General features: G+C 44.5%; 2 protein-coding genes, 6 non-coding genes and 2 pseudogenes across 8 annotated transcripts; 6 read left to right on the top strand and 4 right to left on the bottom strand.

The window, feature by feature from the left end:
- The first annotated feature begins 2,738 nt into the window (after positions 1-2,738).
- Positions 2,739-2,903, top strand: LOC147852720 (U1 spliceosomal RNA). The gene has a single exon (XR_015531347.1). It is a non-coding gene; the product is annotated as a U1 spliceosomal RNA (small nuclear RNA).
- A 175-nt stretch (positions 2,904-3,078) lies between these two features.
- Positions 3,079-3,217, top strand: LOC147852719 (U1 spliceosomal RNA; annotated as a pseudogene).
- Positions 3,218-4,469: 1,252 nt separating this feature from the next.
- LOC147852718 (U2 spliceosomal RNA) lies at positions 4,470-4,676 on the bottom strand. The gene has a single exon (XR_015531357.1). It is a non-coding gene; the product is annotated as a U2 spliceosomal RNA (small nuclear RNA).
- Positions 4,677-6,675: 1,999 nt separating this feature from the next.
- Positions 6,676-10,042, bottom strand: LOC147852717 (uncharacterized). The gene has a single exon (XM_087332973.1). The coding sequence runs from the start codon at positions 9,951-9,953 to the stop codon at positions 6,756-6,758; it is 3,198 nt and encodes a 1,065-aa protein (XP_087189099.1). The 5' UTR covers positions 9,954-10,042; the 3' UTR covers positions 6,676-6,755.
- A 4,345-nt stretch (positions 10,043-14,387) lies between these two features.
- LOC147852716 (U1 spliceosomal RNA) lies at positions 14,388-14,552 on the top strand. Its single transcript, XR_015531367.1, has one exon. It is a non-coding gene; the product is annotated as a U1 spliceosomal RNA (small nuclear RNA).
- A 22,584-nt stretch (positions 14,553-37,136) lies between these two features.
- On the bottom strand, positions 37,137-47,424 carry LOC147852712 (uncharacterized). The gene is made up of 3 exons (XM_087333281.1): positions 44,283-47,424; positions 37,697-38,654; positions 37,137-37,650 (listed from the first exon to the last, which is right to left on the bottom strand). Exons 1-3 carry the CDS (start codon positions 47,422-47,424, stop codon positions 37,137-37,139), a joined length of 4,614 nt encoding a protein of 1,537 aa, XP_087189407.1.
- LOC147852715 (U1 spliceosomal RNA) lies at positions 40,271-40,435 on the top strand. The gene has a single exon (XR_015531352.1). It is a non-coding gene; the product is annotated as a U1 spliceosomal RNA (small nuclear RNA).
- On the top strand, positions 40,611-40,749 carry LOC147852714 (U1 spliceosomal RNA; annotated as a pseudogene).
- Positions 41,994-42,200, bottom strand: LOC147852713 (U2 spliceosomal RNA). The gene has a single exon (XR_015531358.1). It is a non-coding gene; the product is annotated as a U2 spliceosomal RNA (small nuclear RNA).
- A 5,354-nt stretch (positions 47,425-52,778) lies between the features above and the next one.
- LOC147852711 (U1 spliceosomal RNA) lies at positions 52,779-52,943 on the top strand. Its single transcript, XR_015531372.1, has one exon. It is a non-coding gene; the product is annotated as a U1 spliceosomal RNA (small nuclear RNA).
- The last annotated feature ends 8,960 nt before the right edge of the window (positions 52,944-61,903 follow it).

The raw sequence follows: 61,903 nt of genomic DNA, 5'->3' as shown, positions 1-61,903 counted from the left end.
AGATCCGTGCACTCAGCACATACTCAAGAATGTAGACAGTATTCTTCAGCGTGACAGGCACCTCAACGTAGAGGGTTGTCTGGTTCTTGTGTGAGGTTTGATTGAGCTTGAAGTAGACGAGGTGCGTGAGAGTCGCAGGGAAGCGGCCGTGGAAACGATTATTGGAGAGGTCCAGTGCCTGTAGTTTGGGAAGCTTCCAAACCCAGCCCGGGATGTGGCCACTTAGCTGGTTGTAGCCAGTGATGTCAAGAGTAGTAGTATTGCCTATGGATCCGTTTAAATATTTGTTCCGCTGCACATCAAAGATGATCAGTGCCTTACTCTCTGTTAGGCCAGCAGGTAGGCTCCCTTCTAAAGCATTTCCATAGACACTAAAAGTGTCGAGATTAGGCAACTTGGACAGATCCAAGTTCTCTATCTTCCCAGTCAAATTGTTCTGAAAGAGGCGTAAAGTCTGAAGACCAGACAGATTATGTAAAGCGTGGACAGGGACGATCCCTTGCAGGTTGTTTGTGGAGAGGTCTAATTTCTGCAGCTTTGTCAATGCCCCGATTTCGAGAGGAATGTATCCAGAAAGCTCATTGTTATTTAATGTTAAGCTCTCTGTGTTTAGTAAGCGGCCGAGAGATGGAGGAATGCTTCCCGTGAGGTTGTTGTGTCCAAGATGTAGCTCTGTGAGAGCTTCCAAGCTCCCCAAGCACGCTGGTATACTGCCCTGCAAGTTGTTGGAAACCAAAACGAGCGTCTGCAGGCTTGTGATGCCACAAAAGGCGGAAGATATGGATCCTTCCAGAGCATTGCCGCCGAGATTTAGACTGGTGACGGTGCTGTGTTGTGCCAGGCCTTGGAGGAGTTGTTCTGGGATTGTTCCATTCAGATCATTAGAACCGACGCTGAGTCGTTCCAGGTTGGGAAGCTGGCCAATCTGTGGTGGTATAGATCCTGTTAAGCGGTTTTTCGAGAGGACCCTCAAGATTGGCCCTAAATAGAGAGAGTTCCTGGAGGTTTATAAGCATTCCCAGCTCACTCGGGATGGAACCCATGAGAGGGTTGAACCCAGGAGGAGAGGCAAGAGAAGGGGTCATGGGTGATGGCATCCTTGAATGCTATGAGAGCTTGGGCTTGGGCTTGCACTACCTCATTTAGAAGAAGAAGAGTGATGTAGAAATCATTTAGAAAGGTGTGCCAACCTCGACTAGAGAATTAATGATTTCTTTTCCTTTACTACTGATCCCATTATTTGGAAATTGAGCTTGCCACCTTCCACCCGGACTCCACCACCAACCACCCCTTTTTTTATAAGGCTGAGACACCATAGTTTAGCCAAATCTTGCTCAAGCTTCCAAAGGATAGAGAATTGATTCTTATTCTAGCATGCAAGATGCTATAGGACAATATTGGTTTGTTTCCAAGGAATCACCATGGAGCGAGAAAAGGAATTTTATCAACATTAAAGACCTCCATTACCTAGTAGATGGACCATACCATTACAAGATCATGGAGATAATTGTGCACCATGTCCAATGTGCACAACTTACAAGGACATTGAGATGCATGCATGTGTATAGGTTAGTCACTACTCATAGCTCAATTAAAGACCTCCATTACCTAGTAGATGGACCATACCATTACAAGATCATGGAGATAATTGTGCACCATGTCCAATGTGCACAACTTACAAGGACATTGAGATGCATGCATGTGTATAGGTTAGTCACTACTCATAGTTCAAGAAGAAGAACAAAGTCAAGATATGCATTGATTTTTGTAAGGTTAACAAAGACACTAGTTGAGATAACTACTTGATGTCATACCTCAAGCACCTCTTAACACATGCAACAAACAAAGAAGCATGTAGTTCCATTAACATATTCTCATGGTACAATCAAATGACTGTTGCACCCCAATATCAATATAGAGACAACCTTTGACACAAAGTTTGGCATTTTTCAGTACAAACAAATGCCATTTAAACCCACCAATGTCATAAGCAGTTTTAAACATGGGGCAAATCGCGTATCCATCTCCATGTAAATGGGTTCTATTGCAAGTCCATTCGGAAGAGCACTTAACCCTACTAAGTGATTGATTCAAAATGAGTGCAATATCAATTGCATTTTGACTCATTTTTTATGCGCAAATACATTTGCCTAACAAGGCTAAAGTTAAATGGATATCAAACGTGCCACCCCATAAACCAACAAGAAGGATGTGCATGCATGATGGGGTACACAAGTTATTATTAGTGTTTCACTAAAATGTTCGCCAAGAAGGTGCAACATTTCTCTATGGACTCCTTGAAGAGTTTAAATTGACCTAAGGAATGCACCAAATTGTTTCATTTACTCAAGGAATACTAACTAGAGCACCACCATCTTGATCACGAAGTTGGGAAAATGAGTTCATGTGCACCCAAACATGTCAGACTTTCACAATAGGTACAATCTTGGCTCAGCCTAGAGACAAAAAGATGCAAGTCCCTACTAGGTTGGCAAGCCATTAACCAAATCTAAAGGAACAAATTTATTCTACTATAGAAAAGAGTGGCACTAGCAATGATACATGTACATTTGTTGAAAAAATAAGTAGTGCGTGCGTCATAGTGAATGAATACATGAAAACAAGAACATTACATAAATGGAAAAGGGTAGATAGAGAGAGTATCTTCTATTTGTCCCACATAGAGAGGACGGGGAGGAAGGGAGGTATAATTAGAGGGCTGTGAACTGCAGGAAAACATACTTACCTGGGCGGGGTCTATCGGTGATCAGCAAGGCCGATGGCTTAGGGACGGCGCCTCCATTGCACTGCCGGAGGGGCTGTTTGCCCTAGCATCTCCCCAATGTGGGAGAGTGCACGTCATAATTTGTGGCAGCGGGGGCTCGCGTTCGCGCGGCCCCTTTCTCAATCAAATCAAATTCTGAATGTCATTCCGAAATTTTGGGTGTAAATAGATATGGGGAGTTTGTATCTATGTTGTAATGCAAATAACAGATATGGTGTAAACGTGACGTGGTAGAGGAAGTACATGTATGTTATGTAAATAAGACATATGGGGTGGAGTGGTCATGGATAAGTATATACAGCTGGCCGATGGCTTAGGACCGGCGCCTCCATTGCACTGCCGGAGGGGCTGTTTGCCCTAGCATCTCCCCAATGTGGGAGAGTGCACGTCATAATTTGTGGCAGCGGGGGCTCGCGTTCGCGCGGCCCCCTTCTCAAATAATCCAAAAGTCATCAAACTAGCTATCATGGTAATGGATCTATATACAGAATAGAGAGAAGAGAGTATCATGGAATTGTAAATGAATGTAATTCCTCACCCAATTCCCAGCGGAAATCTTTGGTTGGGGCCGATGCTGGGTTGTCTGATCGTCATGGAGAAATGAATGTATATATAATAGCGCGAGAGCATCATGGAATTGTAAATGGAGCCATATATATAAACCAGTCTGGGTGGGAGAGTGCAGGTCATAATTTGTGGCTGTGGGGGCTCACGTTCGCGCGGCCCCCTTCTCAAATAATCTCCAATCAATTAAACTCTGAATGTCCGAAAATTGAGTCTACCTGGACTGCGTAATGTGTAAATGACATATGGGGTATATATACTTTAGATGTATGTTATGTAAATAACAGACGTAACGGGGTAGAGGGAGTACAGTTATGTGATGTAAATTGGGACCGATTCACTCTGCGTAGATTGACTGAACGCAGAAACCCTGGAACTGGCAGGCGATCATGCTTTTCACATGATTTCTCGTTACTCATGTCAGCATTCTCACTTCTGGTACCTCCAGGTGTTGTCACCAACAACCTTCCTCGATTGACAGAACGTTCCGCTACTGACACTTGAAAAAGCTTCTTTCAAGGTCTCGTCGCTTCGGTGAATCACTTGAGCCCCGAGACATTTTCAGTGCCATGAAGCTAGACCAGTGAGCTATTACGCTTTCTTTGAAGGATGGCTGCTTCCAAGCCCACCCCCTGGTTGTCATCGCTCGATCACTTCCTTTTCCACTAAGTGATTGCTTAAGGACCTTAGCGTACGATCTGGGCTGTTTCCCTCTCGACTTTGGATCTTAGCACCCGAAGTCTGTCTGTACAAACCCAGCACAGCTGGGGTGGAGTCATGGATAAACAAACGATAGGGTAAAGATGGAGGCAAATATATATATATAATAGTCATGGAATGGATATGAGGCATAAATATATATATATATAGATCAGTCGGGTAGGAAGCATCACATGGCATGTCTATACAACCCTGATCACTCCTGGACATGCTAGATGCCGCCAAATTCTTACCATGATAAGAGTGCGTAGAATCAATGGGTACCCCAACCTTTACGAGAATTGTAAGCAAACGGGCAGTTATTTACCAGCCTTACACTACCTATTGCTTGCATTATTGATTTATTCATCATTTATACTTCAAGACAGAACATTTTGTTCGTGTTTGTAGTTGGGGGAGGGGGGGGCGCGCCTATATGACCCCGGCGTCAGTGCAATACCAAGGCGACGCACGCAGCTCCCAGAGACAGCAAGCTGCCTCGAACGGGTGCTGCCCCCATGAAAGAAATTAGGTTAATATCATGTGGCCTTATAGGCCACGTATCAGATATTAAACTGATAAGAACAGATACTACACTTGATCTTAGCCAAAAGGCCGAGAAAGGTATGATTTCTTCTGTGCTTCTACTTCCATACTTATAGGAGACACCAAAAAGTGGTTTTGTATGTGGGATATATATATATATCTACGTCTCTAACTGCTACATTGACCTTACTTCCCCGCTTCGAACACGAGACAACAACAACAATTATAGTACCATACAACCCACTAACCTTTCCGCAAGCTTTTACACTCCAAAGCTCATGTCGCGCTTCGTCCATGACGCCGCCACTTATCTCCACACTAAAGTGCCTTGATCTCTTTTCAACATGTGGCATATCACATTTTTGCCTCCCAACTCAAGAATGGAGTGAATCATAAGTAAATTATCCATGTTGCAAGACCACTACAGGGACACAATCAACGAATCATGCCAACTGTGGTAAGGGATGTACTAAACAAATTGTAGAGAGTCTTGGTTTTATGTGAACCCATTTAAATTCCACATTTCGGTTAAACATGTGTCCGTACTCCTTTATCCTCATTAATATTCTAATGCTCGAATCTTAATTTTTTGCAATTAACCTCTTTGCATGAGAGAGTGGGTGGCTTCACAAAGTGGTTAAATTGATAGAGATGGTTGTTTTCGAATGATTTTGTGCATGTGTGTATTGATTAAGTCATTAATTAAATGTGTATGCTACCTAGGTTAAGTCCTGGTGCCAATAACATCTTATAATTTAATTCTGTTATGAGTGAATATTTTTAGGTGAGACAACTTTTCTACGAGTGAACTAGTCTATCCGTCAACGAGCTCAAGGGTGATTGACACTCTCTTGCCCGACTCACCATACAGAGGGCATTAATCTACCCAAGCCTCAAAGTGACAAACCAACGAGGTAGATACATCCTACCATAAATAGTAAAAAAGAAACTTCAAATTTGGCACCATTTGTTTGTGGACTGAGTAAGAAGCATTCACTTGTTTATCAATGGATATGCCCTAATTAGAATAGCCCTATATTTGATTATTGTATGTCTTCTTCTCCAAACAATTGAATTAAAGGCATTGTGTTTATGCTCATCAAACCTAATTACTGGACAATTGTGTAATGATCAAGACCGTTGCGGTGCCGAAAAAGCAAGGTTGATGTTGCGGACTTGACTACCAAATGGAAATGAAAGGAGGCTAGATAGAGAGGAAAGTTGATTGATGACAAGTGTTGATTATATTTAAGTACTTTCATTTATCTCTCATTTACAATTGTAATGATAAGGTCTTCCCCCTAAGGTTTACAAGTTCTCCACCTTGCATTCCTACTAATCAATGGATGGTATTCAAGGTGTCACTATTTAAATGATAAGGTTTGGGAAGAAAACCCTTTTTTATAGATGCTTCATGAGGATACTCTCTTCTAAACTTAAATGAGGAGATGAGAATTCAATAAACCCAAAGAGACTCCATTACTATGCACTCCAAATATTCCCACAACAATTAGAACCTCGAACAAAGTTCCATGGGTTTTATCAATGCCTGTGAAGTAGCAATCGGAAGCATGTTCATGTAACTTTTTTGCTTTGAAGTGGTACTTAGGCAAAAGTTGTTCTAAGTGAAGCCAAACATTGCCCAATGTTTCAATTCATTCAAGTCAACTAAGGACATTACAATACTGTATAAAAAATGGAATAATGAGGGCATCCAAATTGTACAGAAAGACAAAGTAAAGATTTTATAAGCAAATGCCTCTTTTGGAGATCAATCATGATGTGATAAATTCAAAGTATATATACGAGAGAGAAAGTATATATACTATTGTAGGCAAACAGGCAGTTATCTACCAGCCCTACACTTTGCTTGTTCATGTTTAGGTCGTGCATTATTTACATTTGGGCATTGGGTCCGCATTAGTGGCCCAACCAGAGAATAGAGAGCTTATGGCTGTGAAGATTATGGGTGATTATAGTGGGGTGTATGATCTCAGCGTCAGTGATCTACCAACACCACAGACAGATGGTATGATAGACGAAAAAACAAATGCTAGCTCAATAAAATAAGAGATCATCGATAAGCTTAACCATTAGGCCATGGACTTTTATTCAATTTTTTCTATTTACATATTTACATTGTTTTCTTTTATGGTTGTCCTTATAAGGACCGGGTACGGCAGACGAATATGCCAAGTGCAAGTCCAGTCGGATAGCCCACCAGAAGCGCCCATGGAGATACGAACTCATTGAACCAAATCACGATCAATTGCTGTGTTTGCCTGGCAGTGGTGCCCACATCACTACTAGCATCATCAATGCTTGTGTTGCAGGAGGTGGAAAGAGGGTAGCCACACAGGCCCGGGTTGTTCTCAAAGCTGGCAGATGAGAACCTGGTATTGAAGTTGTTCTGTGTGGGGATTGGTCCTTCCAGTTGGTTGTGGGCCAGGTTTAGAGTAGAGAGGCTGCCCAGAGACGTGAGATCTTGTGGGATGCCACCGCTGAGCTGGTTGTAGGAGAGATCCAGCACCTCCAACTCCATCAATCTCCCAAATGTACCCGCAGGTATTGTGCCGCTGATTCGGTTGTGGGACAGGTTGGCTCCTGTCAGACCTTGCAGCTCCCCGAAGCTCTCTGGAATTTCGCCTTCCAGATCATTCAGGGACACATCAAAGTAGATACGGGTACTCAGAACATATTTGAGAATGAAGACAGTGTTCTTGAGAATGACCGGCACCTCCTCGTAGAGGGTAGTCTGGTTCCTGTCTGAGCTTTCATTGAGCTTGAAGTATGAGAGGTGCGTTAGAGACGCAGGGAAGCGGCCGCTGAAGCGATTGTTGGAGAGGTCCAGTGCCTGCAGACTGGGAAGCTTCCAAACCCAACCGGGGATGTCGCCGCTAAGCTGGTTGTAGCTCACCGAGAGCACCCTGAGCTTGGATAAACCAGTTATCTCAGCAGTAGTAGTATTGCCTAAGGATCCGGTGAGATATTTGTTCCCCTGCACATCGAAGATGACCAGTTCCTTATTCTCCGTAATGCCAGCAGGTAGGCCCCCTTCTAAAGCATTTCCATAGGCACCAAAAGTCTGGAGGTTGGGCATCTTGGACAGGTCCAAGCTCTCTATCTTCCCACTCAAATTGTTTTGAGAGAGTCGTAATGTCAGAAGACCAGACAGATTATGTAAAGCGTCAACAGGGACGATCCCTTCCAGGCTGTTTGTGGAGAGGTCTAATTTCTGCAGCTTTATCAATGCCCCGATTTCGAGAGGAATGTATCCAGAAAGCTCATTGTTATTTAATGTTAAGCTCTCTGTGTTTATTAGGCGGCCGAGAGATGGAGGAATGCTTCCTGTGAGGTTGTTTTGTCCAAGATCTAGGTTTGTGAGAGCTTCCAAGCTCCCCAAGCACGCTGGTATACTGCCCTTAAAGTTGTTGGTACCCAAAACTAGCGTTTGCAGGCTTGCGATGCCACAAAAGGAGGAAGATATGGATCCCTCCAGAGCATTGCTACCGAGATGGAGAGTAGTGAGGGTGCTGTATTGTGCCAGGCCTTGGAGGAGTTGTTCTGGGATTGTTCCATTCAGATCATTAGAACCTAAATGGAGTAGTTCCAGGTGGGGAAGCTGACCCATCTGTGGTGGAATGGACCCTGTTAAGTGGTTATACTCGAGGTTCAGATGTTGTAGATCTGGAAAATTCCAGCCGAACTCAGGAGGAAAGGTGGCTTCCAATCCGCAGTAAGTCAGATCCAAGTATTGAAGCTGCGTTAAATTCTGCAATGCTTTCGTAGGGAACCCCCCGTCAAGGTGGCTAAGCTGCCATGCCAGCGTTTGCAGGTTTGGCATTCTACTGAAACATTCAGGTATGCTCCCTGTAAGACCCGGGGACAGGGGATATTCTGGTGGAAGGAAGGTGAAGAGATCAGATTGGGGCATCCACCCCACGTCGAACCATTCCATTTGGGTACAGTTGCAAAGCGCAACGGGAACTGGACCCTCAAGGTTGGCCGTAAAGAGAGAGAGTACCTGGAGGTTTATGAGCATTCCCAGCTCACTGGGGATGGAACCCATGAGAGGGTTGAACCCCAGCCGAAGGTCGGTGAGTTGTGAGCAGCTACCGAGCGCAGCTGGTATCTTGCCTGTCAGGTTGTTGCTCTGGAGGTACAAGGTCTGTAGCTGGGTGAGGTTGCCGAGGCTAGAAGGGATGGGGCCTTCCAGACTTGTGTGAGAGAGATCCAGATTCTGCAGAGAGGCACAGGTGCCAATAGAAGCAGGAATGTGGCCAGTGAGATTTATGCCATCTATGTACATGTCTTCGATGGTAGATCCAGCAGCGCTACAGAAACCAAAAGTGGATGGCAGTGACCCGTGGAGCTTGTAGGGGCGTGGATCGTAGGGATTATTATCCACGGTCTCTATCACATTAAGATCTTGGATTACCAGCGTTTGGAGGTGAGGAAGCTGCCAAATGGATGGAGGGATGGAACCTTGTAGACCCGCGACAGTCAAGGACAAGATCTGCAACTGTTGGCAATCTCCCAAGGAAGAGGGAAAGGATGCCCCGGATGCATCAAGGCCAAACAGTACAAACGCCTCAATGGTAGCACAGAAAGAGAAATTAGCAGTCGCTGGAAAAGAGGTGGGCGAGATGCTGAGAAGTGGAGGTGAGGAGTCGGACCAGGTGTCAGTGATGTAGAGTTGCTGAAGAGCCGGGAGATGGGTCCACAGCTCTGGAGGAACAAGGCCGCTGAGGCCAGTGTGTCTGAGGCGCAGGGTTTGGAGGTTGGGGGAGTTGAGGATAAGGGAAGGGGGTATGTCACCAGAGAGCAGGGCGTTGTAGCTGAGGTCGAGGTATGTGAGGCTGGAGGAGTTGGGTTGTTGGGTGAAGAAGAGGGAAGAAGAGAGAGGGCCTGAGAAGTTGTTGTAGGAGAGATCGAGAAGAGAAAGGGAAGGGAGGAGAGCCAGAGAAGGGGAGATGGAACCAGAGAGGTTGCAGGAGGAGAGGTTGAGGGAGGTGATGTGGAAGCTGTCATCACAGAGCAGGCCGTACCAGCCGGCAGTGCCGTTAGAGGGGCAGTAGGAGGGTGGTGCCGTGGTGTGGACAACATCATTAGTAGAGTTGGAGGAGGTGGAGTTGGAGGTGGAGTTGGAGGTGGTGGTGGTGGTGGTGGTGGTCCAGGAGGAGAGGCAAGAAGAGGGGTCGTGGGTGACGGCATCCTTAATTGTCGCGAGAGCTTTTGCTTGTGCTACCACTATGTCATCGGAGGAGGTGGGAGCGGTCGCGGTCGCCACAATCTCCGCTGAATGTATGATGAGAATAAGGATTGAGAGGAGAGGGAGAGTGCATGGGAGGCTCTGCATCTCGTGAAAACGGAATATTAAGGATGGTCGAAACCAGCCGAGGAGGAATGGAGTGTTGGATACGATGGAGGAGGGGGAGTGAGTGAGTGAAAGAGATGGAAGTTTTGGAATAGAGGAAACCAACTGCAACCAACGTGATGAATACGTTTGAAGATGGGAAGGGGAGTGATGAACAGCAATGGATTCTTTGCGGAGTAATTGATTACGTCAAAGAAGCAGAATGAGTCATTCATTTAGAGAGTAACTCCCGATCCAGACGTAAGGCTCCCCACGTAAGACTCCCCATGGACTTTGACGCCACCCACTATCCCACATGACAAAGCTGACCCCACCACAGATTCGCAATTTCCTGGTCAATCTTCACTTGAACCCTCCATTTCCCCCATGCCACAACCTACATATAGCTATGTAGGATTTAGGGTTAAACACATAAGTTAATTAACTACACACAATCTCTCTCTCAAACACACACACACACAAAGCATATATAAACATATATACATACATATTGATACAATCATACACACATAAATATAATTATACACACATAAAGTAATAAAAACATTTATACATACACTGAACGCATTGATTTAACACATATTCATTAAATCATGCACATATATGTACATATTCATACAATCAATTATACATCCAAACATCCATTCATACACACACAAACATACATCAAATATTCCGTGTTAACACAAATTTATTAAATCATACCAGTACACATACATTTCACATTCATTGTCACATGTTAACTCTCTCTAGTAATAGATTATTACAGTTAACCAAATATGTAAACAACATAGTACATATAAAGAAAGACAATCACCATTTCCATTATAAAGAAAGTATACAACACACATACAAGAGGCAGAGTGATTAAGGTTTTGCTAATTAGCGCTTAACCTTACTCACTCTGAAACTCAAGTGGAAGATTCAGGAGATGGAATTAGAGCTCTAAATAAAGCTATGTTAAAAGGAGAAAACCCAAGAAGATATAAGAACTACCAAAGTCACCAAATACATGACTTTTATAAATTTTTAAAATGGGTTTGGGACACTTTCATATTAGAGTGGGCATTTGCCCTCTAGCTTTCAGTGAGATTTATTCTATCCCTCTTTTTCTAGAGTTCATTTGAGCTTCCAATATATTTTGGTTCTCGATGTCTTTGTAGTTTTTGCTATGAATGGCGGGTATTGAACATTCCCCCTAGCATAATGATTGCACACTCTTGGGTGCACAACATTGGGAGTAGAGAATAGGCGAATGGAGTCAAAATGGGTCTTGATGCAGATGGGGGGGGGGGGGGGGCGGGGCGGGGCATGGGGTGTTGTTGGGAAGGGGTGGAGTTGTGTTGTTGAGGATGGAGTAGGTGGGGCTTGGAGCACAATTGAGAGGATGTTGAAGGCAATGGGGGAGGCGTTGGAAGTTGAGAGGGGGAAGTTTGACGTATTGCATCTAGGAGGTGCCGAGGAATTCTTTTACATTGTTTGCTAGCCAATTATGGGCATTGCAGATATTCCTTGAACACCTTCTTTGTGGTCAACAAAACCAAAAGAGCTTGTTTCATTTGTTACATGATTACTCAAGGTGTACAAGGGAGTTATAAATAGCTTTGTTTGGTATGAAGTTGTCCTTGTGTACACAAGTACTGCTCAAACCATATGTGATGGTATGGCATTTTATTCGCTCTTGACGAGGTTTGTCGAACCCTCTTTGCATACTCAAGTGGAGTTGAGCTATTTTGTTGGAGTTGGGAAGCTGGTGCGCATTTGTCTTAGGTGTCGTTCTAGTACTTGCTTGGTTGTGCATAGGACACTAATATGCTTTTCTAGCTCCGCCCTCCTTTTGCACGCTAGAGGTTATATTTATTCAATCTTTCATGGCCTCCACTTTGGCTAAGAGCATGACTAGTTTAGTTTTGAGTTGTCCTATTTGATTTTGAAGTGTGTTGGCTTCTGTTCTTGCATGGTCAAGGTAGGGATTTTGTTTTTTTGGTCTCTAGTCCAAACGTCTAGTTGTGGTTATAATTGTGTAACCTTCACAACATGAAGTGTTTTGGCTTGTCGAGTGTCCTTTGTTAGATGGACAAACGTGATGGTTGAGAGTTCCATGTGCACTCAGGTATCGTCGTATCTTTGTGGGTCTCCAATTTGCTTTATATCCTCCAATGGTTAGTGTGTTCAATTTGAGCTAGGGGATTGTGGTGGGCCTTTGGGTTGTAGTTGTCAATTAGGTGTTGCTTGTGTCGGGCTCACGTTGTTGTGTTCTAAGAGAGCCACTTTTCGTTGTGTGATGGTTGTGTTTTGCATTATGTATCTGTTGGTGGGGTATGATGCTCTTCTTTTGTGCAACACATGATTGTGTTGGGGGTAGTCCATGTGTGGTTTCTATGTGCATGAACAAGAACGTGTTTTATGTATTAATGGAGTTATGACTCCCATCAATATCATTGGGTTGAGGATCTGGATCAACGTATACTCTATTAGTAGAGAATATGGCAATAGTGGATGTCGGTCACTCATGAGCTACTAGCTTAAGTAACCCTAGTGGTTCTCTCTCTCGCTTGATCGTTCATTCTTGATAGAGTATACTAATTAACATTAGGGAAAAGTACCAGGATACCCCTGAAAGTTCGTCTATTTACCAGAATGCCCCCGGAAATTCCAAATTTACCAAACTACCCCTATGTCCAAAAAAAGACTCTTTATAAAGTAAGTATACACTCAAATCTACAAGCCTTATTTACCAGAGTACCCTTAAACCTAAACTTATTTACCATAATGCCACTATATACCTATTTTGACCAATTTATACCACTTTTATTTTTCAAAATACATCATCAATCAAACTAAATTATCAAAATTATATTATATATCAATAATTTCAATTGAAAGGTCACCTTAAAATCCAATTCTATGAATTTACACCGAGTTATAAATTTTTTGATTGAAGTGACCAAAATTTAATCTTAAAACCAAAACATTTGATCACACACCAAATTTTACCATTGGGATGCCATTTTGAAGCCAAATTCCATGAATTTACGAATTCACAAACAATTTGCAGCCAAAATGTTAAACCAAATCTCATGAAAAACATTGCTACCAAAATGTCATTTTAAACGAAATCTCACATAACACTTTGCTATTAAAATGCCATCTTAAACCAAATTTCATGGTTTTAAACTAAATTTTGTTAGCAAAATGCAATCACAACTAAATCTCCTCAATCTTATCAATTTCAAAAATACTCGCAAACCAAAATTAATTATCGAAATGTAATAATTACATGTTAATTTTGACCCGTCTATAAAAAGTGTAATTCCAAAAATATCCACACAATCAAATATATCTATCGACTCAACAAAATATCTAATAATGCACAAGATAACCCCATATCTTGATGATGAAGATGATTGATAAACCCAATGAAGAAGAAAGAAAAGAAAGACTACATTGTTAGGTACAAAGGACCCAAACAATCGTGTAAGTAAAGAAATTTGTGTTTGAAGGGTATTTTGGTAAATAGGGCTTGTAGATTTGAGTGTATAATTACTTTATAATGTGTATTTTTTTGGACATAGAGGTAGTAGTTTGGTAAATTTGGAACTTCCAGGGACATTCTGGTAAATAGACGAACTTCCAGGGGTATCCTGGTACTTTTCCCTTAACATTACATACGTGAAAAGAGTAAGAGATAATGCACACAACTTATTATGAAAGAGTGTGTCACACACTTACAAGAATGAAGTGATTAGAGTTTGGCTTAATTAGCTCTTAACCCTAATCAGTGTTAAACTCAAATTAAAGATTAAGGAGGGGTTGTACTAAATCTCGTTGTAGTTGGTGGGTAAAATGTTCATACAAGTTCACAAACCAACAAGTTGGCATAACTAATGTGTGTCGTCAAACAAGGGTCCACCTCTTCATTGGAGAAGTCATTTGGCACACAAATTCGTGTGTCCCCCATTTCTCGTCTAGACAACTTTTCCAATGTTGGATGCAACATTTGAACCATGTGGAATATTGCCCCTCTCAAATTCCTCGAGGATTAGCATCCAACACAAATTTGGTGGTTAGGATGTGAGTTTCCATGTACAATAATAATGGGTAGTGAGTAGTGCCCACTCACTCATGAACTAGTTTCATTTTGCTTCGTATAGCATCTAAGAAGCAACACATGTACCCACATTATGTATATCATAGATTGTGCAATGAGGGAAACATCACGGGATAGGATGGTTAGTAAAAGTAGTAGTAGTGGTAGCGTTGAGTGTGTCATGGCGAAGGGAATGCGTACATATAACATACAAAAAGAGCGGAAATGGAAAAGTGAAGATAGAGAGTGTACCTTCTATTTGTCCCACATAGAGAGGACGGGGAGGAAGGGAGGTATAAATTGAGTGGTTTGAGCTGCAGCAAAACATACTTACCTGGGCGGGGTCTATCGGTGATCAACAAGGTCGATGGCTTAGGGCCGGCGCCTCCATTGCACTGCCGGAGGGGCTGTTTGCCCTAACATCTCCCCAATGTGGGAGAGTGCACGTCATAATTTGTGGCAGCGGGGGCTCGCGTTCGCGCGGCCCCCCTTTCAATTTATCTCCAAAATCAAATTGGGCCCTTCTAAGCTTTTGGAAAGTGAGTTTTAATATTAGAAATTTGGGAGCACGATTATGCAATTCAAAAAACAGATGGACTAAAACAATAGGTGGAGATGGAGAAAGAGTGCATACATAATAGAGAGACAGAATCATGGATTGTATATGGACGCGCATATATATATATATGGCAGCACATGGCATGTCTATGCACCCATGATCACTGCTAGACATGCTATGCATAGAACCCATGATTACCAAATTCTTACCATGATACGGTGCAGAGCATCATGGGTATGCATACCCCATCGAATAGGAAGTGTAAAGAGAAGTGTAACAAACGGGCAGTTATCTACCAACCCTTTAGTACCCATTGCTTGTTTAGGTTCAGGTTTGCATTATTTACATTTTGGGCTTTGGGTCCGCATTAGTGGCCCGAACAAAGGATAGAGAGTTTGTGGGATTGAAGGTAATGCATGACCCAATGCCCAAAATGTAAACTGGAAGAATGTTGAAATGTATTCGTGCCGATAATGGCGGTGAATATGAAGGATGATTTGAGGAATATTGTCATGAGCATGGTATTAGACTAGAGAGAAGTGTCCTGAAAACACCTCAACACAATGGTGTGGCTGAGAGGATGAATATGACAATTTGTGAGTGGATAAGATGTATGTTATCCCACCCAAAATTGCCTAAATCCTTTTTGGGGTGAATCAATGAGGACTACAATTGACCTCATAAACCTATTTCCGTCAGCCCCCTTGGATGACGATGTTCCCGAGAGGGTTTGGACCGGTAAAGATGTGTCATACAAACATTTGAGAGTGTTTGGATGTAGGGCCTACATTCACATCCCAAAAGATGAAAGATCCAAGCTTGATGACAAATGCAAACCATGCATATTCTTGGGATACAACCATGAGGAATTCGGCTATAGACTTTATGACCCAGTAGAGAAGAAGGTCATTAGAAGCAGGGATGTGGTATTCCTTGAGGATCAGATCTTACAAGATTCGGAGCTAAATGAAATGCAGGATCTCACCCCTGATTTTTCAGTCACTGAACACCCAATTCCTACCCCAGACACACAAGGTCATGGGGGAGATATCGAGGAGTATGATGATATGGTTGATGATGCAACTGACGATGATGATGGGCAGAATCATGACCATCATACTCTAGGTGACATTTCAGCAGCTCCTCCGAAAGAGGAAGAGGTTAGAAGGTCTATGAGACAAAGAAGACCTTCTACTAGATACAACCCACATGAATATGTGATGCTTTCAGATGGAGGAGAGCCAGGAAGCTTTAGAGAAGCTATGGCAAATGATCATAAGGAGGAATGGGGTAGTTGGATCCTGTAAGTTTAATCATCCCGCCTAATGATTCATCTATATTCCAAGTTTTTGCGGAGGGTATGAATCTCGCTCTGATACCACTTGTTGGGAATATGGATCCGAATCGGGATGATTTGGACTACCAACTCAATCAAGAAAAATTAAACCACAGATGAAACCACAAGACAGAAAATGAGAGTACACCAAAATTTTTAACGTGGAAAACCCAAAATAGGGAAAACCACGGGTACCTTAGGTTCCAAACAACTTCACTATATCTTTGAGTACAACGGAATACGACCTCACTAGAGGGGTGTATCTACCTCAAGGCAATGGCCTTGGTTACAACCTTCACTCAATTGGGTGGATAGAATAACAAGGATTACAAACTGCGTACGAACTCTCTAGGTTTTGACTAGAGAAATGTCCTAGCCTCAAGGCAGCAACCTTGGCTACAATCGTCACCCGATTGGGTGGATACAATAACAATAAGCACAAGGAATGTACTAGTCTCTCTAGGTTTTTGTCTAGAGGAAATATATTAGCTTCAAGGCAACAACCTTGGCTACGATCCTCACCCGATTGGGTGGATAAACCAGAGAAAACGAAAACTAGAGAAACATAAAACGAAGAAACTTGAAACAACTAGACAGGACAAGTGTTGTTCAATTGTGGTTCTTCGATAACACGAACAACCCCTTGTAGGTCTCTGTCTCTACATCGGTAGTCAACTCTTTCTCTTGCTCCCTCTTTCTTTTTCTGTTTCTCTCTCTCTGTTTTTCTGTTCTTCCCACAATTTTCTGTTTTGCTCTCTGTACACTCAGAAAATCCGATCGAGCTATATTTCCCCCTTCTCCTTCTTTTTTGTTTTTCTCTTTGTTGTCCAACGTCTATGTACCTACGTTCACACACACACACACACAAAAGATACACACCCAAAAACAATACATAAAAAAAGGCATATGTATATATAATTATAAGTAATTATCACTTTTCTCCTTTTTGGCCCCATGACCGTTCGATGCTCAGTCGACTCTAGTTGATGTGGGCTCCACTTGAGTGGACAAGCCCCAACATTATTTACATTTTGGGCATTGGGTCTGCATTAGTGGCGCAACTAGAGGATAGAGAACGTTGCCGCGGAAATCTACGCTTACATGTCGGATTTGGGCGGGAACACCAGGGTCATGGACCAGGAGGGGAGGAGTTGCCGGAAACCCGAATCCTCTAGAGCTTGCCGCATTGTCGGACCTTGCCGTCCGGCCGGTTCTGGAAACTCTCTGGACACGACGGGTAATCGCATGAGGAATGAGAGAGTGCGCCCTCATCCTTGCCGCCCTTCACGTCGGTATGTACAACCCGGTTAGTTGTGCCCGGGCACACGCGCGCGCACACACACACACACACACCCGACTACTGCCGGCACACCTACCCCGACAACCGCGCATGCACCCGCACTCGAACCCTAAGCTAACCGGAAACACACACACATGTATATCCACACCTAAGCTAACCGCGCCAGTGTCGCTCGGCAAGTGCGAGTGGGCTTGCATCCTAGGATCGGTCGGGAAGCACCCATGCGTGTTCGCGCGAAGAGATCCTCATGCATGGCACCTCTCTGCTAGAACCGCCTCCTATCGCCAAGCGGCCTATGGGGAGCACTCGGGCTCGCCGGCTCGAATGGGTCTTGCATGCCGAGGAGTGAAACCTGCCACCGAACTTCCGTTGAGTGCACGGGCTCACCACCACGATAGAAATCGACACCCACACGCACACAGACACACTAGGATGCGACGTGCTGAGAACCCGCCGAAGGCGAAGAGAGCCCACGCGCTGCTTGTTGCTATCATGATATGGCAAGACTCGAACCCATGACCTTAGGTTATATGGGTCGAGCTCTTGACCATTATATCATCTATTGTAATACGTAGGATATTATTTTCATTTACATTTTATTATAGGAAATTAATGTATATTCTAGATTTCTCTAGAACATTCTAGAAGCTTCAGGATTACTCCTGAAAACACTATAAAAGAGGGCACTAGGCATTATGTTGAACCAAATTGGTTCAACGCCAGTCTTAAGCCTTTTAGCCACCATTGTATATTCTCTTCACATAATACATATCTTTCTTATCATCACTCTCTCCCTCTCTCTCCCTCTCTCTTTCTCTACGTCTCACTCACTTCCTCCTCTCAAAGAAGTTCTACACCTCTCATAGTACTAATCCTTCGTTTAGTACTAATTCCTTCTCTGTGTTAGTATTGTTCCTTACAGTTACAACCAAACACTTGATCTTAGCCAAATGGCCGATAAAGGTATCATTTGTTATATGCTTCTACTTTCCATACTTATAGGACACACCAAAACATGGCTTTGTATGTGGGATATATATATGTATATTGTTGAGAGATCAAGCTCAACTTAGTTTAGTTAGTTAGTCAACCATGTAACTTCATAGTTACCTAGATAGAATCTAGTTAGAAGTGTTGACTATAACGCCTTAAATAGGACCTTGTACTTAAGTGGGATATTCTAGATCCTCCACTCCCAAGTACATTTAATATAGGACTTACACCTTTGTACCTAGATTCTCCTCACACATGTGCACCCTTTGTATATATAGAGTTGGTATATATACCTCATTGTAGGTATTTTTGTATTTGTTGATGATGATGATGCTAATTTAATATAGAGTTAATCATCCCCCATCTTGTGTTGTTCATAAGTGTTAACTTCCTCTCTCTCTCTTCCTCTTACACACATACCCACACATATCACTTAATCTTCCGCTTATCAACTAATCACATAATTAGATACTAATTAACCCGTAGTTAATCACCTAATTCTAACATGGTATCAGAGTGTGTGGTTTAGAAAATCCACTAAGCCCACCCAACTCCATGATTGTGCGTTTGAGACGCCGACGACAAAATCCGACTATCGGCTATCGTAGTGCCGCTACGTAGCATGTGTACATGATCGAAGGAAGAAAAGCAAAAGAAGAGAAGACACTACAATCAACATGAACACACAAATGGGTAGGTCGCTCCCTAGTGAAAAGTTAGACAGGGGAAATTATTCATCTTGGGAGTACAAGATGACCCAATACCTCGTCAGCTCACGCCGAAATAGAGATAGAAGCCGAAGATCGGCTCACGCGCATGTTCGAAGAAAGCCCAATTACAACAAGGCTTAGTGGGCCTCAAGAACCTTCGAGCGATCAAAGCACATCTCGGCCGAGTTCGAAGCTGGACAAAGGGAAGGCGAAAATGCCGGAGTATGAAGACAATCACTTCGACGACAACGAATCAACTCACTCCCTCGATAGTGAGTTCGACGGCCTTGACATCCGAACAAATGGAGTGAAGAAAGCCTTAGTATCCGGAAACGAGAAGCTCCGCCGATCCACCTGTGAAAAGAACCCCGTAAGCTGATTCGACTACAACGATTATATGGTGTACCATTACGCCTTTATGATGAAGGTAGCAACAATACGGGAGCTGGAAACCTTTTCCGAAGCTGTGAAGGACCCGCGATGGGTCGAAGCAATGAACGAGGAGATGCGGGCACTTTGCAAGAAGGAAACATGGGATCTTGTTCCCCACTCACCGCACAAGAAGGCGATCGGTTGCAGATTGATCTACAAGGTGAAATATAACGTTGATGGCTCCATAAACCGCTACAAAGCTCGACTCGTAGCAAAAGGATATGCACAAACACATGGAGTCGACTATGAAGAGACATTTGCCCCCGTGGCAAAGATGACAACGGTGCGGACCGTAATTGCACTCGCAGCGGCAAAAGGGTGTCATCTCCATCAGATGGACGTAAAGAACGCCTTTCTTCAAGGCGAATTAGAAGAGGAGGTATACATGGTACAACCACCCAACTTCGAATCGCGTACTCATCCGAAAGTCGTGTGCTGACTCAAGAAGCCACTCTACGGCCTCAAGTAAGCACCGCGTGCTTGGCATTCAAAGATTATGCAATATCTTCATCGAATCGGCTTTCGAATGTCAAAATCTGACAACTGCTTCTACGTACGAAATGACTCTAGAAGCTCGATTTTCATCATCCTATACGTGGATGATTTGGTGATTGGAGGTGAGCATTTAGTCGACATCAACAAGGTGAAGTCCCTCCTCTCCAACAAATTCGAGATGACGGACAACAATGAATTACTTCGACATGAAGGAGATCGTCCGAACTGGATACCAACTGAAGCGGACATCAATCGAAAGGAACCAACCCAAGTTGAGCTTGAGGGGGCATGTTGAGAATCAAGCTCAACATAACACAACGTGTGAACACACCTTTCAATAGTCAAGAGTCACACCACTACTCTCTACACATTAACTATGTGTCATAGAATCATATTCTATGAAACATAACAAATGAGTTACATATTCCCCAAGAGAGAGAGTGGTTGTTGTAGTTAGTTAATGAAGAGAGAGGGTAACTATATATATAAAGCACCCTCCTCATACTTCATATTAAGTCAGTTGTGACTCCTTGTTATGCTACATTTTGAAAATCTTATTCTACTTGTGAAATATACACCTTGAGTATTCTATTTTCTCTCCTCTCTTTTCCTCTCACACATATACGCGCATAACACACATCTATTCCGCTGCACAAGAATCACCATCAATTCTTTACATGCACTAAGGGTGGCCATTGGACAACTTAGGATATCATCTCACCAACTTGAGATTGAGAATGATCATAGTAATGGAGTTCCTAGAGAGGAAAGGTTACGCCAGTCACCCTCTCTCTTGATGGAGTACAAATGCAACAAACAACCAAACGTCCTCGGATGTTGAGCTTCAAAGAAACTTGACGTGGAGTAGAAACAATTAAGAAGATAAGGGAACGTGAGCTACACCGCCTAACAATTATGGTTGCAATATCTTCTACATTGGGACCACAGACCACCTCCACATCGAAACCCTTTAACCTCCCACTTCTTTTCGAGAGACTTGGATAGAAATGAAACTAGGCCTAGTATAAAGTCATTTCCTTATAGAACATGTTTTTGTTTTGCTTGAACGCTTTAGCTTAAGTACTATTTTACTTTATTTTATTTTAATTTTTGCTTTCGATGAATGGGTAAATACCCCATTTTTATTGTAAACCAATTGTCTCATGGGCCAATTTTGGTCTTAGAATACGTTTATATATATATATTTCTTTCTTTCTAACTACTACATTGACCTTATTTCCTCTCTTTGAACACCAGACAATAACAATAATTATAGTACCATACAACCCACCAACCTTTCCGCAAGCTTTTACACTCCAAAGTTCATGTCACCCTTCTTCCATGAATTTGCCACTGAGCTCCACACTAGAGTGCCTTGACCTCTTTTCAACATGTGGCATATCACATTTTTCCCTCCCAACTCAAGAATGGAGTGAATCATAAGTAAATTATCTATGTTGCAAGACCACTAGAGGGACAATCAATGAATCATGCCAATTGTGGTGAGAGATGTACTAAACAAATTGTAGAGAGAATTGGTTTCATGTGAACCCATTTAAATTCCACATTTGGGTTAAACATGTGTCGATACCCCTTTAACCTTGTTAATATTGTAATGCTCAAATTTTAATTTTTTGCAGTTAACCTCTTATGCATGAGAGTGGTTGGCTTCACAAAGTGGTTAAATTGATAGAATAGTTGATTTCGAATGATTTCATGCATGTGTGTGTGGATTGAGTCATTAATTAAATGTGTATGCTACCCAGGTTAAGTATTGGTGCCAATGACATCTTATAATTTAATTTGTGTTACAAGTCCATTTTGAGATGAGACAACTTTCTACGAGTGAACTAGTCTACCCATCAACGAGCTCAGTGGTGATTGACACTGTCTTGCTTGACTCCCCATAGAGAGGGCATTACTCTACCTAAGCCTCAAAGTGACGAACCGACAAGGTAGACACTTCTTTCCATAAATAGTAAGAAAGAAACTTCAAATTTGGCACCACTTGTTTGTGGACTCGATAAGAAGCATTCACTTGTTTATCAATGGACATGCCCTAATTAGAATAGCCCTATATTTTATTATTGTATGCCTTCTTCTCCAAACAATTGAATTAGAGGCATTGTGTTTATGCTTCATCAAACCTAATTACTTGACGCTTCACAAAATCCCAATATGACATGGTTTATGACTTGAACAATGACAATTGTGTAATGATAAAGGCTGTTGCAATGCCAAAAAAGGAAGGTTGATGTTGCAGACTTGACTACCAAATGGAAATGAAAGGAGGCTAGATAGAGAGGAAGAACGCATTGAAGCGCGAGAGAAGTTGATTGATGACGAGTGTTGATTATATTTAAGTACTTCCATTTATCTATCATTTACATTTGTAATGATAAGGTCTCCCCCCTAAGGTTTACTTACAAGTTCTCCCCCTTGTCATTGCTACAAATTAATGGTTGGTTCAATGTTGGTATTGCAGGTAGTATCCAAACAAGGTGTCAAACTATTTAAATGATAAGGTTATGGGGAAACACCCCCTTTTTATTGATGTTTCTTGAGGTATACTCTCTTCCAAACTTAAATGAGGAGATGAGAATTCAATAAAACCAAAGAGACCCATCATTACTATGTGTTGAGAATCAAGCTCAACTTGGTCTAGTGTGTGAACTCACCTTGAGAGTGAATAGACACTCCAATGGTCAAGAGTCACCATTATGTCACCTCTTTGTATTCTAACATTTAGTATGAGTCATAGAATCATATTCTATGACACATAACTTATGAGCTTTCACATTCCCCATGCTCCATGAGTCTTGTAGTTAATGAAGAGAGAGGGTGACTATATAAAGCACCCTCCTCCCACCTTGTATTGTGTTAAGTTTTTCTCCTTTGTTAATATACTTTTACCTTGCGTATTCTCTGTGTCTTACTCCTTGTCTCTCTCTCTCTCTCACTCTCTCTCTCTCATACACACACATAACTCACATCTCTTCCGCTTCACAAGAATCATATCCGATTCTTTACATGGTATCAGAGCGATTTGGTAGCTCGATCTAGCCCATTCGCCTCATCGTGATTGTGTGTTGTGCTCCACGCCGACAACCAAGAATCGGCTCATCGCTATCGTAGCTTCGCTACATAGCTCGCATTCGAAGAGAGAAGAAGAAGAAGAAGAATCGACATAATGAATACTCAAATGGGGAGTGCTCTCCCTACCGAGAAGTTGGATCGAAACAACTTCGCATCTTGGGAGTACAAGATGCACCAATACCTTGTCGGACAAGGCTATTGGAGCTACATCAAAGGAGTGCATGAAGACCGACCCGCCGAAGCGGCTCCCAGATACGCGACATGGGAGCAAGCTGCAAGCCGCGTGCTGTATTGCTTGGCGACATGTGTTCACAATCACATGCTCAGCTACATCGCGAAACCAAGACGCTGAAGGAGGCATGGGAAAATCTACGAAAGATTTTCGCGGTGAACACAACCACAAGAAGCCTTCAACTCCGCCAAGAGTTGAACAATATTCAACAAAGGGACATGTCCATCATGACATACACCTCGAAGATCAAGGAGCTTTGCGATTCGCTCGGCTCAATAAGCGTAAATATCGATGATAATGAGATGGTTCAAATATGCCTTGGCGGCCTCGCACCACGGTTCGGCGTGATGAGAACCACTGTTCTAGCACGGGAGAAATATCCCTCCTTCTTCGAGCTCCAATCAATGCTATTGGTCGAAGAAAACCAAGTGCGTACAAGGAGCAATGAGTCGGAAGGCCACATGCTCTACACGCACTCAAATGGAGGAAGAGGACGCGGACAAGCGAGAGGCCGATTCGGCCATGGACAAGGCGAACGAGGTCCGACTTACGACAACAACTCCCAATTTCGGCCGCAAAACGGAAGCCAACGAGGAACCTTTGCAAGAAGGGGGAGCTTCCACTTCGGTCCGAGCTGTCAAAACACAACCGTATGCGGATATTGCGGAAAGCTCGGCCACCACGAAGAAGAGTGCCAAAAGAATATGCGTGAATCGGCTTCCACAAGCCGACAACTTACGAATTACGCGCACAAATCCGACTACGAAGAGTATAGCGGAATGTACGGGCACAACTCCGACGACGAATATCATGGCGGAATGTATGCACACAACTCCGACCGTGGCGGAATGTACGGGCACAACTCCGACTACGAAGATCGTAGCAGAATGTATGCACACAACTCCGACCGTGGCGGAATGTTCATGATGAAACATAGAGCAAACTCTATGTCGGCCGCTACCTCAACTAGTGCCTCTGGTCCGGAAGACGTATGGTTTGTCGATTCCAGTGCCTTGAACCATATGACATCGCATCAAGAATGGTTCCAAGAACTTCGAGAGCCGGACTGACCCGGCTATGTCGAAACCGGAGACGACACTACGCACCCGATTCGGCACATCGGCAATGTTCCCTTCGGAAAAGAAGGTAAGAAAAATTACATTAAAAATGTCTTGCATGTATCGACCATTACGAAGAATTTGGTCTCCGTCGGCCAAATTGTAGAGCAAGGGATGCAAGTTCGATTTAATCAAGGCGGTTGCTTCATCGAAAAAGAGGGCCAACTCATCGCACGCGGACGAAGAGAGGGCCGACTGTTCATTCTCCACTCATACGAGATGAAATCGTCCATGTTCACAAAGGGCATAAAAGCCGACTCCGACATAGAGTTGTGGCACAAGCGAATCGGCCACATCAATCTCAACAAACTTAAAGCAATGAAATCGAAAGGACTCGTCATCGGACTCCCGACATTCAAAGAGAAGGAGATTGAAGGTGTATGCGAAGCGTGCCAATTCGGCAAGCAACACCGACACCCATTCCCGAAAGAGCGGAATGTGAGCAAAGGTCTACTTGACGTAGTCCATTCCAACGTATGGGGACCGACGCGGACGACTACATTCGGCGGATGCCGATATTACGTGCTATTCATCGACGGCTTCTCCAGGCACAGTTGGATCTACCCGATGCGGCAGAAGAGCGAAGTGTTCGGACACTTCCAAACATTCAAGAATGAAGTCGAGAATGTCATGGGCCGACATGTACGTTGTCTTCGATCGAATGGCAGCAAGGAGCACTTCTCGAACGATTTCATGGCGTATCTCCGAAAGGAAGGAATTCGGCGAGAATTCACTTGCCGACACACTCCGCAACAAAACGGAGTAGCCGAGCGCAAAAATCGGCACATCCTCGAAGTAGCGCAGGCCATGATGAACGAGAAGCATATGCCCAAGTCTTATTGGGCCGAAGTTGCAAATACGGTCGTCTACCTAATGAACCGGTGCACATCCAGCGTGCACGAGGTCACTCCGCACGAAAAATACTTCGGAAAGAAGTTGGACTTATCGCACATCCGGATATTCGGCGCGATAGCGTACGTGCACATCCCCAACGAGAAGCGTCAAAAGCTTGATCCGAAGTCGGAGAAATGTATCCTCGTAGGATACTCATTGGAGCAAAACGGGTACAAGTGCTACAACCCCTCAACTCGAAAATCTCGAGTAAGTTGAGACGTCGTTTTCAACGAGTCCGCATCTTGGTACACACCAGAGACAACTCCGACTCTGACTCCGCTCGACCCGGAATTCGCCGAACAAGAGATAGAGGATGAAGATCGCCCTACGCACATGTTCGAAGGAAGTCCGATCACGACCGGATTGAGCGGACTGTCGAATACAAGTGTATAATGGACGTATTCACACTATCCCTTTGTATAGATCAAGTTTGGGCCATTTGTGTAATTAGCATAAATGGTAGATGCCCTAAGTCTGTCACTATATATAGTGACCTTGTAACCTTTTTTGTAAGGTTGGGTTGTATTATTGCTTTATGGAATAGAAAGAGTCGTTGTGTGTGTGTGTGTGTCTCTCTCTCTCTCTCTATCTCTGTGCAACGACCTAGAAACTGTCATACGCAGGTACAGAACAGAATCGAATGCTTCTTGATCTTCCGCATAGACGACCTTGTATCCAACATCTGGTATCAGAGCCTGCACAGTATTCGGTCCTTCAATCCGCTGTCGGACGTCGTCTCAGCCTGCACAACATTCGGTTTCCTGCGTCATTCGAAGAAGAGAGAAGAAGAAGAAGAAAAAAAAAACGAGGCTTGCATCTCATCGCGTTAGATCATCTTCGCTTGGAGTAAGCCAGCCGGTTGTACTCTGTTTCTTGTGATCGTAACCGCTCGAGGTGAAATCCCCTTATGCAACATTGACACGATCGTGCTCCACTCGGTTAAACGGCATCCGAAGAGGTCATCAAACGCTGCTCGCCGCTCATTGTAACCACTCGGTGCAGATCGGTCTCAAGACAACAACCCCAATTCGTGCTTCATCCGGCTGATCGACATTCGAGAGGATCAGTTGGATCCGTCTCTCTCGTCGCTGCAGTCACCCGAAGCAGAATCGGTCCAGACAATCGGATTCAATAATCGGTATTTGGCATATATATTCGGAAGCGAACCGGGCTCACTCCGACTCGGCAACATTCGGGAAGACCAGTTGGTTCTGTCCCTCAAGTTACCGGAGTCAATTCGAGCAAGTTCAACAATACATATATCCGAAGCCGAACCCACTCGGGTTCAAATCCAACTAGAACGATATCGGGTGAGCCAACCGGCTGCACTCCAACAAGGTTCGTAGTCAACTCCGAACCGAGCTTCGTCAACCGAAACCAAATTTGATGGCATCAACATCCGGCTCGTCAGAAATGAGTCTACGAAAGTTCGATGGATCGAACTTCAACTTCTGGAAGGAGCAAATGCAGGACTATCTCATAGTCAAGGGGCAAATCGATCCCATCGAAAATGAAGAACCTCCAGAAGGATACAAACCAATTGAGTGGCAAAAGCTGGACAGAATCGTCCGCGCCACGATTCGGATGCACCTATCGGAATCGGTATACTTTACGGTGCAATCGTGTACGACAGCATTCGAACTGTGGAAAACACTGTCGGACACCTACGAAAAGAAGGTCGCTGCAACGAAGATGTTTCTGATCCGGCGCCTCTACAACTTGCGGATGAAAGAATCCGATTCGGTTCAAGCACATCTCAATGAGTACGAAAGCATAAGCTCCCAAATCTCGTCACAGGGGACGGCAATCGAGGATGAACTCAGAGCAATGATACTCATGAGCAGCCTTCCCTCATCATGGGAAACTTTCGTCACAACCGTGTGCAACGCGTCAACCACGGCTGTTAAATACTCCGAAGTCACGAGCGCAATCCTGACCGAAGCAGCTCGGAGAAAGTCTTTCGCCAAAGACTCAACAGACGACGTTTACGTAGTACAAGGTTCGACAGACCGATCGAACATACGAGGAAGAGATTCCTCACGGCCGCCGAACAATCAGTGAAGACGGAGCCAGTCACGGGATAATCGAATCTGCAACTATTGCAAGAAACCCGGACACATCAAAGCCGACTGCCGCGCACTCAAGAACAAGAACGACAAGTCTCAGAGATCAGACAAGAAGAGTGGTCGGCATGAGGAGATCAATTACGTCCGCTTCTCAGCTGATGTGCTACCAAACGACCCGAATATACTATCAATCGAAAATCCAGTCGGATCAGAAGTTCTGCTCACGACTGAAGAATCGAGCACATGGCTCTTAGATTCGGGCGCGTCATTTCACGTGACTCCTCATCGATCCCAATTTCGGCACTATACGATCCGTCACTCCGACTCAGTTCGAGTCGGTAACTCGCAACACTGTGACATCATTGGAATCGGCACAGTAGAGCTCAACCTTGCAGGTGGCTCTACACTTGTACTTCACAATGTCCGACATGTACCCGAGCTCTCAAGGCCATTGATCTCAGTCGGACAACTAGATGAAGACGGCATTCGTGCCGGTTTTTCTTCGGGAGGGTGGACACTCCACAGGGGGAACCTCCTGCTTGCTAGAGGACCCAAGATACACTCATTGTATCCGTTACATGTTACGCTCAGAGAGGGTAACCTGTTTTTGGTGGATATTCCTGTGTCATCACTATGGCACAGAAGATTAGGACACCTCAGCAAGGCCGGCATTACGCATCTATCTAGAGCCGGATACATCCCTAAACTCTCCTTCTCCGACCATCAATTCTGCGAGCATTGCCAGTATGGCAAACAAGCAACCGCATCACACCCGACATCAGCACCAAGAGAAACGAGACCTCTCGATTTGGTCCACTCGGACGTCTGTGGCCCAATGCCGCATCAGTCTCTCGGCGGTGCCTCTTACTTCGTCAGTTTTATTGACGATTCGACTCGAAAGGTGTGGGCTTATCCAATTCGCACCAAAGATCGTGTCTTCTCGATCTTCTCCGATTGGCTCGCTATGGTAGAAAATCAAACCGACCGAAAACTGAAATGCTTTCGGACCGACAATGGGGGAGAGTTCAAATCAGAAGAATTCGTCAAATTCTGCCGACAACGCGGCATCCGACGTGAATTTACGGCACCACACAGTCCGGAGCAAAACGAGATTGCCGAACACATGAATCGGACAATCCAAGAACGGATAGTTTCCATGCTCCAACACTCCGGACTGTCAGATGGCTTCTGGGCAGAGGCTCTACTCACGGCAGTACACATAATCAATATGTCGCCAAGCAGACCTCTAGGACTTCAAATTCCTCAGGAACTATGGATCGGCAGTAAGCCGAATTACGACAAGCTGAGGATCTTCGGATGCGAGGCGTACGGCCTTATTCCGAAAGATGATCGCCGAAAACTTGCACCTCGGTCCAGGAAATGCATTTTCCTTGGATATGGATCCGACGGCGAAATGGGATACCGACTCTGGGACCCCGAATGCAGACAAATCGTCCGAAGTTCGGACGTTGTGTTCAACGAGTCGGCTATGAATCCATCAGTCAAAACACCGATCGAAGTCCGAAGGGTAACATTTTCCGATGTGCCGACCCTTCAAGAAGGCCCCGCTCTTAACACACGGTCAGCTTCACGGGTAGCTGAACCTTACACTACCGATTCGGACAACTCTGACTCGGCACAGCAGCTTTCGGACCATCCGACCTCGATACCCGATGCGACCAGTCCAATCATACCTCTACGATCCGAGAGACTGTCGCAACCTCCGGAGAGGTATTCTCCTGGAATTTTCTTCACCGACGCCGACGAACCGACGTCTTACGAAGAAGCATCGACATCTGTCGATTCCGCCACCTGGCATCTGGCGATGGAGTCGGAAATGCACTCCATTCGGGCAAACAAGACTTGGGATCTGGTCGAATTACCTAGGAACCGACGTGCTCTTCCTTGCAAGTGGGTTTATCGACTAAAAGAGACGTCTGATTCGACCACCCCAAAGTACAAGGCCAGATTAGTTGCGAAGGGCTTCCGACAAGAATATGGCGTCGACTTCGACGAGATTTTTTCACCAGTGGTGAAAATGACAACCCTTTGTTTTCTACTCGGCGTAGTGGCAGCCGACAACTTGGAGCTGATTCAGCTAGATGTCAAAACAACATTCCTCCATGGTGATCTTGAAGAGGAAATTTATATGGAGAAGCCAAAAGGCTTCGTGGCAACTGGCCAAGAACATCTAGTTTGCCGACTCAGGAAGAGTCTATACGGCCTCAAACAGGCACCGCGACAATGGTACAAGAAGTTCGACGACTTCATCCAATCGATCGGCTTCTCAAAAAGCGATGAGGACCATTGTTTTTTTACCAACACAGCTCAAGATGGATCACCCATCTTCCTCATCATTTACGTGGACGACATGCTAATTTCTGGACGCCACGCGGGCGAACTTGCCGATATCATTCGGCAACTGCGGTTGAAGTTTGCCATGAAGGACCTCGGTCCGGCACGACACATACTTGGCATGAAGATTAGTCGGCATCGCGATCAACGACATCTTTTTTCGTCTCAGACCGACTATATCGGACGTGTCTTGGAACGCTTCAACATGCAATCAGCCAAATCTGCTTCAACCCCGCTCCCCATGAATCTTCGGCTCTCTCAGCGAGACTGCCCGACATCCGGTCCGGAGGGGGAAGATATGAAGTCGGTACCGTATGCACCGGCAGTCGGCTCCCTTATGTACCTGATGGTCGCGACACAGCCTGATATTTCTCATGCCGTAGGAGTCGTTAGCAGATTTATGCACAATCCTGGCCGATCGCATTGGAACGCAGTCAAGCATGTGTTCAAATATCTGGCTGGCACAAAAGACCACGGCATTCTTTTCGGTCCGAACTCAACTACAGGCGTAGTCGGTTACACCGACTCGGACTTCGCCGGCTGTATAGACAGTCGGAAATCAACAACTGGATACTGCTTCAAATTCGGCAATGGAGCAATTTCGTGGAAGTCGAAACTTCAGGAGTGCACAACGACCTCAACGACCGAAGCAGAATATGTAGCTGCGTCCGACGCTGCAAAAGAAGCTTTGTGGCTCGGCCGGCTGGCGCACACGTTTCGACAAGTCGACCATGACTCGGCCCCAGTTGTCTATAGCGACAGTCAAGGTGCTGTTGCCTTGTCGAAAAATCCGGTTCACCACAACGCCTCCAAACATATCGACGTTCGATATCACTTCGTTCGGGACTGCGTCATTTCAGGGAAAATCGGTCTAGAGAAAATATCCACAATCGACAATGTCGCAGATGGAATGACCAAGTGTCTTTCGGCAGACCGCTTTCGGTCCCTTCGGCATCAGATGGGCGTAACGACAAACCAGTCCGGTTAGAGCCGGACACATCGCAGGATGGTTTCCGACAACCGACATCAGTTCCTTAATGATCGGCTTCAACTCTTCCGACCCGACCAGTTCGGTCTTCTGCCTTCGGACCCTGCCGACTCGAACAAAACTGATATGTCCGAGAACCTAGGTTTATGCCTGTAATCTTAGATAACCCATGTATACGCCCATTACGGGGGAGTGTCGAATACAAGTGTATAATGGACGTATTCACACTATCCCTTTGTATAGATCAAGTTTGGGCCATTTGTGTAATTAGCATAAATGGTAGATGCCCTAAGTCTGTCACTATATATAGTGACCTTGTAACCTTTTTTGTAAGGTTGGGTTGTATTATTGCTTTATGGAATAGAAAGAGTCGTTGTGTGTGTGTGTCTCTCTCTCTCTCTATCTCTGTGCAACGACCTAGAAACTGTCATACGCAGGTACAGAACAGAATCGAATGCTTCTTGATCTTCCGCATAGACGACCTTGTATCCAACACGGACCACAAGAGCCTTTGAGCGATCAAAGCACATCACGGCCTAGCCCGAAGATGGACAAAGGCAAGGCGAAAATGGCGGAATACGTAGACGATCACTTCGACGACGATGAGTGGACTCACTCACTCGACAGTGAGTTCGGCGGCTTCGATGTACCAATCGGAGCTAAGAAAGCCCTCATCTCTGCAAATGAAAAGCTCCGTTGCTCCACCCGTGAAAAGAATCCGGTCAGCCGATTCGGCTACAACGACTACATAGCATATCACTATGCCTTTATGATGAAGGTGGCGACAGTACGCGAGTCGGAAACATTTTCCGAAGCAACCAAGGATCCGCAATGGATCGAAGCCATGAACGAGGAGATGCAGGCACTACGCAAGAACCAGACGTGGGATCTCGTTCCCACCTCACCGCACAAAAAGGCGATCGGATGCAGATGGATTTACAAAGTGAAGTACAACATCGACGGTTCCGTCAAGCTCTACAAAGTGTGACTCGTAGCGAAAGGCTATGCCCAAACGCACGGAGTTGACTACGAGGAGACCTTTGCCCTGGTGGCAAAGATGAGGACGGTACGGACCGTAATTGCGCTTGTCGCGGCGAAAGCGTGGCACCTCCATCAAATGGACGTCAAGAACGCCTTTCTACAAGACGACTTAGAAGAGGAGGTATGCATGATACAACCACCCGGCTTCAACTCGAGCACCCATCCGAAAGCTGTATGCCGACTCAACAAGCCACTCTACGGCCTCAAGCAAGCACCGCGTGCTTGGCATTCGAAGATAACGCAATATCTTCATCAAATCGGCTTCCGTATGTCAAAATCGAACAACTCCCTCTACATACGAAGCGATTCCGCAAGTCCGATCGTCATCATCTTATATGTGGATGACCTAGTCATTGGAGGTGAGCATCTCGTCGAAATCAATAAGGTCAAATCCCTCCTTTCCGACAAGTTCGAGATGACGGACATGAAGGAACTCCACTACTTCCTCGGCATCGAGGTAATTCGGACTCCGGCCGGAATCATGATCTCTCAACGACACTATATCCTCAACTTGTTATACAAGTTTGGTATGGCTAAGTGCAAATCCGCGACAACCCCGCTCGATCGCAATCTCAAACTCGATGTGAACTCCGGCACCAAAGCATGTGAGCCTACCCAGTATCGGCAATTCATCGGGAGTCTCATCTACCTCACGATCACACGACCCGATCTCTGTTATCCGGTCGGTCTCTTTAGCCAATTCATGCAAACACCGCGTGATACTCACTTGGATTGCGCTAAGCGAGTTCTACGATACGTGAGCGGCACAATGGATTGCGGCATCCTCTACAAGACTGCGATGCCAATACGACCCAAGGGGTACACAGACACCGATTGGGCAAGCTACAAAGCCGATAGAAGATCAACCTCCGGATTTGTTTTCTCCCTTAGCAGCGGAGCAATATCTTGGAGTAGCAAGAAGCAGCCTACCGTCGCTTTTTCGAGTACGGAGGCAGAATATAGGGGCACAGCCGTAGCTGCGTGTGAAGCCGTATGGCTCAAGAGGATTTTGAAGGATCTGGGTGTACCCATCAAGGATCCGCCTTCCCTTTACTGCGACAACATGAGTAGTATCTATCTGGCTCGGAACCCGGTGTTCCACGCGCGGACAAAGCACATCGAAGTGCACTATCACTTCATCCGACAACGCGTTCTAGCTGGCGATGTCGACCTACAACACATTAGCACAAATCTTTAAACAGCCGACATCTTCAGTAAAGCCTTAGGAGCCGACAAGCTGTGGCAATTCATGACCGATCTCGGATTGACAATCCTTGACCTGCCAAGCTTGAGGGGGAGTACTGAAGACATTACGCAATAACACATGGATTCTGCAAACCGCGCACACTATGCAATAACGCGTGGATTACGCAACCGCGCAATGAAGCCACGAAGAAAGACGCAAGCCGAAGCACAGACTTCGCAACTATTCACAACGCAAGCTGGAGCATGGATTTCGCAACTACGCACAATGCAAGCTGGAGCACGAATTCCGCAACTCCGCATAAATGCGAGTCGACGCGGTCTCCGGAACGCGAGTCGAAGCGGATTTCAGATACCGTCTGAAACCGACCCGACTTGAGCTTGAGGGGGCGTGTTGAGAATCAAGCTCAACTTGGTCTAGTGTGTGAACTCACCTTAAGAGTGAATAGACACTCCAACGGTCAAGAGTCACCATTATGTCACCTCTTTGTATTCTAGCATTTTGTATGAGTCATAGAATCATATTCTATGACACATAACTTATGAGCTTTCACATTCCCCATGCTCATGAGTCTTGTAGTTAATGAAGAGAGAGGGTGACTATATAAAGCACCCTCCTCCCACCTTGTATTGAGTTAAGTCTTTCTCCTTTGTTAATATACTTTTACCTTGCGTATTCTCTGTGTCTTACTCCTTGTCTGTCTCACTCACTCTCACTCTCTCTCATACACACACATAACTCACATCTCTTCCGCTTCACAAGAATCACATCTGATTCTTTACACTATGCAATCCAAATATTCCCCATGACAATAGAAAACCGGGTTAAACGACAATATCTACGAATTGGTTGCGGCACCCCATGAAATCCATCAAACAATAACCTATTTCTCATGTTCCATCACCAATGGTAGTCCATCAACCATCACACACCAAAGAAACGCATTTGGAGGAAAAGGAAGATTAGAATTCCTTCCTCGATCTAAAGGTTGACACCACCAATGGTAGCCCATCAACCTATTTCTCATGTTCCATCACCAATGGTAGCCCATCAACCATCGCACACCAAAGAAACGCCTTTGGAGGAAAAGGAATAGTAGAATTCCTTCCTCGATCTAAAGGTTGACACCACCAATGGTAGCCCATCAACCATCGCACACCAAAGAAACGCCTTTGGAGGAAAAGGAAGATTAGAATTCCTTCCTTGATCTAAAGGTTGACACCACCATTGAACATAGCGCATGATGTGCCATGTATCCAATACCTTCTTCTCTAACCAAGCTTTATTTTTAGACTTCAACAAAGTTATAATATACATCATGAATGTGCACCACAAAATTTAAAAACTTCACTACCGAATGTCCAATCTTTGTGTGGTTCCTTGACAACCATGTTTTGAATTGGGGAATATAGAATTTGCAATGTCAAATTTGGTTGCCAACTATAATCAATATCCATGTGGTACATTAAACTTTGTTCGCATTGTCTGAAAGGCCATCATATTTGTCTACGCGATTCAAAAATAGCATCTTCCATAGTTACCATGTCATGCCTTGTCATTTGGTTGAACTTTGATCGGAGACTTCCTTTCTATCCCAATGCCAAGTCTTTGTAACATCAACATCAAGACTTTTCACTTTCCCTTACACTCTAATAAACAAAGCGAGGTGGCATGTGGATCGTGTAAGGATGGATCCACATGGAAGTGGGAGTACAATCAAGTGAAGTTAAGGGCCATAAGGAGTCATCATTGTCCTCATCTAAATTATGGTCACTAAGATATGTTATCTCTTTATTTGGTCATAATCACTATATGATGCATTATAAGCATAGAACGTAGTATTCGTGTTCGTGGAGGCATCGAAACGTTTGAATACGTTTGGAAACGAACACGTTTGAAAGGGGAAAAATGCGTGGTCCTTTTTTCCCCTTTTTTTGTATTCTTTTTTTAAAGATACGTTGTCGCTTCCTCTCTCTCTCTCTCTCTCTCTCTCTCTCTCTCTCTCTCTCTCTCTCCCCACACACACACACACACACAAAATCACAGTCTGCATACTTTTTTGGGTGGGAGGTGAATGAACTCTGTAACCCGAATTAATTAGTAATGAATGGATCCACAAAGGAATGAATGGCTTCCCAATTCTAATGCGATATGAGATCTTAAAGGGGCATTTCTCTGATGAGGATGTAGGAGACACTCCACACTCTCATTGGTTTTTGTGTTGCACCAATCCAATGGGGGACTTTCGGTGGGGTGTGGGCAAAGCTCAATTGGAAGAAGAGAGAGAAAATGGGTGGGGGGGTGGGCTATGTCTGTATTATTATAACAAAAAAAAAAGAGAATTAGCAAGAAAAAGGCACAGAGAGAGAGGATCATTCCTGCATAGGGGAGAAAAGAAACACTTTTTTTGTGTTTTGTCTCTTTTTTGTTCACTTGGGATTTTGATTAATCGGATCATCAGAAGAACGAGAAAGATGCTTGATTAATCATCATCATCATCATCATCATGGCGACAGACTCATGTGATCTATACATACTTGCACACTAATTTACGGCTTCTCAAGAGCATCAAAGAAAGAGGTTACACCCCATTGGAAATTACAATGGAAATGGTTGATAAAGAGGAAGATGTTGAAAGGTTATTGAACTTGCAAAAAGAGCGAGAAATTTTACATACTGAAAATTCAAATGATATCCTCAATAGTATGCAAGATTAGGACATTGAAGACAGTTATGTTGTTGATAGTAATGAGGCACATTCTAGTGAGAGTCCTCAAACAAATTACTACGTCAATTGAATTAGTAGAATTTTTTGTTAGTGTCATATTTTCTTCGTATTCTCGAATATAAGCTTTATGAGTTTTTGAATCTTTGATGATAGTTTATAATGACATAGTCCACTTGTTGGGATTGAGAGTGAATCAATATATAATATAGGCCATATTCAATCCAATCAAACGTGTCAATCCAATCCAACTTGGAGATGATTTACCATACATGTATGATTGAATCATTCGCGCACGCGAATGCACGTATGCTATGTATGGTTCATTCTATGATTATAAGCATGGCCTTGTTTCCCCCTTTATTGTTAAAACACTCCTTTGACGAATTTTACAAATCGACTTAAGAAACCTAGATATGATATATACGCATGAATCATTAGATTTAGATTTTTTTGAAGAGTTTATAATATTTTTTATTATGTTTTGAATGCTTGATATAAAGTGCAGTACAAGATTAGGAATATTGATTTAATGCAAACTGTGTTTCCTTGTAAAATCGAGACAACTAGTCTTCGATCACTTATATTGGATAATGTGGGTTTCATGATTGTAAAGAGTTGGCACTATGGGGTAGGGCAACAAAAAAGAGGTTAGTATGGTGCACCTAATTAGTCCCAGCTAGCAATCAGTCCCAAACATAGTTGGGAAAGACCCAAGCAAGGTTTAGGTTGGGACAGACCAAAGTAGTCCCAAACAAGAGTTGGATAGACCTAAGATGTCCCAAACAATGAGCAGTCCCAATGACTAGCCAAAAGGAAGCCCAACAACCACCTCTTAACCTAACGGCTAGGGAAGCCCAACAACTACCTCTTGGCCTAATGGCTAGGGTAGTCCAAAAGCCACCCACCCCTTGGGCTATATATGGAGGAGCTTGTCCTCATTTTGAGTCATTCTCAATCTATGAGTCCTACTCTCTCCTTTTGTAATCTTCTAGTCCCTCATCATCTTTTTGGTTTGTCCCAACCTAGGATTGTTGTAATCTTGTATCTCTTTCATGTAATATAAATCATCTTCTTGTCCCAATTCTCTTTGTCCCAACCAAGTTTTCATGTTGTTTTGAGAACCCCATAATTACTAGGGGCGCAATAGGTAGACTTGATCAAATTTGCCATGCTAAGTCCTCAAAGAACTGCTTCATGAGGCAAAGCCTCCGATTGTAGGGACATTGTAACATTTAATGTGGTCATTGTCATTCATGTTCATGTTCATCAAATAAAGTTTTTAAACTAATAGAACTTGGGAGGTAACGTATGTATGGATGTGGTTGGTAGTAATCTATCTATCCCATGCCGTTGGCGTTCTCAATTGCCCGTTTAGATCCAAAGTGTTTGTTTGTTTGGAAGACGTGGGAGTAAAAAAGTAAAAATGAATACATATGGACATACATACATCTTGTATTAGAAACTCAAGTTGTTTTTTGGTGAAAAAAAAACTCATGTTGGGGATTGATTGTGTTGTTCGTGCGAGTATTCACTTCAATTTTGAGGAGAGGAGATGGCCGATGAATATACCGAGTGCAAGCCCTGCCGGATAGCCCACCAGAAGTGCCCACGGACATACGAACTCACGGAACCAAATCATGATCTGCATTTGCCCACCTGTGCTTGTGCTTGTGATGCCCACCACATCATTAGTATTCATCACATTGTAGCTTGTGTTGCAGGAGGAAAGAGGGCAGCCATACAGCCCCGGGTTGTTCTCGTAGCTCATTTTCCCCAACTTGGTGTCAAAGTTGTTCTGTGTGGGAATGAGTCCTTCCAGTTGGTTGTGGGCGAGGTTTAAAGTATTGAGGTTGTCCAGAGACGTGAGATCTTGTGGGATGCCACCGCTGAGCTGGTTGTACGACAGGTCCAACACCTCCAACTGCCTCAATCTCCCGAATGTACCCTCACCTATGGGCCCGCTGATTCGGTTGTGGGACAGGTTGGCTCCTGTCAAACCCTGCAGCTCCCCGAAGCTCTCCGGAATTTCGCCTTCCAGATAGATAGTTCATGGACACATCAATGTAGATCCGTGCACTCAGCACATACTCAAGAATGTAGACAGTATTCTTCAGCGTGACAGGCACCTCAACGTAGAGGGTTGTCTGGTTCTTGTGTGAGGTTTGATTGAGCTTGAAGTAGACGAGGTGCGTGAGAGTCGCAGGGAAGCGGCCGTGGAAACGATTATTGGAGAGGTCCAGTGCCTGTAGTTTGGGAAGCTTCCAAACCCAGCCCGGGATGTGGCCACTTAGCTGGTTGTAGCCAGTGATGTCAAGAGTAGTAGTATTGCCTATGGATCCGTTTAAATATTTGTTCCGCTGCACATCAAAGATGATCAGTGCCTTACTCTCTGTTAGGCCAGCAGGTAGGCCCCCTTCTAAAGCATTTCCATAGACACTAAAAGTGTCGAGATTAGGCAACTTGGACAGATCCAAGTTCTCTATCTTCCCAGTCAAATTGTTCTGAAAGAGGCGTAAAGTCTGAAGACCAGACAGATTATGTAAAGCGTGGACAGGGACGATCCCTTGCAGGTTGTTTGTGGAGAGGTCTAATTTCTGCAGCTTTGTCAATGCCCCGATTTCGAGAGGAATGTATCCAGAAAGCTCATTGTTATTTAATGTTAAGCTCTCTGTGTTTATTAGGCGGCCGAGAGATGGAGGAATGCTTCCCGTGAGGTTGTTGTGTCCAAGATGTAGCTCTGTGAGAGCTTCCAAGCTCCCCAAGCACGCTGGTATACTGCCCTGCAAGTTGTTGGAAACCAAAACGAGCGTCTGCAGGCTTGTGATGCCACAAAAGGCGGAAGATATGGATCCTTCCAGAGCATTGCCGCCGAGATTTAGACTGGTGACGGTGCTGTGTTGTGCCAGGCCTTGGAGGAGTTGTTCTGGGATTGTTCCATTCAGATCATTAGAACCGGCGCTGAGTCGTTCCAGGTTGGGAAGCTGGCCAATCTGTGGTGGTATAGATCCTGTTAAGCGGTTTTTCGAGAGGACCCTCAAGATTGGCCCTAAATAGAGAGAGTTCCTGGAGGTTTATAAGCATTCCCAGCTCACTCGGGATGGAACCCATGAGAGGGTTGAACCCAGGAGGAGAGGCAAGAGAAGGGGTCATGGGTGATGGCATCCTTGAATGCTATGAGAGCTTGGGCTTGGGCTTGCACTACCTCATTTAGAAGAAGAAGAGTGATGTAGAAATCATTTAGAAAGGTGTGCCAACCTCGACTAGAGAATTAATGATTTCTTTTCCTTTACTACTGATCCCATTATTTGGAAATTGAGCTTGCCACCTTCCACCCGGACTCCACCACCAACCACCCCTTTTTTTATAAGGCTGAGACACCATAGTTTAGCCAAATCTTGCTCAAGCTTCCAAAGGATAGAGAATTGATTCTTATTCTAGCATGCAAGATGCTATAGGACAATATTGGTTTGTTTCCAAGGAATCACCATGGAGCGAGAAAAGGAATTTTATCAACATTAAAGACCTCCATTACCTAGTAGATGGACCATACCATTACAAGATCATGGAGATAATTGTGCACCATGTCCAATGTGCACAACTTACAAGGACATTGAGATGCATGCATGTGTATAGGTTAGTCACTACTCATAGTTCAAGAAGAAGAACAAAGTCAAGATATGCATTGATTTTTGTAAGGTTAACAAAGACACTAGTTGAGATAACTACTTGATGTCATACCTCAAGCACCTCTTAACACATGCAACAAACAAAGAAGCATGTAGTTCCATTAACATATTCTCATGGTACAATCAAATGACTGTTGCACCCCAATATCAATATAGAGACAACCTTTGACACAAAGTTTGGCATTTTTCAGTACAAACAAATGCCATTTAAACCCACCAATGTCATAAGCAGTTTTAAACATGGGGCAAATCGCGTATCCATCTCCATGTAAATGGGTTCTATTGCAAGTCCATTCGGAAGAGCACTTAACCTTACTAAGTGATTGATTCAAAATGTGTACAATATCAATTGCATTTTGACTCATTTTTTATGCGCAAATACATTTGCCTAACAAGGCTAAAGTTAAATGGATATCAAACGTGCCACCCCATAAACCAACAAGAAGGATGTGCATGCATGATGGGGTACACAAGTTATTATTAGTGTTTCACTAAAATGTTCGCCAAGAAGGTGCAACATTTCTCTATGGACTCCTTGAAGAGTTTAAATTGACCTAAGGAATGCACCAAATTGTTTCATTTACTCAAGGAATACTAACTAGAGCACCACCATCTTGATCACGAAGTTGGGAAAATGAGTTCATGTGCACCCAAACATGTCATACTTTCACAATAGGTACAATCTTGGCTCAGCCTAGAGACAAAAAGATGCAAGTCCCTACTAGGTTGGCAAGCCATCAACCAAATCTAAAGGAACAAATTTATTCTACTATAGAAAAGAGTGGCACTAGCAATGATACATGTACATTTGTTGAAAAAATAAGTAGTGCGTGCGTCATAGTGAATGAATACATGAAAACAAGAACATTACATAAATGGAAAAGGGTAGATAGAGAGAGTATCTTCTATTTGTCCCACATAGAGAGGACGGGGAGGAAGGGAGGTATAATTAGAGGGCTGTGAACTGCAGGAAAACATACTTACCTGGGCGGGGTCTATCGGTGATCAGCAAGGCCGATGGCTTAGGGCCGGCGCCTCCATTGCACTGCCGGAGGGGCTGTTTGCCCTAGCATCTCCCCAATGTGGGAGAGTGCACGTCATAATTTGTGGCAGCGGGGGCTCGCGTTCGCGCGGCCCCTTTCTCAATCAAATCAAATTCTGAATGTCATTCCGAAATTTTGGGTGTAAATAGATATGGGGAGTTTGTATCGATGTTGTAATGCAAATAACAGATATGGTGTAAACGTGACGTGGTAGAGGAAGTACATGTATGTTATGTAAATAAGACATATGGGGTGGAGTGGTCATGGATAAGTATATACAGCTGGCCGATGGCTTAGGACCGGCGCCTCCATTGCACTGCCGGAGGGGCTGTTTGCCCTAGCATCTCCCCAATGTGGGAGAGTGCACGTCATAATTTGTGGCAGCGGGGGCTCGCGTTCGCGCGGCCCCCTTCTCAAATAATCCAAAAGTCATCAAACTAGCTATCATGGTAATGGATCTATATACAGAATAGAGAGAAGAGAGTATCATGGAATTGTAAATGAATGTAATTCCTCACCCAATTCCCAGCGGAAATCTTTGGTTGGGGCCGATGCTGGGTTATCTGATCGTCATGGAGAAATGAATGTATATATAATAGCGCGAGAGCATCATGGAATTGTAAATGGAGCCATATATATAAACCAGTCTGGGTGGGAGAGTGCAGGTCATAATTTGTGGCTGTGGGGGCTCACGTTCGCGCGGCCCCCTTCTCAAATAATCTCCAATCAATTAAACTCTGAATGTCCGAAAATTGAGTCTACCTGGACTGCGTAATGTGTAAATGACATATGGGGTATATATACTTTAGATGTATGTTATGTAAATAACAGACGTAACGGGGTAGAGGGAGTACAGTTATGTGATGTAAATTGGGACCGATTCACTCTGCGTAGATTGACTGAACGCAGAAACCCTGGAACTGGCAGGCGATCATGCTTTTCACATGATTTCTCGTTACTCATGTCAGCATTCTCACTTCTGGTACCTCCAGGTGTTGTCACCAACAACCTTCCTCGATTGACAGAACGTTCCGCTACTGACACTTGAAAAAGCTTCTTTCAAGGTCTCGTCGCTTCGGTGAATCACTTGAGCCCCGAGACATTTTCAGTGCCATGAAGCTAGACCAGTGAGCTATTACGCTTTCTTTGAAGGATGGCTGCTTCCAAGCCCACCCCCTGGTTGTCATCGCTCGATCACTTCCTTTTCCACTAAGTGATTGCTTAAGGACCTTAGCGTACGATCTGGGCTGTTTCCCTCTCGACTTTGGATCTTAGCACCCGAAGTCTGTCTGTACAAACCCAGCACAGCTGGGGTGGAGTCATGGATAAACAAACGATAGGGTAAAGATGGAGGCAAATATATATATATAATAGTCATGGAATGGATATGAGGCATAAATATATATATATATAGATCAGTCGGGTAGGAAGCATCACATGGCATGTCTATACAACCCTGATCACTCCTGGACATGCTAGATGCCGCCAAATTCTTACCATGATAAGAGTGCGTAGAATCAATGGGTACCCCAACCTTTACGAAAATTGTAGGCAAACGGGGAGTTATTTACCAGCCTTACACTACCTATCGCTTGCATTATTTATTTAATCATCATTTATCGTTGCAGGAAGAACATTTTGGCCATGATTGTAGTGGGGGGGCGCGCCTGTATGACCTCGGCGTCAGTGCAATACCAAGGCGACGCACGCAGCTCCCAGAGACAGCAAGCTGCCTCGAACGGGTGCTGCCCCGATGAAAGAAATTAGGTTAATATCATGTGACCTTATAGGCCACGTATCAGATATTAAACTGATAAGAACAGATACTACACTTGATCTTAGCCAAAAGGCCGAGAAAGGTATGATTTCTTCTGTGCTTCTACTTCCATACTTATAGGAGACACCAAAAAGTGGTTTTGTATGTGGGATATATATATATCTCTACGTCTCTAACTGCTACATTGACCTTACTTCCCCGCTTCGAACACGAGACAACAACAACAATTATAGTACCATACAACCCACTAACCTTTCCGCAAGCTTTTACACTTCAAAGCTCATGTCACGCTTCGTCCATGACGCCGCCACTTATCTCCACTCTAAAGTGCCTTGATCTCTTTTCAACATGTGGCATATCACATTTTTGCCTCCCAACTCAAGAATGGAGTGAATCATAAGTAAATTATCCATGTTGCAAGACCACTAGAGGGACACAATCAACGAATCATGCCAACTGTGGTAAGGGATGTACTAAACAAATTGTAGAGAGTCTTGGTTTTATGTGAACCCATTTAAATTCCACATTTCGGTTAAACATGTGTCCGTACTCCTTTATCCTCATTAATATTCTAATGCTCAAATCTTAATTTTTTGCAATTAACCTCTTTGCATGAGAGAGTGGGTGGCTTCACAAAGTGGTTAAATTGATAGAGATGGTTGTTTTCGAATGATTTTGTGCATGTGTGTATTGATTAAGTCATTAATTAAATGTGTATGCTACCTAGGTTAAGTCCTGGTGCCAATAACATCTTATAATTTAATTCTGTTATGAGTGAATATTTTTAGGTGAGACAACTTTTCTACGAGTGAACTAGTCTATCCGTCAACGAGCTCAAGGGTGATTGACACTCTCTTGCCCGACTCACCATACAGAGGGCATTAATCTACCCAAGCCTCAAAGTGACAAACCAACGAGGTAGATACATCCTACCATAAATAGTAAAAAAGAAACTTCAAATTTGGCACCATTTGTTTGTGGACTCAGTAAGAAGCATTCACTTGTTTATCAATGGATATGCCCTAATTAGAATAGCCCTATATTTGATTATTGTATGTCTTCTTCTCCAAACAATTGAATTAAAGGCATTGTGTTTATGCTCATCAAAGCTAATTACTGGACAATTGTGTAATGATCAAGACCGTTGCGGTGCCGAAAAAGCAAGGTTGATGTTGCGGACTTGACTACCAAATGGAAATGAAAGGAGGCTAGATAGAGAGGAAAGTTGATTGATGACAAGTGTTGATTATATTTAAGTACTTTCATTTATCTCTCATTCACAATTGTAATGATAAGGTCTTCCCCCTAAGGTTTACAAGTTCTCCACCTTGCATTCCTACTAATCAATGGATGGTATTCAAGGTGTCACTATTTAAATGATAAGGTTTGGGAAGAAAACCCTTTTTTATAGATGCTTCATGAGGATACTCTCTTCTAAACTTAAATGAGGAGATGAGAATTCAATAAACCCAAAGAGACTCCATTACTATGCACTCCAAATATTCCCACAACAATTAGAACCTCGAACAAAGTTCCATGGGTTTTATCGATGCCTGTGAAGTAGCAATCGGAAGCATGTTCATGTAACTTTTTTGCTTTGAAGTGGTACTTAGGCAAAAGTTGTTCTAAGTGAAGCCAAACATTGCCCAATGTTTCAATTCATTCAAGTCGACTAAGGACATTACAATACTGTATAAAAAATGGAATAATGAGGGCATCCAAATTGTACAGAAAGACAAAGTAAAGATTTTATAAGCAAATGCCTCTTTTGGAGATCAATCATGATGTGATAAATTCAAAGTATATATACGAGAGAGAAAGTATATATACTATTGTAGGCAAACAGGCAGTTATCTACCAGCCCTACACTTTGCTTGTTCATGTTCAGGTCGTGCATTATTTACATTTGGGCATTGGGTCCGCATTAGTGGCCCAACCAGAGAATAGAGAGCTTATGGCTGTGAAGATTATGGGTGATTATAGTGGGGTGTATGATCTCAGCGTCAGTGATCTACCAACACCACAGACAGATGGTATGATAGACGAAAAACCAAATGCTAGCTCAATAAAATAAGAGATCATCGATAAGCTTAACCATTAGGCCATGGACTTTTATTCAATTTTTTCTATTTACATATTTACATTGTTTTCTTTTATGGTTGTCCCTTATAAGGACCGGGTACGGCAGACGAATATGCCAAGTGCAAGTCCAGTCGGATAGCCCACCAGAAGCGCCCATGGAGATACGAACTCATTGAACCAAATCACGATCAATTGCTGTGTTTGCCTGGCAGTGGTGCCCACATCACTACTAGCATCATCAATGCTTGTGTTGCAGGAGGTGGAAAGAGGGTAGCCACACAGGCCCGGGTTGTTCTCAAAGCTGGCAGATGAGAACCTGGTATTGAAGTTGTTCTGTGTGGGGATTGGTCCTTCCAGTTGGTTGTGGGCCAGGTCTAGAGTAGAGAGGCTGCCCAGAGACGTGAGATCTTGTGGGATGCCACCGCTGAGCTGGTTGTAGGAGAGATCCAGCACCTCCAACTCCATCAATCTCCCAAATGTACCCGCAGGTATTGTGCCGCTGATTCGGTTGTGGGACAGGTTGGCTCCTGTCAGACCTTGCAGCTCCCCGAAGCTCTCTGGAATTTCGCCTTCCAGATCATTCAGGGACACATCAAAGTAGATACGGGTACTCAGAACATATTTGAGAATGAAGACAGTGTTCTTGAGAATGACCGGCACCTCCTCGTAGAGGGTAGTCTGGTTCCTGTCTGAGCTTTCATTGAGCTTGAAGTATGAGAGGTGCGTTAGAGACGCAGGGAAGCGGCCGCTGAAGCGATTGTTGGAGAGGTCCAGTGCCTGCAGACTGGGAAGCTTCCAAACCCAACCGGGGATGTCGCCGCTAAGCTGGTTGTAGCTCACCGAGAGCACCCTGAGCTTGGATAAACCAGTTATCTCAGCAGTAGTAGTATTGCCTAAGGATCCGGTGAGATATTTGTTCCCCTGCACATCGAAGATGACCAGTTCCTTATTCTCCGTAATGCCAGCAGGTAGGCCCCCTTCTAAAGCATTTCCATAGGCACCAAAAGTCTGGAGGTTGGGCATCTTGGACAGGTCCAAGCTCTCTATCTTCCCACTCAAATTGTTTTGAGAGAGTCGTAATGTCAGAAGACCAGACAGATTATGTAAAGCGTCAACAGGGACGATCCCTTCCAGGCTGTTTGTGGAGAGGTCTAATTTCTGCAGCTTTATCAATGCCCCGATTTCGAGAGGAATGTATCCAGAAAGCTCATTGGTATTTAATGTTAAGCTCTCTGTGTTTATTAGGCGGCCGAGAGATGGAGGAATGCTTCCTGTGAGGTTGTTTTGTCCAAGATCTAAGTTTGTGAGAGCTTCCAAGCTCCCCAAGCACGCTGGTATACTGCCCTTAAAGTTGTTGGTACCCAAAACTAGCGTTTGCAGGCTTGCGATGCCACAAAAGGAGGAAGATATGGATCCCTCCAGAGCATTGCTACCGAGATGGAGAGTAGTGAGGGTGCTGTATTGTGCCAGGCCTTGGAGGAGTTGTTCTGGGATTGTTCCATTCAGATCATTAGAACCTAAATGGAGTAGTTCCAGGTTGGGAAGCTGACCCATCTGTGGTGGAATGGACCCTGTTAAGTGGTTATACTCGAGGTTCAGATGTTGTAGATCTGGAAAATTCCAGCCGAACTCAGGAGGAAAGGTGGCTTCCAATCCGCAGTAAGTCAGATCCAAGTATTGAAGCTGCGTTAAATTCTGCAATGCTTTCGTAGGGAACCCCCCGTCAAGGTGGCTAAGCTGCCATGCCAGCGTTTGTAGGTTTGGCATTCTACTGAAACATTCAGGTATGCTCCCTGTAAGACCCAGGGACAGGGGATATTCTGGTGGAAGGAAGGTGAAGACATCAGATTGGGGCATCCACCCCACGTCGAACCATTCCATTTGGGTACAGTTGCAAAGCGCAACGGGAACTGGACCCTCAAGGTTGGCCGTAAAGAGAGAGAGTACCTGGAGGTTTATGAGCATTCCCAGCTCACTGGGGATGGAACCCATGAGAGGGTTGAACCCCAGTCGAAGGTCGGTGAGTTGTGAGCAGCTACCGAGCGCAGCTGGTATCTTGCCTGTCAGGTTGTTGCTCTGGAGGTACAAGGTCTGCAGCTGGGTGAGGTTGCCGAGGCTAGAAGGGATGGGGCCTTCCAGGCTTGTGTGAGAGAGATCCAGATTCTGCAGAGAGGCACAGGTGCCAATAGAAGCAGGAATGTGGCCAGTGAGATTGATGCCATCTATGTACATGTCTTCGATGGTAGATCCAGCAGCGCTACAGAAGCCAAAAGTGGATGGCAGTGACCCGTGGAGCTTGTAGGGGCGTGGCTCGTAGGGATAACCATCCACAGTGTCTATCACATTAAGATCTTGGATTACCAGGGTTTGGAGGTGAGGAAGCTGCCAAATGGATGGGGGGATGGATCCTTGTAGACCCGCGACAGTCAAGGACAAGATCTGCAACTGTTGGCAATCTCCCAAGGAAGAGGGAAAGGATGCCCCGGATGCATCAAGGCCAAACAGTACAAACGCTTCAATGGTAGCACAGAAAGAGAAATTCGCAGTCGCTGGAAAAGAGGTGGGCGAGATGCTGAGAAGTGGGGGTGAGGAGTCGGACCAGGTGTCAGTGATGTAGAGGTACTGAAGAGCCGGGAGATGGGTCCACAGCTCTGGAGGAACAAGGCCGCTGAGGCCAGTGTGTCTAAGGCGCAGGGTTTGGAGGTTTGGGGAGTTGAGGATGAGGGAAGGGGGGATGGCACCAGAGAGGAGGGCGTTGTAGCTGAGGTCGAGGTATGTGAGGCTGGAGGAGTTGGTTGGTTGGTGGGTGAAGAAGAGGGAGGAAGAGAGGGGGCCTGAGAAGTTGTTGTAGGAGAGATCGAGATGAGAGAGGGAAGGGAGAAGAGCGAGAGAAGGGGAGATAGAACCAGAGAGGTCGCAGTAGGAGAGGTTGAGGGAGGTGATGTGGAAGCTGTCATCACAGAGCAGGCCGTACCAGCCGGCAGTGCCGTTAGAGGGGCAGTAGGAGGGCGGTGCCGTGGTGTGGATAACATCATTAGTAGAGTTGGAGGAGGTGGAGGTGGAGGTGGCGGTCCAGGAGGAGAGGCAAGAAGAGGGGTCGTGGGTGACGGCATCCTTAATTGTCACGAGAGCTTGTGCTTGTGATTGTGCTTGTGCTTGTGCTACTGCCATGTCATCGGAGGAGGTGGGCGCGGGCGCAGTCGCCACAGCCACAATCTCCGCTGGCATTGCCGAATGTATGATGAGAATAAGGATTGAGAGGAGAGGGAGAGTGCATGGGAAGCTCGGCATCTAGTGAAAACGGAATATTAAGGATGGTCGAAACCAACCGAGGAGGAACGGAGTGTAGGATACGATGGAGGAGGGGGAGTGAGTGAGTGAAAGAGATGGAAGTTTTGGAATAGAGGAAACCAACTGCAACCAACGTAATGAATACGTTTGAAGATGGGACGGGGAGTGATGAACAGCAATGGATGCCTTGCAGAGTAATTGATTACGTCAAAGAAGCAGGATAAGTCATTCATTTATAGAGTAACTCCCGACCCGGACGTATGACTCCCCATGGACTTTGCCGCCACCCACTATCCCACTTAACAAAGCTGAACCCACCACAGATTCGCCAATTCCTGGTCAATCTTCTAAAGCATACAGATTTTATCCTTATTCTAGTATTGCCGGATGCGATGACAAACACTCCTTATCACCACTAAGAACGTGCCAATGAATCATGATAATATTGAGGGGATGTTCAGAACAACAACAAAGGCGGCCAATACCAATATACATAAAGTATGTTAAGGCTTAATCCCAAGACATAAAGCATGTTAAGGCTTAAGTGGTTTGGAATTAGTTTGATTCAAGCTCGATAACTTCCAAACCAGTTTGGCCTTGTCCACCAAACTGGATAAGCAGAAACTAAGTTGTTGCCGATTCCTAATGCAGATAGCATCTCACTTTGTCTCTCTTTCATATGCTAGGTTAGGGATCGGCAACGGCTCGGCTCAAGCCTAAACCGTTTGGCTTAGCCGGCTTGAAAACGGCTTAGCGGCTCGGCTCGGCTTGGCTTGAGCCTCGCCAACCGGCTCAAGCCGGATAAACCGTTTAAGCCATTTATAAACTTTAGAGAGGGGGAGAGAGACAACAGACAAGGGGAAAGAGAGAGAGAGAGTAAGGGAGGGAGAACTACATAGACGAGGAGAGAGAGACAGAGGGAGGGAGACAACATATAAGGAGAGAGAGAGAGAGAGACTACACAAACGAGGAGAGAGAGAGAGAGGGAGGGAGACAACATATAAGGAGAGAGAGAGAGAGAGAGGAACTACATAGAGGGGAGAGAGAGGGAGAGGGAGAGAGAGTCGAGACCACAGACGTGAGAGAGAGTGGGAGGGATCATCTGAGAGAGAGAGGGAGGTAGGGAGAGAGAGAGAGAGAGACGAAGGTTTCTAAACCGGTTTCCAAGCCGGTTTGGAAACCGGTTTACAAGCCGGTTCACAAACCCGGTTTGTGAACCGGCTCGGCTCGGCTCGGCTCAGGTTTGAGATCCTATAAGCGGTTTAGGCTTAGCCGGTTTGGTAAGCCTAAACCGAACCGTTGCCGATCCCTATGCTAGGTAACTACACAGAATCTCTCTCTCAAACACACACACACACACAAAGCATATATAAACATATATACATACATATTGATACAATCATACACACATAAAGTAATAAAAACATTTATACATACACTGAACACATTGATTTAACACATATTCATTAAATCATGCACATATATGTACATATTCATACAATCAATTATACATACAAACATCCATTCATACACACAAACATACATCAAATATTCCGTGTTAACACAAATTTATTAAATCATACCAGTACACATACATTTCACATTCATTGTCACATGTTAACTCTCTCTAGTAATATATTATTACAGTTAACCAAATATGTAAACAACATAGTACATATAAAGAAAGACAATCACCATTTCCATTATAAAGAAAGTATACAACACACATACAAGAGGCAGAGTGATTAAGGTTTTGCTAATTAGCGCTTAACCTTACTCACTCTGAAACTCAAGTGGAAGATTCAGGAGATGGAATTAGAGCTCTAAATAAAGCTATGTTAAAAGGAGAAAACCCAAGAAGATATAAGAACTACCAAAGTCACCAAATACATGACTTTTATAAATTTTTAAAATGGGTTTGGGACACTTTCATATTAGAGTGGCCATTTGCCCTCTAGCTTTCAGTGAGATTTATTCTATCCCTCTTTTTCTAGAGTTCATTTGAGCTTCCAATATATTTTGGTTCTCGATGTCTTTGTAGTTTTTGCTGTGAATGGTGGGTATTGAACATTCCCCCTAGCATAATGATTGCACACTCTTGGGTGCACAACATTGGGAGTAGAGAATAGGCGAATGGAGTCAAAATGGGTCTTGATGCAGATGGGGGGGGGGGGGGGGGGGGGCGGGGCATGGGGTGTTGTTGGGAAGGGGTGGAGTTGTGTTGTTGAGGATGGAGTAGGTGGGGCTTGGAGCACAATTGAGAGGATGTTGAAGGCAATGGGGGAGGCGTTGGAAGTTGAGAGGGGGAAGTTTGACGTATTGCATCTAGGAGGTGCCGAGGAATTCTTTTACATTGTTTGCTAGCCAATTATGGGCATTGCAGATATTCCTTGAACACCTTCTTTGTGGTCAACAAAACCAAAAGAGCTTGTTTCATTTGTTACATGATTACTCAAGGTGTACAAGGGAGTTATAAATAGCTTTGTTTGGTATGAAGTTGTCCTTGTGTACACAAGTACTGCTCAAACCATATGTGATGGTATGGCATTTGATTCGCTCTTGACGAGGTTTGTCGAACCCTCTTTGCATACTCAAGTGGAGTTGAGCTATTTTGTTGGAGTTGGGAAGCTGGTGCGCATTTGTCTTGGGTGTCGTTCTAGTACTTGCTTGGTTGTGCATAGGACACTAATATGCTTTTCTAGCTCCGCCCTCCTTTTGCACGCTAGAGGTTATATTTATTCAATCTTTCATGGCCTCCACTTTGGCTAAGAGCATGACTAGTTTAGTTTTGAGTTGTCCTATTTGATTTTGAAGTGTGTTGGCTTCTGTTCTTGCATGGTCAAGGTAGGGATTTTGTTTTTTTGCTCTCTAGTCCAAACGTCTAGTTGTGGTTATAATTGTGTAACCTTCACAACATGAAGTGTTTTGGCTTGTCGAGTGTCCTTTGTTAGATGGACAAACGTGATGGCTGAGAGTTCCATGTGCACTCAGGTATCGTCGTATCTTTGTGGGTCTCCAATTTGCTTTATATCCTCCAGTGGTTAGTGTGTTCAATTTGAGCTAGGGGATTGTGGTGGGCCTTTGGGTTGTAGTTGTCAATTAGGTGTTGCTTGTGTCGGGCTCACGTTGTTGTGTTCTAAGAGAGCCACTTTTCGTTGTGTGATGGTTGTGTTTTGCATTATGTATCTGTTGGTGGGGTATGATGCTCTTCTTTTGTGCAACACATGATTGTGTTGGGGGTAGTCCATGTGTGGTTTCTATGTGCATGAACAAGAAAGTGTTTTATGTATCAATGGAGTTATGACTCCCATCAATATCATTGGGTTGAGGATCCGGATCAACGTATACTCTATTAGTAGAGAATATGGCAATAGTGGATGTCGGTCACTCATGAGCTACTAGCTTAAGTAACCCTAGTGGTTCTCTCTCTCGCTTGATCTTTCATTCTTGATAGAGTATACTAATTAACATTAGGGAAAAGTACCAGGATACCCCTGAAAGTTCGTCTATTTACCAGAATGCCCCCGGAAATTCCAAATTTACCAAACTACCCCTATGTCCAAAAAAAGACTCTTTATAAAGTAAGTATACACTCAAATCTACAAGCCTTATTTACCAGAGTACCCTTAAACCTAAACTTATTTACCATAATGCCACTATATACCTATTTTGACCAATTTATACCACTTTTATTTTTCAAAATACATCATCAATCAAACTAAATTATCAAAATTATATTATATATCAATAATTTCAATTGAAAGGTCACCTTAAAATCCAATTCTATGAATTTACACCGAGTTATAAATTTTTTGATTGAAGTGACCAAAATTTAATCTTAAAACCAAAACATTTGATCACACACCAAATTTTACCATTGGGATGCCATTTTGAAGCCAAATTCCATGAATTTACGAATTCACAAACAATTTGCAGCCAAAATGTTAAACCAAATCTCATGAAAAACATTGCTACCAAAATGTCATTTTAAACGAAATCTCACATAACACTTTGCTATTAAAATGCCATCTTAAACCAAATTTCATGGTTTTAAACTAAATTTTGTTAGCAAAATGCAATCACAACTAAATCTCCTCAATCTTATCAATTTCAAAAATACTCGCAAACCAAAATTAATTATCGAAATGTAATAATTACATGTTAATTTTGACCCGTCTATAAAAAGTGTAATTCCAAAAATATCCACACAATCAAATATATCTATCGACTCAACAAAATATCTAATAATGCACAAGATAACCCCATATCTTGATGATGAAGATGATTGATAAACCCAATGAAGAAGAAAGAAAAGAAAGACTACATTGTTAGGTACAAAGGACCCAAACAATCGTGTAAGTAAAGAAATTTGTGTTTGAAGGGTATTTTGGTAAATAGGGCTTGTAGATTTGAGTGTATAATTACTTTATAATGTGTATTTTTTTGGACATAGAGGTAGTAGTTTGGTAAATTTGGAACTTCCAGGGACATTCTGGTAAATAGACGAACTTCCAGGGGTATCCTGGTACTTTTCCCTTAACATTACATACGTGAAAAGAGTAAGAGATAATGCACACAACTTATTATGAAAGAGTGTGTCACACACTTACAAGAATGAAGTGATTAGAGTTTGGCTTAATTAGCTCTTAACCCTAATCAGTGTTAAACTCAAATTAAAGATTAAGGAGGGGTTGTACTAAATCTCGTTGTAGTTGGTGGGTAAAATGTTCATACAAGTTCACAAACCAACAAGTTGGCATAACTAATGTGTGTCGTCAAACAAGGGTCCACCTCTTCATTGGAGAAGTCATTTGGCACACAAATTCGTGTGTCCCCCATTTCTCGTCTAGACAACTTTTCCAATGTTGGATGCAACATTTGAATCATGTGGAATATTGCCCCTCTCAAATTCCTCGAGGATTAGCATCCAACACAAATTTGGTGGTTAGGATGTGAGTTTCCATGTACAATAATGGGTAGTGAGTAGTGCCCACTCACTCATGAACTAGTTTCATTTTGCTTCGTATAGCATCTAAGAAGCAACACATGTACCCACATTATGTATATCATAGATTGTGCAATGAGGGAAACATCACGGGATAGGATGGTTAGTAAAAGTAGTAGTAGTGGTAGTGTTGAGTGTGTCATGGCGAAGGGAATGCGTACATATAACATACAAAAAGAGCGGAAATGGAAAAGTGAAGATAGAGAGTGTACCTTCTATTTGTCCCACATAGAGAGGACGGGGAGGAAGGGAGGTATAAATTGAGTGGTTTGAGCTGCAGCAAAACATACTTACCTGGGCGGGGTCTATCGGTGATCAACAAGGTCGATGGCTTAGGGCCGGCGCCTCCATTGCACTGCCGGAGTGGCTGTTTGCCCTAACATCTCCCCAATGTGGGAGAGTGCACGTCATAATTTGTGGCAGCGGGGGCTCGCGTTCGCGCGGCCCCCCTTTCAATTTATCTCCAAAATCAAATTGGGCCCTTCTAAGCTTTTGGAAAGTGAGTTTTAATATTAGAAATTTGGGAGCACGATTATGCAATTTAAAAAACAGATGGACTAAAACAATAGGTGGAGATGGAGAAAGAGTGCATACATAATAGAGAGACAGACAGAATCATGGATTGTATATGGACGCGCATATATATATATATGGCAGCACATGGCATGTCTATGCACCCATGATCACTGCTAGACATGCTATGCATAGAACCCATGATTACCAAATTCTTACCATGATACGGTGCAGAGCATCATGGGTATGCATACCCCATCGAATAGGAAGTGTAAAGAGAAGTGTAACAAACGGGCAGTTATCTACCAACCCTTTAGTACCCATTGCTTGTTTAGGTTCAGGTTTGCATTATTTACATTTTGGGCTTTGGGTCCGCATTAGTGGCCCAAACAAAGGATAGAGAGTTTGTGGGATTGAAGGTAATGCATGACCCAATGCCCAAAATGTAAACTGGAAGAATGTTGAAATGTATTCGTGCCGATAATGGCGGTGAATATGAAGGATGATTTGAGGAATATTGTCATGAGCATGGTATTAGACTAGAGAGAAGTGTCCTGAAAACACCTCAACACAATGGTGTGGCTGAGAGGATGAATATGACAATTTGTGAGTGGATAAGATGTATGTTATCCCACCCAAAATTGCCTAAATCCTTTTTGGGGTGAATCAATGAGGACTACAATTGACCTCATAAACCTATTTCCGTCAGCCCCCTTGGATGACGATGTTCCCGAGAGGGTTTGGACAGGTAAAGATGTGTCATACAAACATTTGAGAGTGTTTGGATGTAGGGCCTACATTCACATCCCAAAAGATGAAAGATCCAAGCTTGATGACAAATGCAAACCATGCATATTCTTGGGATACAACCATGAGGAATTCGACTATAGACTTTATGACCCAGTAGAGAAGAAGGTCATTAGAAGCAGGGATGTGGTATTCCTTGAGGATCAGATCTTACAAGATTCGGAGCTAAATGAAATGCATGATCTCACCCCTGATTTTTCAGTCACTGAACACCCAATTCCTACCCCAGACACACAAGGTCATGGGGGAGATATCGAGGAGTATGATGATATGGTTGATGATGCAACTGACGATGATGATGGGCAGAATCATGACCATCATACTCTAGGTGACATTTCAGCAGCTCCTCCGAAAGAGGAAGAGGTTAGAAGGTCTATGAGACAAAGAAGACCTTCTACTAGATACAACCCACATGAATATGTGATGCTTTCAGATGGAGGAGAGCCAGGAAGCTTTAGAGAAGCTATGGCAAATGATCATAAGGAGGAATGGGGTAGTTGGATCCCGTCAGTTTAATCATCCCGCCTAATGATTCATCTATGTTCCAAGTCTTTGCGGAGGGTATGAATCTCGCTCTGATACCACTTGTTGGGAATATGGATCCGAATCGGGATGATTTGGACTACCAACTCAATCAAGAAAAATTAAACCACGGCTGAAACCACAAGACAGAAAATGAGAGTACACCAAAATTTTTAACGTGGAAAACCCAAAATAGGGAAAACCACAGGTACCTTAGGTTCCAAACAACTTCACTATATCTTTGAGTACAACGGAATACGTCCTCACTAGAGGGGTGTATCTACCTCAAGGCAATGGCCTTGGTTACAACCTTCACTCAATTGGGTGGATAGAATAACAAGGATTACAAACTGCGTACAAACTCTCTAGGTTTTGACTAGAGAAATGTCTTAGCCTCAAGGTAGCAACCTTGGCTACAATCGTCACCCGATTGGGTGGATACAATAACAATAAGCACAAGGAATGTACTAGTCTCTCTAGGTTTTTGTCTAGAGGAAATATATTAGCTTCAAGGCAACAACCTTGGCTACGATCCTCACCCGATTGGGTGGATAAACCAGAGAAAACGAAAACTAGAGAAACATAAAACGAAGAAACTTGAAATAACTAGACAGGACAGGTGTTGTTCAATTGTGGTTCTTCGATAACACGAACAACCCCTTGTAGGTCTCTGTCTCTACATCGATAGTCAACTCTTTCTCTTGCTCCCTCTTTCTTTTTCTGTTTTTCTCTCTCTGTTTTTCTGTTCTTCCCGCCCTTCACGTCGGTATGTACAACCCGGTTAGTTGTGCCCGGGCACTCGCGCGCGCACACATACACACACACACACACACACCCGACTACTGCCGGCACACCTACCCCGACAACCGCGCATGCACCCGCACTCGAACCCTAAGCTAACCGGAAACACAGACACACACACATAGATATATACATGATGCCCGTGGTGACGCCGCCGGTGTCGCTCGGCAAGTGCGAGTGGGCTTGCATCCTAGGATCGGTCGGGAAGCACCCATGCGTGTTCGCGCGAAGAGATCCTCATGCATGGCACCTCTCTGCTAGAGGTGACGCCGCCGGTGTCGCTCGGCAAGTGCGAGTGGGCTTGCATCCTAGGATCGGTCGGGAAGCACCCATGCGTGTTCGCGCGAAGAGATCCTCATGCATGGCACCTCTCTGCTAGAACTGCCTCCTATCGCCCAGCGGCCTATGGGGAGCACTCGGGCTCGCCGGCTCGAATGGGTCTTGCATGCCGAGGAGTGAAACCCGCCACCGAACTTCCGTTGAGTGCACGGGCTCACCACCACGATAGAAATCGACACCCACACGCACACAGACACACTAGGATGCGACGTGCTGAGAACCCGCCGAAGGTGAAGACAACCCACGCGCTGCTTGTTGCTATCATGATATGGCAAGACTCGAACCCATGACCTTAGGTTATATGGGTCGAGCTCTTGACCATTATATCATCTATTGTAATACGTAGGATATTATTTTCATTTACATTTTATTATAGGAAATTAATGTATATTCTAGATTTCTCTAGAACATTCTAGAAGCTTCAAGATTACTCCTGAAAACACTATAAAAGAGGGCACTAGGCATTATGTTGAACCAAATTGGTTCAACGCCAGTCTTAAGCCTTTTAGCCACCATTGTATATTCTCTTCACATAATACATATCTTTCTTATCATCACTCTCTCCCTCTCTCGATCTCTCTCTTTCTCTCCGTCTCGCTCACTTCCTCCTTCTCTCAAAGAAGTTCTACACCTCTCATAGTACTAATCCTTCGTTTAGTACTAATTCCTTCTCTGTGTTAGTACTGTTCCTTACAGTTGCAACCAAACACTTGATCTTAGCCAAATGGCCGATAAAGGTATCATTTGTTATATGCTTCTACTTTCCATACTTATAGGACACACCAAAACATGGCTTTGTATGTGGGATATATATATGTATATTGTTGAGAGATCAAGCTCAACTTAGTTTAGTTAGTTAGTCAACCATGTAACTTCATAGTTACCTAGATAGAATCTAGTTAGAAGTGTTGACTATAACGCCTTAAATAGGACCTTGTACTTAAGTGGGATATTCTAGATCCTCCACTCCCAAGTACATTTAATATAGGACTTACACCTTTGTACCTAGATTCTCCTCACACATGTGCACCCTTTGTATATATAGAGTTGGTATATATACCTCATTGTAGGTATTTTTGTATTTGTTGTTGATGATGATGATGCTAATTTAATATAGAGTTAATCATCCCCCATCTTGTGTTGTTCATAAGTGTTAACTTCCTCTCTCTCTCTTCCTCTTACACACATACCCACACATATCACTTAATCTTCTGCTTATCAACTAATCACATAATTAGATACTAATTAACCCGTAGTTAATCACCTAATTCTAACATGGTATCAGAGCGTGTGGTTTAGAAAATCCACTAAGCCCACCCAACTCCATGATTGTGCGTTTGAGACGCCGACGACAAAATCCGACTATCGGCTATCGTAGTGCCGCTACGTAGCATGTGTACATGATCGAAGGAAGAAAAGCAAAAGAAGAGAAGACACTACAATCAACATGAACACACAAATGGGTAGGTCGCTCCCTAGTGAAAAGTTAGACAGGGGAAATTATTCATCTTGGGAGTACAAGATGACCCAATACCTCGTCAGCTCACGCCGAAATAGAGATAGAAGCCGAAGATCGGCTCACGCGCATGTTCGAAGAAAGCCCAATTACAACAAGGCTTAGTGGGCCTCAAGAACCTTCGAGCGATCAAAGCACATCTCGGCCGAGTTCGAAGCTGGACAAAGGGAAGGCGAAAATGCCGGAGTATGAAGACAATCACTTCGACGACAACGAATCAACTCACTCCCTCGATAGTGAGTTCGACGGCCTTGACATCCGGACAAATGGAGTGAAGAAAGCCTTAGTATCCGGAAATGAGAAGCTCCGCCGATCCACCTGTGAAAAGAACCCCGTAAGCTGATTCAACTACAACGATTATATGGCGTACCATTACGCCTTTATGATGAAGGTAGCAACAATACGGGAGCTGGAAACCTTTTCCGAAGCTGTGAAGGACCCGCGATGGGTCGAAGCAATGAACGAGGGGATGCGGGCACTTTGCAAGAACGAAACATGGGATCTTGTTCCCCACTCACCGCACAAGAAGGCGATCGGTTGCAGATTGATCTACAAGGTGAAATATAACGTTGATGGCTCCATAAACCGCTACAAAGCTCGACTCGTAGCAAAAGGATATGCACAAACACATGGAGTCGACTATGAAGAGACATTTGCCCCCGTGGCAAAGATGACAACGGTGCGGACCGTAATTGCACTCGCAGCGGCAAAAGGGTGTCATCTCCATCAGATGGACGTAAAGAACGCCTTTCTTCAAGGCGAATTAGAAGAGGAGGTATACATGGTACAACCACCCAGCTTCGAATCGCGTACTCATCCGAAAGTCGTGTGCTGACTCAAGAAGCCACTCTACGGCCTCAAGCAAGCACCGCGTGCTTGGCATTCGAAGATTATGCAATATCTTCATCGAATCGGCTTTCGAATGTCAAAATCTGACAACTCCCTCTACGTACGAAATGACTCTAGAAGCTCGATTTTCATCATCCTATACGTGGATGATTTGGTGATTGGAGGTGAGCATTTAGTCGACATCAACAAGGTGAAGTCCCTCCTCTCCAACAAATTCGAGATGACGGACAACAATGAATTACTTCGACATGAAGGAGATCGTCCGAACTGGATAGCAACTGAAGCGGACATCAATCGAAAGGAACCAACCCAAGTTGAGCTTGAGGGGGCGTGTTGAGAATCAAGCTCAACATAACACAACGTGTGAACACACCTTTCAATAGTCAAGAGTCACACCACTGTCGAATACCTGTGTATAATGGACGTATTCACACCATCCCGTTTTGGCCATTTATGTAATTAGCATAAAGGGCAGTTGCCCTAAGTCGGTCACTATATATAGTGACCTTGTAACCTCTTTGTGAGGTTGGTTGTTGTATTGTTGCTTTATGAAATAAGAAACTCTTTTGTGTCTCTCTCTCTCTCTCTCTCTCTCTCTCTCTGTGCAACGACCTACATTCTGTCATACACAGGGAATAAACAGGAAACGAGTGCTTCTTGATCTTCCGCACAGACGACATTGCTTCCAACATCTGGTATCAGAGCCTGCACAGTAGTCGGTTCTTCAATCCGCTGTCGGCCGTCGTCTCTGCATTCGGTTCCCTGCGTCATTCGAAGAAGAGAGAAGAAGAAGAAAAACCAGGTTTGCATCTCATCGCGTTAGATCATCTTTGTTTGGAGTAAGCCAGCAGGTTGTACTCCGCTCCCCGTGATCGTAACCGCTCGAGGTGAAATCCCCTTGTGCAACCCTGACAACAACCCAAATTCATGCTTCATCTGGCTGATCGACATTCGGGAGGATCAGTCGGATCCGTCTCTCTCGTCGCTGCAGTCAACCGAAGCAAAATCGGTTCAGATAATCGGTTTTAATAATCGGTATTCGGCATATATATCCGAAACGAACCGGGCTCACTCCGACTCGGCAACATTCGGGAAGACCAGTCGGTTCTGTCCCTCAAGTTACCGGAGTCAATTCGAGCAAGTTCAACAATACATATATCCGAAGCCGAACCGACTCGGGTTCAAATCCGACTAGAACGATATCGGGTGAGCCAACCGGCTGCACTCCAACAAGGTTCGTAGTCAACTCCGAACCGAGCTTCGTCAACCAAAACCGAACTTGATGGCATCAACATCCGGCTCGTCAGAAATGAGTCTACGAAAGTTCGATGGATCGAACTTCAACTTCTGGAAGGAGCAAATGCAGGACTATCTCATAGTCAAAGGGCAAATCGATCCCATCGAAAATGAAGAACCTCCAGAAGGATACAAACCAATTGAGTGGCAGAAGCTGGACAGAATCGTCCGCGCCACGATTCGGATGCACCTATCGGAATCGGTATACTTTACGGTGCAATCGTGTACGACAGCATTCGAACTGTGGAAAACGCTGTCGGACACTTACGAAAAGAAGGTCGCCGCAACAAAGATGTTTCTGATCCGGCGCCTCTACAACTTGCGGATGAAAGAATCCGATTCGGTTCAAGCACACCTCAATGAGTACGAAAGCATAAGCTCCCAAATCTCGTCACAGGGGACGGCAATCGAGGATGAACTCAGAGCAATGATACTCATGAGCAGCCTTCCCTCATCGTGGGAAACTTTCGTCACAACCGTGTGCAACGCGTCAACCACGGCTGTTAAATACTCCGAAGTCACGAGCGCCATCCTGACTGAAGCAGCTCGGAGAAAGTCTTTCGCCAAAGACTCAACAGACGACGCTTATGTAGTGCAAGGTTCGACAGACCGATCGAACATACGAGGACGAGATTCCTCACGGCCGCCGAACAATCAGCGAAGACGGAGCCAGTCACGGGATAACCGAATCTGCAACTACTGCAAGAAACCCGGACACATCAAAGCCGACTGCCGCGCACTCAAGAACAAGAACAACAAGAAGAGTGGCCGGCATGAGGAGATCAATTACGTCAGCTTCTCAGCTGATGTACTACCGGACGACCCGAATATACTATCAATCGAAAATCCAGTCGGATCAGAAGTTCTGCTCACGACTGAAGAATCGAGCACATGGCTCTTGGATTCGGGCGCGTCATTTCATGTGACTCCTCATCGGTCCCAATTTCGGCAATATACGATCCGTCACTCCGACTCAGTTCGGGTCGGCAACTCACAACACTGTGACATCATCGGAATCGGCACAGTAGAGCTCAACCTTGCAGGTGGCTCTACACTTGTACTCCACAATGTCCGACATGTACCCGAGCTCTCAAGGCCATTGATCTCAGTCGGACAACTGGATGAAGACGGCATTCGTGCCGGCTTTTCTTCGGGAGGGTGGACACTCCACAGGGGGAACCTCCTGCTTGCTAGAGGACCCAAGATACACTCATTGTATCCGTTACATGTTACGCTCAGAGAGGGTAACCTGTTTTTGGTGGATATTCCTGTGTCATCATTATGGCACCGAAGACTGGGACACCTCAGCAAGGCCGGCATCACGCACCTATCTAGAGCCGGATACATCCCCAAACTCTCCTTCTCGGACCATCAATTTTGCGAGCACTGCCAGTATGGCAAACAAGCAGCCGCATCACACCCGACATCAGCACCAAGAGAAACGAGACCTCTCGACTTAGTCCATTCGGACGTCTGTGGCCCAATGCCGCATCAGTCTCTAGGCGGTGCATCTTACTTCGTCACTTTTATTGACGACTCGACTCGAAAGGTGTGGGCGTATCCAATTCGCACCAAAGATCGTGTCTTCTCGATCTTTTCAGATTGGCTCGCTATGGTGGAAAATCAAACCGACCGAAAGCTGAAATGCTTTCGGACAGACAACGGGGGAGAGTTCAAATCAGAAGAATTCGTCAAATTCTGCCGACAACGCGGCATCCGACGTGAATTTACGGCACCACACAGTCCGGAGCAAAACGGGATTGCAGAGCGAATGAATCGGACAATCCAAGAACGGATAGTTTCCATGCTCCAACACTCCGGACTGTCGGATGGCTTCTGGGCAGAGGCTCTACTCACGGCAGTACACATAATCAATATGTCGCCAAGTAGACCTCTAGGACTTCAAATTCCTCAGGAACTATGGATCGGCAGTAAGCCGAATTACGACAAGTTGAGGATCTTCGGATGCGAGGCGTACGCCCTTATTCCGAAAGATGATCGCCGAAAACTTGCACCTCGGTCCAGGAAATGCATTTTCCTTGGATATGGATCAGACGGCGAAATGGGATACCGACTCTGGGACCCCGAACGCAGACAAATCGTCCGAAGTTCGGACGTTGTGTTCAACGAGTCGGCTATGAACCCATCAGTCGAAAAACCAATCGAAGTCCGAAGGGTAACATTCTCCGATGTGCCGACCCTTCAAGAAGGCCCCGCTCTCAACACACGGTCAGCTTCACGGGTAGCTGAACCTTATACTACCGACTCGGACAACTCTGACTCGGCACAGCCGAATGATTCGGTTTCGGACCATCCGACCTCGATACCCGATGCGACCAGTCCAATCATACCTCGACGATCCGAGAGACTGTCGCAACCTCCGGAGAGGTATTCTCCTGGAATTTTCTTCACCGACGCCGGCGAACCGACGTCTTACGAAGAAGCATCGACATCCGTCGATTCAGCCACCTGGCATCTGGCGATGGAGTCGGAAATGCACTCCATTCGGGCAAACAAGACTTGGGATCTGGTCGAATTACCTAGGAACCGACGTGCTCTTCCTTGCAAGTGGGTTTATCGACTAAAAGAGACGTCTGATTCGACCACCCCAAAGTACAAGGCCAGATTAGTTGCGAAGGGCTTCCGACAAGAATATGGCGTCGACTTCGACGAGATTTTTTCACCAGTGGTGAAAATGACAACCCTTCGTTTCCTACTCGGCGTAGTGGCAGCCGACAACTTGGAGCTGATTCAGCTAGATGTCAAAA

The sequence above is a fragment of the Azolla caroliniana genome, unplaced genomic scaffold (assembly GCF_043228905.1).
Source record: "Azolla caroliniana isolate FFs.n. ecotype wild unplaced genomic scaffold, voAzoCaro1.0.p SCAF_17, whole genome shotgun sequence".
NCBI classification, from domain to species: Eukaryota; Viridiplantae; Streptophyta; class Polypodiopsida; order Salviniales; family Salviniaceae; genus Azolla; species Azolla caroliniana.
Note: the sequence above shows the minus strand (reverse complement) of the source record. Positions and strands in the feature narration are given on the sequence as shown.

What these genes read in the sequence shown, in the direction of transcription:
- LOC147852717 (XM_087332973.1), bottom strand. Translation starts at nt 9,953, where the DNA reads ATGCAGAGCCTCCCATGCACTCTCCCTCTCCTCTCAATCCTTATTCTC.
- LOC147852712 (XM_087333281.1), bottom strand. Translation starts at nt 47,424, where the DNA reads ATGCCAGCGGAGATTGTGGCTGTGGCGACTGCGCCCGCGCCCACCTCC. An exon ending in CTGCCGTACCCGGTCCTTAT is followed by an intron (nt 38,655 to 44,282) that starts AAGGGACAACCA and finishes CTCTCTATTTAG; the next exon opens with GGCCAATCTTGAGGGTCCTC. An exon ending in AATACTGTCTACATTCTTGA is followed by an intron (nt 37,651 to 37,696) that starts GTATGTGCTGAG and finishes TCCATGAACTAT; the next exon opens with CTATCTGGAAGGCGAAATTC.